This window comes from Triticum aestivum, chromosome 7A (genome assembly GCF_018294505.1).
Source record: "Triticum aestivum cultivar Chinese Spring chromosome 7A, IWGSC CS RefSeq v2.1, whole genome shotgun sequence".
NCBI lineage: Eukaryota > Viridiplantae > Streptophyta > Magnoliopsida > Poales > Poaceae > Triticum > Triticum aestivum.
In genome coordinates this window covers 566772083-566844171 of record NC_057812.1, presented here as the reverse complement: position 1 = coordinate 566844171, position 72089 = coordinate 566772083, and the positions used below count along the sequence as shown (strand labels likewise).

The window sequence follows — 72089 nt, the reverse complement described above, 5'->3', positions numbered from 1 at the left end:
CTTTCCGCTTGACCATCAGATTGGGGGTGAGCCACTGATGCTAGATCAAGCTGGATGTGCTCACGTTGACAGAATTCTTCCATCTCTCCTTTTGACAAGTTAGTGCCATTATCTGTTATAATGCCATGTGGAAAGCCAAACCGGAATATCACCTTTTTGATGAATTGAACCGTTGTGGCTGCATCACACTTGCTGACTGGCTCTGCCTCTACCCATTTAGTGAATTTATCAACTGCTACTAACAGATGGGTCTTCTTGTCCTTGGAGCGCTTGAAGGGTCCAACCATATCTAGCCCCCAAGTAGCAAACGGCCACGTAATTGGAATCATCCGCAACTCTTGAGCCGGAACATGCGCACGGCGGGCAAACTTTTGACACCCATCACATTTTTGACTAAATCCTCCGCATCAGCATGCGCCGTCAACCAGTAAAAACCATGGCGAAAAGCTTTAGCAACCAACGACTTTGAACCGGCATGATGACCGCAATCCCCTTCATGAATTTCTCGCAAAATCTCACAACCTTCTTGAGGAGAAACGCATCGTTGAATCGCTCCTGAAACACTGTAATGATGTAACTCCCCGTTGAGTATGGTCATGGACTTGGAACGCCGGATTATCTGTCGAGCCAACGTTTCCTCAGCTGGTAACTCGCCTCGGTTCATGTAATCCAGATATGGGATCGTCCAATCCGGTATGGCATGCAAAGCTGCCACCAATTGAGCCTCCGGATCAGGAACAGCCAAATCTTCTTCGGTTGGTATTTTGACTGACGGATTGTGCAACACATCAAGAAAGACATTGGGCGGAACCGGTTTACGTTGGGAACCAAGACGACTTAAAGCGTTCGCCGCTTCATTCTTCCGCCGGTCTATATGGTCCACCTGATAACCTTTAAAGTGACCAACCACTGTGTCCACCTCTCGCCGATATGCAGCCATGAGTGGGTCCTTAGAATCCCAAGTGCCAGACACTTGCTGAGCCACTATATCTGAATCGCCGAAGCACTTAACCCGGCTCAAATTCATCTCTTTAGCCATCCGAAGACCGTGGAGTAAAGCCTCATATTCAGCTGCATTGTTAGTGTTGGGGAACGTAGCAGAAATTCAAAATTTTCCTACGTGTCACCAAGATCTGTCTATGGAGAAACTAGCAACGAGGGGAAAAGAGAGTGCATCTACATACCCTTGTAGATCGCTAAGCGGAAGCGTTCAAGAGAACGGGGTTGAAGGAGTCGTACTCGTCGTGATTCAAATCACCGGAGATCCTAGTGCCGAACGGACGGCACCTCCGCGTTCAACACACGTACAACCCGGTGACGTCTCCCACGCCTTGATCCAGCAAGGAGAGAGGGAGAGGTTGAGGAAGACTCCATCCAGCAGCAGCACAACGGCGTGGTGGTGATGGAGGAGCGTGGCAATCCTGCAGGGCTTCGCCAAGCACCGCGGGAGAGGAGGAGTAGGGAGAGAGGTAGGGCTGCACCAAGAGGGAGAGGTTCTCGTGTGTATGACAGCCCCAAACCTCAACTATATATAGGGGGGAGGGGGGGCTGCGCCCCCTTTAGGGTTTCCCACCCCAAGGGGTGCGGCCAAGGGGGGAGGAGTGCCTCCCAAGTCAAGTGGAGGCCTCCCCCTTTAGGGTTTCCCCTTTCCCATGCGCATGGGCCTTGGGGGGCTGGTTCCCTTGGCCCATAAAGGCTAGGGCGCCCCTTACAGCCCATGCTACTGTATTGGACGTGGTGGAACAATTTCCGGACCTCCGGACCCCTCCGGAATCCTCCGGAACCTTCTGGAAGCTTCCCGGTACAATACCAAAAAAACCCGAACTTTTTCCGGAACCCGAACAACAACTTTCCATATATAAATCTTTACCTCCGGACCATTCCGGAACTCCTCGTGACGTCCGGGATCTCATCCGGGACTCCGAACAACATTCGGTAACCACATACAATCTTCCTTTATAACCCTAGCGTCACCGAACCTTAAGTGTGTAGACCCTACGGGTTCGGGAGACATGCAGACATGACCGAGACGTTCTCCGGTCAATAACCAACAGCGGGATCTAGATACCCATGTTGGCTCCCACATGTTCCACGATGATCTCATCGGATGAACCACGATGTCAAGGACTCAATCGATCCTGTATACAATTCCCTTTGTCTAGCGGTATTGTACTTGCCCGAGATTCGATCGTCGGTATACCGATACCTTGTTCAATCTTGTTACCGGCAAGTCTCTTTACTCGTTCCGTAACACATCATCCCGTGATCAACCCCTTGGTCACATTGTGCACATTATGATGATGTCCTACCGAGTGGGCCCCGAGATACCTCTCCGTTTACACGGAGTGACAAATCCCAGTCTCGATTCGTGCCAACCCAACAGACACTTTCGGAGATACCTGTAATGCACCTTTATAGCCACCCAATTACCTTGTGACGTTTGGTACACCCAAAGCATTCCTACGGTATCTGGGAGTTGCACAATCTCATGGTCTAAGGAAAAGATACTTGACATTAGAAAAGCTTCAGCATACGAACTACACGATCTCTATGCTAGGCTTAGGATTGGGTCTTGTCCATCACATCATTCTCCTAATGATGTGATCCCGTTATCAATGACATCCAATGTCCATGGTCAGGAAACCGTAACCATCTATTGATCAACGAGCTAGTCAACTAGAGGCTTACTAGGGACATGGTGTTGTCTATGTATTCACACGTGTATTACGATTTCCGGATAATACAGTTATAGCATGAATAAAAGACTATTATCATGAACAAAGAAATATAATAATAACATATTTATTATTGCCTCTAGGGCATATTTCCAACAGTCTCCCACTTGCACTAGAGTCAATAATCCAGTTTACATCGATATGTGATTAACACTCAAGGTCACATCCCCATGTGACTAACACCCAAGAGTTCTGGGTTTGATCATGTTATGCTTGTGAGAGAGGTTATAGTCAACGGGTCTGAACCTTTCAGATCCGTGTGTGCTTTACAAATCTCTATGTCATCTCCTAGATGCAGCTACCACGCTCTATTTGGAGCTATTCCAAATAACTGTTCTACTTGGAGCTATTCTAAATTGTTGCTCCATTATACGTATCCGGTATCTCTACTTAGAGCTATCCGGATAGGTGTCAAGCTTGCATCGACGTAACCCTTTACGACGAACTCTTTTACCACCTCCATAATCGAGAAAATTCCTTAGTCCACTAGTTACTAAGAATAACTTTGACCGCTGTCCTGTGATCCATTCTTGGATCACTCTTGTACCCCTTGACTGACTCATGGCAAGGCACACTTCAGGTGCGGTACTCAGCATGGCATACTGTAGAGCCTATGTCTTAAGCATAGGGGATGACCTTCGTCCTTTCTCCCTATTCTGCCGTGGTCGAGCTTTAAGTCTTAACTTCGTACCTTACAACTCAGGCAAGAACTTCTTATTTGACTGATCCATCTTGAACACCTTCAAGATCATGTCAAGGTATGTGCTCATTTGAAAGTATTATTAAGCATTTTGATCTATCCTTATAGATCTTGATGCTCAATGTTCAAGTAGCTTAATCCAGGTTTTCTATTGAAAAACACCTTTCAAATAACCCTATATGCTTTCCAGAAATTCTACATCATTTCTGATCAACAATATGTTTACAACATATACTTATCAGAAATTCTATAGTGCTCCCACTCACTTCTTTGGAAATACAAGTTTCTCATAAACTTTGTATACACCAAAATCTTTGATCATCTCATCAAAGCATACATTCCAACTCCGAGATGCTTACTCCAGTCCATGGAAGGATTGCTGGAGCTAGCATACCTTTTAGCATCCTTAGGATCGACAAAACCTTTCTGATTGTATTACATACAACCTTTCCTTACGAAACTGGTAAGGAAACTCGTTTTGACATCCATCTGCCAGATTTCATAAATGCAGCTAATGCTAACATGATTCCGACGGACTTAAGCATCGCTACGGATGAGAAAATCTCATCGTAGTCAACTCCTTGAACTTGTGAAAAACTCTTCGCCACAAGTCGAGCTTCATAGACGGTGACATTACCGTCCACGTCCGTCTTCTTCTTAAAGATCCATTTATCTCAATGGCTTGCCGATCATCGGGCAAGTCCACCAAAGTCCATGCTTTGTTCTGATACATGGATCCTATCTCGGATTCTATGGCTTCTTAACCATTTGTCGGAATTTGGGCCCACCATCGCTTCTCCATAGCTCGTAGGTTCATTGTTGTCTAGCAACATGACCTTCAAGACAGGATTACCGTACCACTCTGAAGTAGTACGTATCCTTGTCACCCTACGAGGTACGGCAGTGACTTGATCCGAAACTTCATGATCACTATCATAAGCTTCTACTTCAATTGGTGTAGGTGCCACATGAACAACTTCCTGTGCCCTGATACACACTGGTTGAAGTGATGGTTCAATAACCATATCAAGTCTCCACCATCCTCCCACTCAATTCTTTCGAGAGAAACTTTTCCTCGAGAAAGGATCCGATTCAAGAAACAATCCATATTGCTTTCGGATCTGAATTAGGAGGTATACCCAACTGTTTTAGGTGTCCTATGAAGATGTATTTTATCCGCTTTGGGTTCGAGCTTATCAATCCTGAAACTTTTTCACATAAGCGTCGTAGCCCCAAACCTTTAAGAAACGACAACTTAGGTTTCTCTAAACCATAATTCATACGGTGTCATCTCAACGGAATTACGTGGTGCCCTATTTAAAGTGAATGTGGTTGTCTCTAATGCCTAACCCATGAACAATAGTGGTAATTCGATAAGAGACATCATGGTATGCACCATATCCAATAGGATGCAACTATGATGTTTGGACACACCATCAAACTATGGTGTTCCAGGTGGTATTAATTGTGAAACAATTTCCACAATGTCTTAATTGCGTGCCAAAACTCGTAACTCAGATATTCATCTCTATGATCATATCCTAGACATTTTATCCTCTTGTCATAATGATCTTCTACTTCACTATGAAATTACTTGAACCATTCAATAATTCAGACTTGTGTTTCATCAAGAAAATATTCTCAACATCTACTCGAATCATCTGTGAAGTAAGAACATAACGATATTCACTGCATGCCTCAGCACTCATTGGACTGCACACATCAAAAAATGTGTTGCTTCCAACAAGTTGCTATCTTGTTCCATTTTACTGAAACCGAGGTTTTTCAGTCATCTTGCCTATGTGGTATGATTTGCATATCTCAAGTGATTCAAAATCAAGTGACTCCAAACGATCCATCTGCATGGAGTTTCTTCATGCATATACACCAATAGACATGGTTCGCATGTCTCAAACTTTTCAAAAACGAGTGAGTCCAAAGATCCATCAACATGGAGCTTCTTCATGCGTTTTATACCATTATGACTTACATGGTAGTGCCACAAGTAAGTGGTACTATCATTACTATCTTATATCTTTTGGCATGAAAATGTGTATCACTACGATCGAGATTCAATAAACCATTCCTTTAGGTGCAAGACCATTGAAGGTATTATTCAAATAAATAGAGTAACCATTATTCTCTTTAAATAAATAACCGTATTGCGATAGACATAATCCAATCATGTCTATGCTCAACGCAAACACACAATGACAATTATTCAGGTTTAATAATAATCTTGATGGTAGAGGGAGCGTGCGATGTTTGATCACATCAAACTTGGAAACACTTCCAACACATATCGTCAGCTCACCTTTAGCTAGTCTCCGTTTATTCCGTAGCTCTTTTATTTCGAGTTACTAACACTTAGCAACCGAACCGGTATCTTATACCCTGGTGCTACTAGGAGTACTAGTAAAGTACACATTAACATAATGTATATCCAATATACTTCTATCGACCTTGCCAGCCTTCTCATCTACCAAGTATCTAGGGTAATTCCCCTCCAGTGGCTGTTCCCTTTATTACAGAAGCACTTAGTCTCGGGTTTGGGTTCAACCTTTGGGTTTCTTCACTAGAGCAGCAGCTGAATTGCCGTTTCATGAAGTATCCCTTTGTTCCCTTGCCCTTCTTGAAACTAGTGGTTTCACCAACCATCAACAATTGATGCTCCTTCTTGATTTCTACTTTCGCGGTGTCAAACATCGCGAATATTTCAAGGATCATCATATCTATCCCTGATATGTTATAGTTCATCACGAAGCTCTAGCAGCTTGGTGGCAATGACTTTGGGGAAACATCACTATCTCATCTGGAAGATCAACTCCCACTCGATTCAAGTGATTGTTGCACTCAGACAATCTGAGCGCAAGCTCAACGATTGAGCTTTTCTCCCTTAGTTTGCAGGTTAAGATAATCGTCGGAGGTCTTATACCTCTTGATGTGGGCACGAGCCTGAAATCCCAATTTCAGCCCTCGAAACATCTCATATGTTTTGCGACGTTTCGAAAAACGTCTTTGGTGCCTCAACTCTAAACCGTTTAACTGAACTATCACATAGTTATCAAAACGTGTATGTCCGATGTTCGCAACATCCACAGACGACGTTTGGGGCTCAGCACACTGAGCGGTGCATTAAGGACATAAGCTTTCTACTGTCCGCATAATTGCTACTTTCAACTTTCAACTATATTTTCTCTAGGATCATATCTAAACAGTGGAACTAAAGCGCGAGCTTACGACATAATTTGCAAAGATCTTTTTTTTGACTATGTTCAGGATAATTAAGTTCATCTTATGAACTCCCACTCAGATAGACATCCCTTTGGTCATCTAAGTGATTACATGATCCGAGTCAACTAGGCCGTGTCCGATCATCACGTGAGACGGACTAGTCATCATCGGTGAACATCTTCATGTTGATCGTATCTACTATACGACTCATGCTCGACCTTTCGGTCTCCGTGTTCCGAGGCCATGTCTGTACATGCTAGGCTCGTCAAGTTAACCCTAAGTGTTTTCGCTGTGTAAAACTGTCTTACACCCGTTGTATGTGAACGTAAGAATCCATCACACCCGATCATCACGTTGTGCTTAGAAGCGACGAACTGTAGCAACGGTGCACAGTTAGGGGAGAACAGTTCTTGAAATTTTGTAAGGGATCATCTTATTTACTACCGTCGTCCTAAGTAAACAAGATGCATAATCATAATAAACATCACATGCAATTATATAGTTGTGACATGATATGGCCAATATCATATAGCTCCATTGATCTCCATCTTCGGGGCTCCATGATCATCTTGTCACCGGCTTGACACCATGATCTCCATCATCATGATCTCCATCATCGTGTCTTCATGAAGTTGTCACGCCAACGACTACTTCTACTTCTATGGCTAACGCGTTTAGCAATAAAGTAAAGTAAGTTACATGGCGTTGTTCAATGACACGCAGGTCATACAATAAATAAAGACAACTCCTATGGCTCCTGCCGGTTGTCATTCTCATCGACATGCAAGTCGTGAATCCTATTACAAGAACATGATCAATCTCATACATCACATATCATTCATCACATTCTTCTTGGCCATATCACATCACATAGCATACCCTGCAAAAACAAGTTAGACGTCCTCTAATTGTTGTTTGCATGTTTTACGTGGCTGCTATGGGTTTCTAGCAAGAACGTTTCTTACCTACGCAAAACCACAACGTGATATGCCAATTGCTATTTACCCTTCATAAGGACCCTTTTCATCGAATCCGTTCCGACTAAAGTGGGAGAGACTGGCACCCGCTAGCCACCTTATGCACCAAGTGCATGTCAATCGGCGGAACCTGTCTCACGTAAGAGTATGTGTAAGGTCGGTCCGGGCCGCTTCATCCCACAATACCGTCGAAACAAGATTGGACTAGTAACGGTAAGCATATTGAACAAAATCAATGCCCACAACTACTTTGTGTTCTACTCGTGCAAAGAATCTACGCAATAGACCTAGCTCATGATGCCACTGTTGGGGAATGTAGCAGAAATTCAAAATTTTCCTACGTGTCACCAAGATCTATCTATGGAGAAACTAGCAACAAGGGGAAAAGAGAGTGCATCTACATACCCTTGTAGATCGCTAAGCGGAAGCGTTCAAGAGAACGGGGTTGAAGGAGTCGTACTCGTCGTGATTCAAATCACCGGAGATCCTAGTGCCGAACGGACGGCACCTCCGCGTTCAACACACGTACAGCCCGGTGACGTCTCCCATGCCTTGATCCAGCAAGGAGAGAGGGAGAGGTTGAGGAAGACTCCATCCAGCAGCAGCACAACGGCGTGGTGGTGATGAAGGAGCGTGGCAATCCTGCAGGGCTTCGCCAAGCACCGCGGGAGAGGAGGAGTAGGGAGAGAGGTAGGGCTGCACCAAGAGGGAGAGGTTCTCGTGTGTATGACAGCCCCAAACCTCAACTATATATAGGGGGAAGGGGGGCTGCGCCCCCTTTAGGGTTTCCCACCCCAAGGGGTGCGGCCAAGGGGGGGAGTGCCTCCCAAGTCAAGTGGAGGCCTCCCCCTTTAGGGTTTCCCCTTTCCCATGCGCATGGGCCTTGGGGGGCTGGTTCCCTTGGCCCATAAAGGCTAGGGCGCCCCCTTACAGCCCATGCTACTGTATTGGACGTGGTGGAACAATTTCCGGACCTCCGGACCCCTCCGGAATCCTCCGGAACCTTCTGGAAGCTTCCCGGTACAATACCGAAAAAACCCGAACTTTTTCCGGAACCCGAACAACAACTTTCCATATATAAATCTTTACCTCCGGACCATTCCGGAACTCCTCGTGACGTCCGGGATCTCATCCGGGACTCCGAACAACATTCGGTAACCACATACAAGCTTCCTTTATAACCCTAGCGTCACCGAGATTCGATCGTCGGTGTACCGATACCTTGTTCAATCTCGTTACCGGCAAGTCTCTTTACTCGTTCCGTAACACATCATCCCGTGATCAACCCCTTGGTCACATTGTGCACATTATGATGATGTCCTACCGAGTGGGCCCAGAGATACCTCTCCGTTTACACGGAGTGACAAATCCCAGTCTCGATTCGTGCCAACCCAACAGACACTTTCGGAGATACCTGTAATGCACCTTTATAGCCACCCAGTTACGTTGTGACGTTTGGTACACCCAAAGCATTCCTACGGTATCCGGGAGTTGCACAATCTCATGGTCTAAGGAAAAGATACTTGACATTAGAAAAGCTTCAGCATACGAACTACACGATCTCTATGCTAGGCTTAGGATTGGGTCTTGTCCATCACATCATTCTCCTAATGATGTGATCCCGTTATCAATGACATCCAATGTCCATGGTCAGGAAACCGTAACCATCTATTGATCAACGAGCTAGTCAACTAGAGGCTTACTAGGGACATGGTGTTGTCTATGTATTCACATGTGTATTACGATTTCCGGATAATACAGTTATAGCATGAATAAAAGACTATTATCATGAACAAAGAAATATAATAATAACATATTTATTATTGCCTCTAGGGCATATTTCCAACAGTTAGTACAAGGGAACATTAAATGGAGGACATAAAAAAAGTTATCACCTCGTGGGGAAGTTAATACGACTCCAGCCCCCGAACCCTCTAGCTATCTGGACCCATCAAAATGAATAGTCCAATATGTATTGTCTGATTTCTCCTCAGGTGCCTGTAACTCCGTCCAATCGTTGATGAAATCTACGAGTGCCTGGGACTTGATCGCCGTGCGGGGTATATATATGAGCCCGTGGGGTCCAAGCTCAATGGCCCACTTGGCAATCCGGCCAGTTGCCTCTTTGTTTTGAATGATGTCACCCAGAGGAGCTGAACTGACTACTATGATAGGATGGCCCTGAAAATAGTGTTTGAGCTTTCAGCTTGCCATAAACACCCCATACACCAGTTTCTGCCAATGTGGATACCTCTGCTTTGACTCAATGAGCACCTCACTGATATAATAAACCGGCCGTTGAACCGGATACTCTTTGCCAGGCTCTTTGCGCTCTACCACAATAGCTACGCTGACAGCCCAGGCATTAGCAGCCACATATAATAATAAGGGCTCTTTATCGATTGGTGCTGCCAGCACGGGCGGTTCCACGAGCTGTTTCTTCAGATCTTCAAACGCCTTATCAGCTGCTTCACTCCAGACAAAGTTATTCGTTTTCTTGAGCATCTGATATAAGGGAATGGCCTTCTCTCCAAGGCGGCTGATAAACCGGCTCAAGGCTGTAATCCGGCCGGCCAGATGTTGCACATCGTTAATACACGCCGGTTTAGCCAAGGACGTAATAGCTGCAATCTTTTCCGGATTAGCCTCAATGCCTCTGTTTGAAACCAGAAAGCCTAAGAGCTTGCCTGCCGGGACACCGAAAACACACTTCTCCGGATTGAGCATCATCTTGTAGACCCGGAGATTGTCAAAAGTTTCCCGTAGATCATCTATCAAAGTCTCCTCCTTTCTGGACTTGACCACAATATCATCTACATACGTGTGGACATTGTGCCCAATTTGCTTATGAAGGCAATTCTGAACACATCGCTGGTAAGTTGCCTAAGCACTCTTGAGTCCAAAGGGCATGGAAACATAGCAGAAGGCTCCAAAGGGAGTTATAAAGGTTGTCTTCTCCTGGTCCTTAACTGCCATTTTGATCTGATGATAACCAGAGTAAGCATCCAAAAAACACAAACGGTCACAACCCGCCGTAGCATCAATTATCTGATCAATGCGAGGGAGAGCAAAGGGGTCTGCAGGGCAAGCCTTGTTTAAATCTGTGTAGTCCACACACATGTGCCAAGTGCCGTTTTTCTTAAGAACCAGCACCGGATTGGCTAACCACTCTGGATGAAAAACTTCAACAATAAACCCAGCAGCCAACAAACGGGCGACCTCTTCACCTATGGCCTTGCGCCTTTTCTCGTTGAAGCGGCGGAGGAACTATCGGACCGGTTTGAATTTCGGATCAATGTTGAGTGTGTGCTCAGCGAGTTCTCTCGGTACACCTGGCATGTCAGAAGGTTTCCATGCAAAGATGTCCCGATTCTCACGGATGAACTCGATGAGCGCGCTTTCCTATTTGGGATCCAGGTTAGCGCTGATGCTAAACTGTTTGGATGAATCGCCAGGGACAAAGTCAACCATCTTAGTGTCTGTAGCTGATTTGAACTTCAATGCTGGATCATGTTCCATGGTTGGATTTTTTAAGGAGGTCATGTCTGTCGGATCAACTTGCTCCTTATAGAATGTTAACTCCTCCGTGGCACAAACCGACTCAGCATAAGCCGCATCGCCTTCTTCACACTCCAAAGCAATCTTTCTACTTCCATGTACTGTGATAGTCCCCTTATGACCTGGCATTTTAAGCTGCAGGTAAACATAACATGGCCTGGCCATAAACTTAGCATAAACCGGCCGCCCAAACAGAGCGTGGTACGACTTTTGATCTTCACCACCTCAAATGTCACTGTTTCTGACCTTGAATCGTAGTCATCTCCAAAAGCTACCTCCAAAGCTATCTTACCAACAGGATATGCAGACTTACCAGGCACCACACCATGAAATACCGTATTCGACGGTTTAAGATCCTTATCTGTCAACCCCATACGGCGGAATGTATCATAATACAAAATATTGATACTACTTCCCCCATCCATGAGCACTTTAGTGAACTTGTATCCCCCAACTTGAGGGGCTACCACCAAGGCCAAATGACCTGGATTATCAACCCGGGGCGGGTGATCCTCTCTGCTCCACAAAATAGGTTGCTCCGACCAGCGTAAATACTGAGGTACTGCCGGCTCAACAGAGTTGACTACCCTTTTGTGAAGCTTCTGATCACGTTTGCACAAACTAGTAGTGAAGACATGATATTGCCCGCTGTTCAGCTGTTTGGGATTGCTCTGATAACCCGACTGCTGCTGCTGCTGACTCCCCTGATGGTTGTAACCTCCCTGGTTGCCTTGGTGTCCTTGATTGACGTGTCCGGTTTGATTGCCTGGAAACCCTGAACCGGAACCACCGCCTCCGTAACCCGGCCCATGGAAACCTCCTCCTGAACCGCCGGGCGGGCCGTTGTCATATTGGAATTCTTGAAATCCCGCATGATATAACAATCTTTCCAGAGATGTGATGCCGGTTTCTCCTTTGATCCATGCTTTGGACAGGGCTGATTTAACAAACGCTCCAAATTGTTGCCTGGACCTCCACCCCTCTGGGGCTGCTTGCCTTTACGGCGCTGGCCATTCTCCTGCGTGTTGGTATTTGCGAAAAAGTCCAAACCACTGTCGGCCTTGCGCTTACCAGCGTTTCCATGGCCTGCCGGATTGTGTTGCTGGCCTTTGGCATTACCGGTCTTCTTACCCTTCTCCGGTTTGTCCTCCTCTGAATCCGGATCCTTGGTATTATCTGAATCGGCGTATTTAACCAAAGCAGCCATGAGTGTTGACATGTCGTTGCAGTGACGTTTGAGCCTTCCCAACTTCTGTTTCAACGGTTTGAAACGGCAATTACCCTCTAACGTTAACACTGCGGTGTCTGCGTTGATACGATCTGACGAATGCAAAATCGCCGAGACCCGTTTGACCCAATGGGTCATGGACTCCCCTTCCTCTTGGACACAAGCGGCCAGATCTACAATTGACATCGGCTGCTTACACGTATCCTTGAAGTTCTGGATAAACCGGTGCTTCAATTCGGCCCATGATCCAATAGAGTTGGTCGGCAAGCTCTTCAACCAAGTGCGAGCTGTTCCTTCCAACATCATGGTGAAATATTTAGCACACACCGCCTCGTCCACATCTAACATCTCCATTGCCATCTCATAGCTCTCCACCCACGCCTCTGGCTGCAAATCGGCGGTATAATTTGGTACCTTACGAGGTCCCTTGAAATCCTTGGGTAGTCGCACATTACGCAAAGCAGGAGATAAACACGGTACCCCTAAGGAAATGAACATCGCCCCTGGCTCCACAGAGGCAGTGGGGTGAACCGGAGTATGCTGTCGTGCCTCGTGTCGAGCTGTCAACTCGGCCTCTCAACGTGTGCGGCCATGATCCACAACATCTTGTGCATTAGCACCTCCCCCAGCTGGGTTGTTCCCTCGTGGCGAATTTCGGTGGCGTGCACTACTGGACACGGCCGGTTCGTCTTCCACGTGTCTGCTATAACTCCGGCTTGGGCAGGGAGTGGAGTGAATCCTCTCACGGCTATGTGAATATGCTTGTTGTTGATTTAGTGTTGTCTGAAGGAGATCCCTCTGGCCCGACGTGCTTCCATTGCAACTGGTGACTCGCCGTCGGTTGGGAGGGCCGCCAGGCGTGACGCAGCAGCCACAATGTTGTCCAAGGGGTTGGAATAATGCCCGGACGGCGTTGATGGTACAATGTTGTTCTGGCGAGGCAGGTCCGTCGTGTGCGGCTGAACCGGCGCTCCTGCTCCCGGCGCCCCCGCCTGGTTTAGTGTGGGTTGGTTACCAGCTCCTGCACCTGGCGTGTTGAAAAGATTCTGCGGCTCATAAACCGACGGGAGACGTGATCGGTACCTTCTTCTCATGACTTCCTCTGAAGCATTTTGATCCAGTCTAATCAGGTAAGCCTGTGCTTCCAACTCGGCCTGCTCCGTAGCCATCCTGGCGTTCTCTGCTGCCAGGTCCGCCTTGGCCTGGGCTATCTGATCTTTCACCTTTGCAATCTCCGCATCATGCTGATCCCTGGCTGCTGCGTCTACCTCCGCGGACATCAATGTTGCCAGAGCGTCGAACAAATCAGATAAGACTTGGGCCGGAGGTGGCGCCGAGCTTCCTGCCCCTGCTGGTGTGGCCGTTGTTGAACCGGAGAGCATTGCTGCGGCGGTAGATGAATGAGGCGCCGATTGTGTGCCGGCCATGAAGATGGCGGCCCGGTTTGGCAGACCGGGGGAATCCGGAATACTGTTGCCCTCGGATCCTCCCTCAATCCGGCCGTCCTGCAACTGGTAAAGCGATTCGGTTTCTCCAGAAGACTCGTCATCAGAGCAGACTACGGTTTCTCCTTCGGACACCGGTCCGTCCTCGTGCCCTGATCCATGGACGACACCTACGAAAACATGCCTTGCCTCGGGCTGAACCGGCGAAGGACTTGCACGCCGAGCCGTTTCGATGATGTCGGTGCAGATGTCCGGCTCGGGGGCCGGTTCGCCGATCTTGCCGATGAAGACGTGAATCCCACCAAAGGGGACCCGGTACCCGTATTCGATTGAATCGGCCTCGGGACCCCATCCTGCGTTGTCGATGTAGAGCTTGCCGCGGCGACTCTTCGTCATCCGGCCCACAGCGTATCCCTTAAGTCCATCGAAGCTGCCCTTCAAGAACTCGAAACCATCGTGCGATAGCCCCATGGTGGGCGCCAACTGTCGTGGATTTGTCATGGCAGATGTCCTCGTGAAAGGACTTAGTTGTGGAGCCATCGCAACGGGTTAGCTTAAAGAGGTTAAACCGGACAAGGGGACACGAGAGTTTATACTAGTTCGGCCCCTTCGATGAAGGTAAAAGCCTACGTCTAGTTGTGATTGGTATTGCTAGGGTTTCGAAGGCCAGGGAGCAAATCCGCTTTGTCTGGCTTTCGAGTTGTTGTTGTCTGTCCCTAAACCACGACTGGGTCGTCCCTTTATATACATAGGTTGACGCCCGCCGGGCTACAGAGTCCCGAAGCCGGTTTATAAACGTATCCGGTTCGGCCTCTCTCTTTCTATCTTACTATACAAGTTACATGACTAGGCCGGTTTACATTTACATACTGTAACTCGCCTTTGGGCCCTCCGTAAAGCGCTAGCATCTTTACATCTTCATGGGCTTCTAATCTTCAAAGAGTCAAACCGGCTACATAAGGCCGGTTTACCTCCAGTTAGTAATATCCCCAACAAGTTCGTTGGTGCCTTCACTGGAGGCCACCAAGCTCATGGCCAGGCGAGTGATTTGCATATCATTCCCCAGAAGGAAGGTGAAAACCTGCGCAAGTACATACAGAGGTTCAAACGAGTGCAATACAACATCCCGGATGTTCATCCTGCCGCCGTGATCAGCGCATTCCATCAGAATGTGCGTAAGCGCAAGATGCGTGAAGAGCTGGCGATGAACAAGGTCAAAGACATGGACGAACTTTACGTTCTGGCCGATAGATGCGCCCGGGCTGAAGAGGGAAGGAAGTACCCCGGCAAAGACACCGGTGAGGAAACTGACTCTACCGATGAAGACACCGCCGTCCTGACGAAGAAGGGTCGGCGTCGCAACAGGAAATGCAAGGACAAGACCGTGCTTGCCGTTGAGGGATCCAGCGACACCAGCGCTGCCAAGAAGGCCAAGGCAGACGACCCCGGCAAGGAGATTGTCGGGTGCGCCGCTTGCCGGGCCATGGCGTCTACCGACAAGCTAGGAGGCTCTGACAAGCAGTACTGCAAGATCCACCGCACCAAGGGACACGACCTCTAGAACTGCCGACAAGTTGAGCTGCTTGCTGAAAAGCAAAAAGCTGAATATGAGAGGCGGGACAAGGAGAAGGGTCAGGATGGTGCCGAAGGATCCGGCAAGAAGCGTGGTGGCCAAGGAGGTCGCTGCGGCAAGGATAACCAGCAAGAGAGGCCCACCCGGGGCCACGACAAGAAGCGGTAAGACGATGATCATGACGAGGACGACGAGTCCGGTGAGCATGAGTTCCAGAAGGCTACGGAGGCCATGTGCGTCAATGGTGGCACCTCGCTGCACACTTCTCACTGCCAGCTCAAGCAGTGGGCACGTGAGATTACAGCCGCAGAGCCATCGTTCGACGCCACTGAAGTGGTCCAGCACACCCCTCATCTTTGACGCTGAGGACCACCCTGACCGCACAACTGCGATCGGGTGTTTGCCGTTGTCGGTCTCACCAACGATACGCAACCTCAAGGTGAATAAGATGCTGGTTGACGGTGGGGCCGGCCTGAACTTGATCTCGCCCGTCGTGATCAAAAGGCTGCAAATTCCTGATGGAGACATTGATGAAACGGGTACGTTTCAAGGGGTCATCCCAGGGAGGATCCAGCCAAAGGGGAAGGTCACATTGCCCGTGACGTTTGGAGGTGAGTTGAACTACAGGACGGAGAGGATCGTCTTCGATGTGGCCGAGATCCCCTTGCCCTACAACGGGATCCTCGGCCGCCCGGCACTAGCCAAGTTCATGGCCGCGTCGCACTACGCCTACAATACGCTGAAGATGCCTGGGCCGGTAACCATCATCACCGTCCCTTCCGACAAGAAGGATGCGCTGATCTGCGCTGACCAACTCTATCGAGAAGTAGTTGCAGCAGCTGCCGCCAAGGCACCTGCTCCTGCCGTTGAGGCCCCAGGAGGTAAGAAGAAGACCGACAAGACCTCTCGCACCCACTCCGGCAAGCGCGCCTCTTCGGAGTGTTGTGCTACCGTCGAGGACGTGCCCGAGAGCTCTACCGGCAAGAGCAAGAAATCCAGAGTTGCACCACCAGAGACCAAGAGGGTATCCATCAAGGAGGATGGCACGGGAGGGGATTTCACCATAAGCTCCACCCTCGACGGCAAATAGGAAAGCGCGCTCGTCACTTTCCTGCAGGCCAATGTCGATGTGTTTGTGTGGCAAGCATCCGACATCCCGGGCGTTCCCAGGGAAGTGATTGAGCACCACCTTGTTGTCTGTCCCCATGCGTGACCCGTCAAGCAGAAGGCGAGGAAGCAAGATTTGGAACGACGGGAGTTCATCATGGAGGAAATCAGGCCCTGGCAAGTACTTTTCCGCTGAACCCCCAGGGACCGTCGGCAAGGGTGTTGCCGTGGGCCCCGAGCCTACCGAGGAGTGACCGACTCCGACAGGCCGTCAATCCCTGGCCGTAGAGACGGACGCTCCCATGGCAGAAGAGATGCCTTTGGTCCTTGCCGTCGAGCCCCAGGCTCTGGCGTGGGCACAACACACCGTCCGTTTCCTCCAGACAGGGGAACTTCCTGAGGAGCAGGAAGAAGCGGAAAAAGTAGCCCGTCAATCTGCCTTGTACCAGTTCGTCGATGACGTCCTGTAGAGGAAAAGACCGAGCTGTGTGAAATTGAAGTGCATCCCCTGGGAAGAAGGACTGGAGCTGTTGGCAGAGATACACGGAGGCATATGTGGCTCCCACATAGGGTCGAGGGCCCTTGCCGGCAAGGCGTTCCGGCAGGGTTTCTTCTGGCCCACTGCCCTCCAGGATGCAATGGCACTAGTAACTAAGTGTGAAGTGTGTCAGTTCCATTCAAAGAAGCTTCATCAACTAGCTCAAGCCCTTCAAACAATCCCTCTCTCCTAGCCATTCTCGGTCTGGGGGCTCGACATATTGGGCCCTTTCCCCCGTGTTGTCGGGGGCTTTGAGTACTTGTACGCCGCGATCGACAAGTTCACAAAGTGGCCGGAGGTGGAAGCAGTGAGGAAGGTGATAGCACAGTCAGCCGTCAAGTTCTTCAAGGGGCTAGTCCGTTGTTTTGGTGTGCCAAACAGAGTCATCACCGACAACGGCACGCAGTTCACAAGCCACACCTTCATGCAGTACATCCAAGACCTCGGTAGCAAGGTCTATTTTGCTTCCGTGGCACACCCCCGGAGCAACGGCCAAGCGGAGAGGGCAAATGCTGAAGTATTGCGAGTCTTGAGAACGAAGACCTTTGACAGGCTGCACAAGAGCAGAAGGCGCTGGATTGATGAGTTGCCGGCGGTTCTTTGGTCGATCAGGACGACGCCAAATCGAGCCACCAGCCAGACACCTTTTGCCCTCGTATATGGGGCAGAAGCAGTTCTCCCCACGGAACTCATATACGGGCCACCTCGAGTGCTCGCTTATGACGAGCTTGAGCAAGAGCAGTTGCGGCAAGACGACCCGATGCTCCTTGAGGAAGATCGTCTTCGGGCGGCTATGAGAGCAGCACGCTACCAGCAAGCCTTGCGCCGCTACCATCGCCGCAAGGTTCATGCCCGAAGCTTTGAGGAAGGCGACCTTGTTCTTCGGCGTGTTTAGTCGGCCAAGAATTCCAACAAGTTGATGTCGAAGTGGGAAGGCCCTTATCGGGTAATACGAGTCACCAGGCCCGGCGCAGTCCGCCTGGAGACCGAAGATGCCATCCCAATGAGCAACTCCTGGAACATCGAGCATCTTCGCAAGTTTTACCCATAAGGCGCAGCTTGTCGGGCTCCCCGGCAAGCCACTTTTTGTACAAGCTTTGCCGACAAGGCATGTAACCCTCTGTACAGAGCCAGGCGAAGACCCTGAGCATAAATAAATGAAGCACTGGTGCCCTAAGTTGTAGCATGCATGCTAGGTTTAGTCTCTCCCTCGGTTAGGGTTGATAGTACTTAGCGGCGACTAACCCCTAGCCTAGAGGTCGAGTGTGCGTCTTTCTGTTCTCTTTGGTTCGCAGGGCACTTCTGCTAATCCGCTTGGGAAAGGAGAACAAGTCGGCGCTCCGGCCCCGGCAGGGCAAGGCTGTCGGGAGCTGAAGATACGAGGGACCAACCACGACAAGCCCAGGGTTGCCGGGGGCTGCGGATACAGATAAGTCTTTCATCCCCTTGTTGTGTGTTTCCATATAGAACCGGGGTATGTGAAACCTCGTTTGTGTTCTTGAAACCACCGTGCTCCCCCTTTTCTGTACCCGAGAGCTACCTCCTGGGTCGGAATTTGGTAGTAGTCGCGGTGGCAAGGAGATGAACGAGGGGCCTAACCCTACTTCACCCCTGCCTCCGCCAAGAGCGCGAGAATGCTCGACTGGAGTAGGGAAATGGCAAGGCCTGTTACCGGGCGATAATGCTTACCTTAAAATAGCAAGGATTCATCCTTGGCATGGGCCTCGCTCACGCGCAAAGAACCCGGCAAGCACCCTTTTCATTAAAAACATCCCATACAGGTACAGTTCATACGGAATTAAAAACATGAGCAAGGGGATAACAAGTCTTAAAATAAACAAATGCCCGCAGGCTTACAAAAAAAGAGATAAGATGCCCGTAATCCCTTCCTTGTCCCTCTCGAGCTGGAGGGCGAAAAGAGCGCCTAGGTGAGGTGCGAGAAGCAGAAGGCGCCAAAAGAACGTCCCCGTGTCGGGAGGGAAGCTGGAAAATGAGACAGCGGGTCGGCAATACGCGACGAAGGCATCGATGCCCGTGTACTCTGACTTGACGTCCGCCACCCGCCTTCTTCGCCCTCTTCGGCCCTCCTATGCTAGCCGCCCAAGGAGGCGATGGGGAGCACCCCGATGGAGAGCTTGGCAAGGATGGCCCTCGGCAAGGCGCGTGGCTGAGGGAGGGGCGACGCAATCAGTCGGAGTCGGCATCCTGCCGCCCGACTCCCTCGCCGTCGTTGTCGCTATCCTCCTCCTCACTCCCGCTTGAGGAGGAATCTTCATCGTCGAAGGAGCTCTCCACGCAGCACTTCAAGCGAGTTCCGAGATCTCCGAAGACCTTGACGGAGAGCAGGCTGCCCTCTGTTAACTTGAAGTAGAGGACAAGCCCCGCCGTCAGGTTGTGGTTGTGTGTGAACATCTTCCATCCGCGGTGGAGGTACATGATGTGAGGGGCAGGGAAGTCGACGTCGACCCGCGTGCCGCCATTCCCGCAGCCCTTCATGTGCAACCAAAGGGTCTGGGGAGGATCGAGCTCCATCTCCCGAGAGAAAGCAGTATGGAGACGGAGGCGGCGACGCGGTGGCCGGCGCAGCCTAATGAAGAACTCGGGGGCTGGTCCCCAGCGTGGTGCTCCGTCGGGGGAGGCATCGCTGGTGGAGGCGAGGCCGATGCGCTGCCCCATCCTCCTCTCCCCCGGGCACCACGACGGCCTCGACCTCGCCCCCTCCCCCTTCCTCTCATGCCCGGTTCTGCCGCCACGAGCTCTTGGGAAGGAGGAACGCGCTGGCGAGCAGCAACCCTCGCTGCCACCGTCGAAGGGCCAACACTTCCTCTCGCCATGGCGGATGGAAGGAAGAAGCGGAGGTGGAAGGAGACGGATGATGGAAGAGTGTGGAACGCCGCCCCTCCCCTCCTTATAAAGGGGCAGAGTCGGGGCTCGGCCGCCCCACTCGACCAGTCCGGTCATCGGGGGCGCAGGAAAACAGGACCGGCCCGCTGCCCCAATCAGCGACGGCCCGGTTTCCCGCCTCCACCTCCTGCCACCTGCATGAGGGACACGTGGCGAGCGAGAAACATTGAAGGGACAGGTGAGGCAGCCGCTCCCCACCCCGTGATCGTGGGGCGCGGGCGCCTTGAAGGCCACGACCCGAGTCCACCCGAGTAAATGGGTCGTGCCTCTGTGCCTCCCTCCTTTTACGGGGAAGGCGCGAGCCGCCTCTTTACCATGATGTGACGCATGCATGCGGAAACCGCCCCACGCATGACCCTCACGTCACGCATGACCCTCCACGTTGCATGTTCAACACGGGTCATGGGCAAGCGCAGCGGACGAGAAGTTACTGCGGTAAAATCCGCCCCACCTGCCCGCGCACTGTTCTGGGCCTAGCCCAACAACGCGTCGCGCTTATGTATGGCCCAGGCCCGGGGGCTCCTGTCGGTGTACAAAAGTAAGGGCTCTCCTTTTGACCCCTTTACTTGTGCACGGGCGATCAGAGCCACGCATCATGACCACACTTAGCAGGGCGGAGGAGGGAAGCCGGAGAGAAGCTGAAGCACCAAGGCAAACAAGACAACGCCAAGGCCGAGAGCACAAAGAGCGGAGGGATGAAGCAGGTTCCCCCAGCAAGACTCTTGCCGGGGCAGCCTCAGCGGCCCCGACAAGACCCTTGCCGGGGCAGCTCGCCCAACGCCAGCGGAGCGCACCACCCTTGAGCCCACAGTTTCCAACACCATCAACCACGTTGGGCCAGGGCTCTGGAGGCACCTCCATGGTGGCATGCAGATCTTTGTGAAGACAGAGAATACTTAAGATCAGATGAGGACCAGGAGACGGCGGCCCTCGGCGGGATCCTAGCCGAGGAAGTCCACAAGGCCCCCGGCAAGACCCTTGCCGAGGATGACGGCAACGCCACGGCAGAGGCCCTTGTCGGGCCCCCGGGAAGACCCTTGCCGAGGGCATCAGCAGGGCCACTGCCAGACCCGTACCAGCCAAGACTACCGCCGCCGTTCGCATGCAGCTGCCAGCCCAACCAGCTGGGCAGGCACCTGCATGGCAACATGCAGCTTCCAGGCCAAATCAACAAGCACCTGCATGGCGGCGTGCAGACCTTCATGAAGGCCCTACCACCGCGCCACCTCAGCTGCCTGTCTGTCTACATGGCACTGCATGCATCACTAGCCTGGGTGCGTGTCGAAGCGAGAAGGAGCGGCGACGGACGGGGCGGGCCTCTTTCCCGTCCCCGATAAAGCTAAGGGACACCTAAGCGATGCATTAAATGCGTCTTGTCCTGTAATACTGGCGATAAGCTCGCAGTACTGTAGGCCTTTCCACCTCCTGTGTGCCACTGTCGTAGCCCCTTTCGACTATAAAAGGAGGCCCATGGCGTACTAGAGGGGGATTCGGCTCTTTTGAACTACACAGCCACCGTAGCTAGTTCGAAAGCCCAAGAACACTGAATACATCCACCAAAGCAGGACTAGGGTTTTAAGCATCCTCATGGCCCGAACCTGGGTAAACGATCCTCGTGCTGACTGTTAATCCTGCTCTTCTCACGACCCTGCACCCCGCCAACCGTAGTAGGGATTCTTGTGATCCCATAGGTGTCGTTTCCCACCGACACCGCTGTACCCTATACTTGTTGGTTATCAAGACCTTTTTCTCGCGCCGTTGCCGAGGAGTTATAGCATGGGGTGAATATTCTCGTGTGTGCTTGTTTGCTTTATCACTAAGTAGTTTTTATTTTCTGTTCTAAGTTGTTCTTTATCTTTAGTTATGGATATGGAACACGAAATACCAAAAAAATAGGTGTACTTGCTACTCATGGAGATGGGGAACCTCCTAAAACCCTCGATGCTCATTATGTGAAAAATATTATGCACAACTTTAATAATCCTAAGAAAACCCCATTCAATTATATAATGGGAGACACATTGGATCAACGTGAATACTTTAGGGATTATCGCTTGACTCAAAAAGGGAAACTATTATGGGATCAAATTCATATGTTGCATTGGTATGCTCGGCAACTATGCTTGAGATATGATTATACTTGTTGCTCTAGGATGAAGGCTCCACACCTTCCCTTTTCATGCAAATTTAATGATAATGAAACCTTAGCTTCTTATGCTAGAGGTATATATGATTACTATGATGTGGAACGAATAGAAGAATTTGTTGCTTTTAAGGGTGCATGTGAAATTGAATCTTATTTTAAAGAGTTTGAAGATTTTGATGGTTCAGTTTATAGACCTGAAAATTTAGCTATCCTTAAATATTGCTATGAGAATTATAAATACAATTATGATATTGATGAATTTATTGAGAAAATCTCCGTTGTCCGAGAAGAGACTAATATTTTGCAGGAGTCTATGGAAGAAGGAATTGATGAAACTATGGGCTCATTGGATGAAAAAGATGATGAGGAGAGCGAAGAACATAAGAGTAACTCTTCAACTCATACATTGTTTAATTTCCCTTTGAATTTACAGAAGGATGAATGCTATGATGATTGTTATGATCCCATTGATTCTTTTGAAATATCCCTTTTTGATGATGCTTGCTATGCTTGTGGCCAGGATGCCAATATGAATTATGCTTATGGATATGAACTTGCTATAGTTCCTTATGTTAAACATGAAATTGTTGCTATTGCACTCACGCATGATAGTCCTATTATCTTTTTGAATTCTCCCGACTACACTATATCGGAGAAGTTTGCCCTTATTAAGGATTATATTGATGGGTTGCATTTTACCATTGCACATGATAATTTTGATGAATATAATATGCATGTGCTTGCTGCTCCTACTTGAAATTATTATTAGAGAGGAACTACATCTCCGCCTCTCCATGTTTCCAATATGATAAAATTGCAAGAAACTGTTTATAATATGCATTGGCCTTTACTATGTGTGCATGAATTGTTCTTTTATGACATGTTGATGCATAGGAAGAGAGTTAGACTTTGTTGTTGCATGATATATGTTCCTTTGTGCTCACTACTAAATCACAAATCATTGTTAATTAAAATTGGCTTTGATATACCTTGGGATCCGGGTGGATCCATTACTTGAGCACTATATGCCTAGCTTAATGGCTTTAAAGAAAGCGCTGCCAGGGAGACAACCCGGAAGTTTTAGAGAGTCATTTATTTCTGTTGTGTGCTTTTATAAAGTTTAAAAACAAGAATAATGTGTCAAGATTTGCCTTTAGGATGTTTACATTGCTTGTTGGTTTGTGCAGTGCAAAACAGAAACTTTGGATGTAGTGCGCGATTTTACATTTTTTACCGGAACGTCAAACGGTTCTGAAACTTTTTGCAATGTCTTTCTATACAATTTTTTATTTTTCCTAATTTTTCAGAATTTTTTTAGTACCAGAAGTATGGTGAATGTTCATATTACTACATACTGTCCTGTTTAAGACATATTTTGTTTTTGATGTATAGTTTGCTTGTTTTGATGAAACTGTCGATTTATATCAGTGGATTAAGCCATGGAAAAGTTATATTACATTAGCTACAATGCAAAAACAAAATATGAATTGGTTGGCAACATTACTTAGAGTAGAGATTTGTTTTATTATACTAACGGATCTTACCGAGCTTTCTGTTGAGTTTTGTGTGGATGAAGTGATTAAAGATCGAGGAGGTCTCGATATGAGGAGAAGGAGGAGACACAAGAGCTCAAGCTTGGGGATGCCCAAGCTACCCCGCACCCCAAGTAAATATTCAAGGAGACTCAAGCATCTAAGCTTGGGGATGCCCCGGAAGGCATCCCATCTTTCTTCAACAAGTATCGGTATGTTTTCGGTTTCGTTTCGTTCATGTGATATGTGCAAATCTTGGAGTGTCTTTTGCATTTAGTTTTCACTTTTCTTTGATGCACCATGCTGGTATGAGATAGTCCATGGTTGATTTATAGAATGCTCTTTGCACTTCACTTATATCTTTTGAGTATGGCTTTATAGAACGCTTCATGTGCTTCACTTATATCATTTGAAGTTTGGATTGCCTATTTCTCTTCACATAGAAAACCGCTATTTGTAGAATGCTCTTTTGCTTCACTTATATTTGTTAGAGTGTGGGCATATCTTTTTTAGAAAGAATTAAACTCTCTTGCTTCACTTATATCTATTTAGAGAGATGAAGGAATTGGTCATTCACATGGTTAGTCATAAAATCCTACATAAAACTTGTAGATCACTGAATATGATATGTTTGATTCCTTGCAATAGTTTTGCGATATAAATATGGTGATATTAGAGTCATGCTAGTGGGTAGTTGTGGATTGTAGAAATACTTGTGTTCAAGTTTGTGATTCCCGTAGCATGCACGTATGGTGAACCGTTATGTAACGAAGTTGGAGCATGAGGTATTTATTGATTGTCTTCCTTATGAGTGGCGGCCGGGGACAAGCGATGGTCTTTTCCTACCAATCTATCCCCCTAGGAGCATGTGCGTAGTACTTTGTTCAATGACTAATGGATTTTTGCAATAAGTGTGTGAGTTATTTATGACTAATGTTGAGTCCATGGATTATACGCATTCTCACCCTTCCATCATTGCTAGCCTCTTCGGTACCGTGCATTGCCCTTTCTCACCTTGAGAGTCGGTGCAATCTTCGCCGGTGCATCCAAACCCTGTGATATGATACACTCTATCACATATAAGCCTCCTTATATCTTCCTCAAAACAACCACCATACCTACCTATCATGGCATTTCTATAGCCATTCCGAGATATATTGCCATGCAACTTCCATCATCATCATATACACGACTTGAGCATTTATTGTCATATTGCTTTGCATGATCGTAAGATAGCTAGCATGATGTTTTCATGGCTTGTCCATTTTTTGGTGTCATTGCTACGCTAGATCATTGCACATCCCGGTACACCACTGGAGACATTCATATAGAGTCATATCTTTGTTCTATTATCGAGTTGTAATATTGAGTTGTAAGTAAATAAAAGTGTGATGATCATCATTATTAGAACACTGTCCCATGTGAGGTTATCAAAATAAAAGTGGCCAAAGAAGCCCCCCCCCCCAAAAAAAAGAAGAGAGGCCAAAGAAGCCTAAAAAGAAAAAAAGAGAAAAAATAAAAAAAATGAGAGAAAAGAGAGAAGGGACAATGTTACTATCCTTTTACCACACTTGTGCTTCAGAGTAGCACCATGTTCTTCATATAGAGAGTCTCCTGAGTTATCACTTTCATATACTAGTGGGAATTTTCATTATAGAACTTGGCTTGTATATTCAACGATGGGCTTCCTCAAATGCCCTAGGTCTTCATGAGCAAGCAAGTTGGATGCACACCCACTTAGCTTCAGTTTGAGCTTTCATACACTTATAGCTCTTAGTGCATCCGTTGCATGGCAATCCCTACTCCTCGCATTGACATCAATTGATGGGCATCTCCATAGCCCGTTGATTAGCCGCGTCGATGTGAGACTTTCTCCTTTTTGTCTTCTCCACACAACCTCCACCATCATATTCTATTCCACCTATAGTGCTATGTCCATGGCTCACGCTCATGTATTGCGTGAAAGTTGAAAAGGTTTGAGAACGTCAAAAGTATGAAACAATTGCTTGGGTTGTCATCGGGGTTGTGCATGATTTGAATATTTTGTGTGGTGAAGATGGAGCATAGCCAGACCATATGGTTTTGTAGGGATAACTTTCTTTCGCCATGTTATTTTGAAACGACATGATTGCTTTATTAGTATGCTTGAAGTATTATTATCTTAATGTCAAATGATAGACTATTGCTTTGAATCACCCGTGTCTTAATATTCATGCCATGATTAGATTACATGATCAAGATTATGCTAGGTAGCATTCCACATCAAAAATTATCCTTTTTATCATTTACCTACTCGAGGACGAGCATGAATTAAGCTTGGGGATGCTAATACGTCTCCGTCGTATCTATAATTTTTTATTGTTCCATGCCAATATTCTATAACTTTTATATACTTTTGGCAACTTTTTATACTATTTTTGGGACTAACATATTGATCTAGTGCCCAGTGCCAGTTCCTGTTTGTTGCATGTTTTTTGTTTCACGGAAAATCCATATCAAACAGAGTCCAAATGGGATAAAAACTGAGGGACCTTTTTTGGAATATATGTGATTTTTGGGAAGAAGAATCAACGTGAGACGATGCCGAGGGGGCCACGAGGTAGGGGGCGCGCCCCAGGGGGTCAGGCGCGCCCCGGGCCCTCGTGGCCACCCCGTAAGGCGGTTGGTGCCCTTCTTTCGCCGCAAGAAAGCCAATATCCAGATAGAAATCATGTTAAAATTTCTGCCCAATCGGAGTTGCGGATCTTCGGGAATATAAGAAATGGTGAAAGGCCAGAATCTAAAACGCAGAAACAGAGAGAGACGGAGAGACAGATCCAATCTCGGAGGGACTCTTGCCCCTCCGCCACCATGGAGGCCATGGACCAGAGGGGAAACCCTTCTCCCATCTAGGGAGAAGATCAAGGAAGGAGAAGAAGAAGGGGGGCCTCTCCCCCTCTCTCATGGTGGCGCCGGAACGCCGCCGGGGCCATCATCGCGACAACGATCTACACCAACACCTTTGTCATCTTCACCAACATCTTCATCACCTTCCCCCATCTATCTACAGCGGTCCACTCTCCCGCAACCCACTGTACCCTATACTTGTGGGTTGTCAGGGAGCTCTGTAGCATTTCTGATATTATATGTGGATGACATATTGTTGATCGGAAATGATACTAAATTTCGGAATGGCATAAAAGGATACTTGAATAAGAATTTTTCAATGAAAGACCTTGGTGAAGCTGCTTATATATTGGGCATCAAGATCTATAGAGATAGATCAAGACGCTTAATTAGACTTTCTCAAAGCACATACCTTGATAAGTTTGGAAGAAGTTCAAAATGGATCAGTCAAAGAAAGGGTTCTTGCCCGTGTTACAAGGTGTGAAATTGAGTCAGACTCAATGCCCAACCACTACAGAAGATGGAGAGAAAATGAAAGTCATTCCCTATGCATTGGCCATAGGTTCTATCATGTATGCAATGATGTGTACCAGACCTGATGTGTGCCTTGCTATTAGTTTAGCAGGGAGGTACCAAAGTGATCCAGGAAGGGATCACTGGACAGCGGTCAAGAACATCCTGAAATACCTGAAAAGGACTAAGGATATGTTTCTCGTTTATGGAGGTGACAAAGAGCTCGTCGTAAACGGTTACGTTGATGCAAGCTTCGACACTGATCTGGATGACTCTAAGTCGCAAACTGGATACGTATTTATATTGAATGGTGGAGCTGTCAGTTGGTGCAGTTCCAAGCAGAGCGTCGTGGCGGGATCTACGTGTGAAACAGAGTACATAACTGCTTCGGAAGCAGCAAATGAAAGAGTCTGGATGAAGGAGTTCATATCTGATCTAGGTGTAATACCTAGTGCATCGGGTCCAATGAAAATCTTTTGTGACAATACTGGCGCAATTGCCTTGGCAAAGGAATCCAGATTTCACAAGAGAACCGAACACATCAAGAGACGTTTCAATTCCATCCGCGATCAAGTCAAGGAGGGAGACATAGAGATTTGCAAGATACATAGGGATCTGAATGTTGCAGACCCGTTGACTAAGCCTCTCTCACGAGCAAAACATGGTCAACACCAAGACTCCATGGGTGTTAGAATCATTACTATGTAATCTAGATTATCGACTCTAGTGCAAGTGGGAGACTGAAGGAAATATGCCCTAGAGGCAATAATAAAGTTGTTATTTATATTTCCTTATATCATGATAAATGTCTATTGTTCAAGCTAGAATTTTATTAACCGGAAACTTAGTACATGTGTGGATACATGGACAAACAGAGTGTCCCTAGTATGCCTCTACTTGACTAGCTCGTTTATCAAAGATGGTTAAGTTTCCTAGCCATAGACATGTGTTGTCATTTGATGAACGGGATCACATCATTAGAGAATGATGTGATGGACAAGACCCATCTGTTAGCTTAGCATAATGATCGTTTAGTTTTTCTGCTATTGCTTTCTTCATGACTTATACATGTTCCTCGGACTATGAGATTATGCAACTCCCAAATACTGGAGGAACACCTTGTGTGCTATCAAACATCACAACGTAACTGGGTGATTATAAAGATGCTCTACAAGTGTCTCCGATGGTGTTTGTTGAGTTGTCATAGATCGATATTAGGATTTGTCACTCCATGTATCGAAGAGGTATCTCTGGGCCCTCTCGGTAATGCACATCACTATGAGCCTTGCAAGAAATGTAACTAAAGAACTAGTTACGGGATGATGCATTACAGAACGAGTAAAGAGACTTGCCGGTAACGAGATTGAACTAGGTATGATGACACCGACGATCGAATCTCGGGCAAGTAACATACTCATGACAAAGGGAACAACGTATATTGTTATGCGGTTTGACCGATAAAGATCTTCGTAAAATATGTAGGAGCCAATATGAGCATCCAGGTTCCGCTATTGGTTATTGACCAGAGATGTGTCTTGGTCATGTCTACATAGTTCTCGAACTCGTAGGGTCCGCACGCTTAACGTTCGATGACGATTTGTATTATGAGTTATGCGATTTGATGACCAAAGTTTGTTCGGAGTCCCTGATGAGATCACAGACATGACGAGGAGTCTCGAAATGGTCGAGACATAAATATTGATATACTGGACAATGTTATCCGGACACCGGATGAGTTCCAAGAGGTACCAGATAATTATCGGAGTGCTGGAGGCTTATCAGAACCCCCCGGGGGAACTAATGGGCCTCTATGGGCCTTAGTGGAAGAGAGTAAGGGCCGGGAGGGGCTGGCCGCGCCCCTGGATCCGAATTGGACGAGGGGAAGGGGGCAGCGCCCCCCCCTTTCCTTCCCTTCCCTCTTTCCCTTCCTTCTTCCTCCTCTTCCTTAGGTGGAAACCTATTAGGACTTGGAGTCCTAGTAGGATTCCCCTCTCCTGGCGCACCCTAGGAGGGCCGTCCGGCCTCCCTCCCCTCCTTTATATACGGGGGCAGGGGGCACCCTAGAACACACAAGTTTCTCTTAGCCGTGTGCGGTGCCCCCTCCACAGTTACACATCTCGGTCATATTATCATAGTGCTAAGGCGAAGCCCTGCGCTGGTAACTTCATCATCACCATCACCACGCCGTCGTGCTGACGAAACTCTCCCTTGGCCTCAACTAGATCAAGAGCTCGAGGGACGTCATTGAGCTGAACGTGTGCTGAACGCGGAGGTGCCGTACATTCGGTACTTGATCGGTTGGATCGCGAAGACGTTCGACTACATCAACCACGTTACTAAACGCTTCCGCTTTCGGTTCACGAGGGTACGTGGACACACTCTCCCTTCTCATTGCTATGCATCTCCTAGATAGATCTTGCATGATCGTAGGATTTTTTTTTTGAAATACTGCGTTCCCCAACACCGTCGACTCCTCCTGCAGCACCTACATGCTGCGGCCGATCCCTTCCCCGGTCGTCGCGCCGGCTGACCTGTTTGCCAACTCCGTGCGGGACCCCAAGCAGATGCACACTAGCGGAAGCAGCACCTCGTCGTCCTCCTCTCTCGGTGGGGGCGCCAGGAGCTCTGTGGTGGAGGCTGCTCCGCCGGTCGCGGCTGTGGCAACCGCGCCCGCTCTGCCGGTCGTCGTGGTCAACACACAGGAGGCCGGGATTCGGCTGGTGCACGCGCTGTTGGCGTGCGCGGAGGCCGTCCAGCAGGAGAACCTCTCGGCCGCGGAGGCCCTCGCCCGCCACGTCTTCCGCTTCCGCCTGCAGACGGACAACTCCCTCCTCGACGTCGCCTTCCCCGACCTCCTCACCAGCGCCGGCCCCCCGCAGTCGGACGAGACCGACGCCTTGTAGCAGGTGGCCTGGAAGCTTGCCCAGTTTGCGCACACCATCTGCGTCAACTTCAAGTACCGCGGCCTCATCGCCGCCATGCTAGCGGACCTGGAGTCGTTCATGCTGCAGCCGAAGCGCGACAGAGCGGGTAGGACGGGTTGGCCCGGAGCCACGGGTCGGCGCAGCTAGATGGAAGGCATGGCGACACGCCGGCATGAGGCCGAGGTCATCGTCGCCGCAAAACACGCACTAGCACACGACGCAGTCCCTGGACGACCTGGGCAGCGCGGTGAGGGACGACGAGGCGGCTGCCGCCGGAGCTGGGCGCGTCCACGACCATGAGCCGGGCGCGGCCACGGTGCCGTGCGTGGAGGAGTCCAAGTGCCGAGTGCGCCCATGGTCGCCAGGAGCTGGCGGTGGACATGATGGGCAGAGAAACCTCCGGCACGCTCAACATGTTTGACAAAATAATATGCCAAACCTGGTGGGTGTTAAGCTTTGTTGTTAACTCCTAATCATATGCATGTATGCAACCAAACCCCGGGTGAAAATTGCATCTCGATGACAAGACCCCTAATGCAGGCAACCAATCAACCGGTCATCTACGTTTTTGGCCTTGTTTTTCCTTACTTAGGCCCTGCTCAGCCTAGCTCGTTTTTGCTCTCCTAGCCGGGCTCGGTGGAGAAACTAACCAAACATGCCCCTAGTACAACCGCCCAGCCATGTACTAATTAATTTGGGATCCTGATATTAATCCATAGCGGTGAACGAGAGGCATCCGATTTTGTCTCTGGAATATAGCAAACCAAGAACAGACAACCCAGTCCACACGTGTGGAAATGATGCATGGGAAGGAATAAGAGCATCTACAGCCGGACTTGGCAAATCCGACCCCTCAATCGGTCGCGGACGCGCCCAGACGCGTCCGCGGACAGTGACCGGTCACCCCTCAAAAAACACATTTCAGATCTGGATACCTTAAATTAGAAACCTCAAATCCATATTATTACATGCAATGTGAAACATAATCTACGTGAGCTCGTCCGGTTCCGCTTGCCCAGCTCCGCCCTGGTCATGTCCGGAGGGCAGCTGCGCTCCTCAGAGTGTTGGTCTGGTCGTCGTTAAGGTAGGGTAGGGCATGGGACACGAGCTGGCTCACGGGACTCAAGGCCTCGTCGTCTCGCATGCCCTACTCTTCCTTGTCGGAGACCGGAACCCGAACGGTGCCGGTGGACGTCAGATCGATGATGGATCCGTCCGGGGACGAGCTGCCGACGTCCACCATGATGCGATTGCTGCGCCCGGACTGATACGTCATACGGGGCGCGGAGAATGCGACTCCGCCACGCCGACGTCCGCTGTCGCGAGGGCTGCCGCTGCCTCCCGCGCCTGGTGCCTTGCACGGTGGGCACGACATGCCATGGCCTCGTTGGATGAGGCCCATGGTGTGTCCCTATGCTCGACGCGCCTCCGGAGGGGTTGCGCGTTCGCCAGCGTGTCCAGATGCCAGACGGACCGCACGGCCTCCGGCTAGGCAGCTATGGCCGGCCTAGCGCCGGATCCATGCCCATTTGGGTGGACGCAATGGATTCCCGACGGATGGAGTCCGAGCACAGCCATCCACAGGCCTCCTCCCGGGCACGGCAGAGCGCAAGTCGTATGACCATCTCCTACTCGGGGCCGCGCGGGATGAGCGCGGGGTCGACGGATCTGGAGGTGAAGGACTCGGATCCGCTTCCCGCCATGCCGGAGAAGGCCTGGAAGGAGTCAAAAACGAGCTTGGGTGGCGGAGGAGGAGTTAAGGGAGGGGAGTGAAGTGGCTAGGGTTTGGTTCGGCGAGCGGATGGGGAGAAATTTATGTGGGGTCGGGTGGGCCAGCGTGGGCGGGGCCCGACGTGGCGGGCGTGCCAGGCGCTCCATATTTGGGCTGGATATGGAGGTGCCGGTCAACCCGGACGTTTGAGGGCCGTTTGAAGGGGCCGTCTGGGTCAAAAAATTATGACCCGACAATGACCGGACGGCCTGCTCAAGCGTATGAGGCTGATTTGAGGGGTCCGGTTGTAGATACTCTAACCGAGACACGGATCCAACGGCCAAAAGAACCGGATGCGCGAGAGGGCTTGAATTAGGTTTTTCTTTTTAGGGGTGGACTTGAATTAGGTGCAGTTTCTACTATCCTAAATTCTACATGGGCCGCAACGGACCAAACTCACCAGAGAAAGATCAGTCGGCCTACACCTCCTGCTGTTTGACCCTTTTCCAAACCCAAAGACAGTACTAGCAGAGAGGGAGCTGTCCCGAATCCGTCGGTTACCACGACTGCCGCCGGCGATGGCTCCCTCCGCCGACGTCGCCGCGCCCGCCCCGACCCCTCCGCTGGCGCCCCTCATCGCCGCGCAGCTCAAGTTCCTCCTCACCAACTCCAGTCTCCCCATCAAGGTACCTAGGGTGCTCACGACTGCTCCACCATTCCGGTCCCTCCTCTCACCTGCCTCCCCGCGCTCGCTTGCAGGTGGTGCAGATCTGGTCCGGATGCAGCAGCGGCCGCTACGCCGATCGCTTCACCCTCGGCATCCCCTTCTGCCTCGACTACGTCTACTGTAACGCACCCCTACCCACCCGCTCGCTGTAATGGCCTAGGGTTCGGTGCTCAGGTTTTCGCGGCTCTGATCTTGGTTTCGCAGGGGATTTCTTGTATAATGCGATGCACCCCAAGGTGGCGCCGGACGTCATATTCGGGCAGGGCGACGAGGGGTTCCAGCCGCTGGTCGATTATGACGAGTCCGGGAATGGGGGCAAGAGCTGCTTGGCACACTGGGATTACCGCGACCCCCGTGGCCTCCTCTGCCTCGTGGAGGAGCTCCGGTGATTCCCCTTTGCTTCTATGGTTCTCTATGCTGTCATGTGATCATTAGTGTTGTGTGTAATTGCTCTGTGTGCATGTTAATTGGACTGGAGGCGGTATGAGTTGGGAGTTGCGAACATGGGAATAGGGTTTCGATATGCAGGGGTGGATTCATCCATTTGACATTGCTGCGGTCTAGTTTGGATAACTAAAATCTTGCACAACCTATGTCATACTAAACGAATTGATGTGCGTGTTTTTTTTGTGTCGCTTCCTCTTCTCTCAAATGCATGTAAAGCTATGTTTTTAAAGCGTCCCTAAGGCGACGCCTAGGCGTCGAAGCGCTCCCCCTCCGCTTTGGAAAATCGACCGCTTTGGGCGCCTAGGCGTCCAAAGCGCCCGCCTAGGCGCCAAAGCCCCCCCCCCCCCCTCCCCCCCTCCCTAAGGCGGTAAGGCGTCGCCTTAAAAACATAGATGTAAAGGCAATGGAATAATCATGGAAGAAATAATGGCTGGCCCTTCTGTTTTTTCATATAGCAAAATGAGTCTAATATAATCTGACGGTACATGTGTCATATGAACAGAAAATGTGCTCCATCCAGTCTATTTATTTTTAGAAGACGTTAACTTTATCGTTTGGTTCCTAATTATACAGATATATTTCGTCATTTGCCTTTTGCACTTATTTATTTCATTCTCTCTGAAGCATTTATGCATAACATACAGGTGACCATCTTATTTCATTTTACTTGAAATAACTTAATGGAAGAAAAACTCAAATTAATGAAGTGTAAACACAAGGCCAGCAACTTGGTGATGATTAGGCCTGCACTTGGTTTGGCTAGGCATTTGTTGGGGCTGGGATATTGGTTAGAAATTCATCGAGTGAAGCTAGTGGTGGGTCCTCAACAAAAATCTGTACTGATATGTCAAGAGGAATTAGGAGTGCCAATGTAGTTGTTGGCTTGAAATAATGCTATCTTGAGATGAGCAGATTGTTGGTGCGCAGAGCATGCTTGAGATTGTACTGGTGCTTTTCGTGCTGAACTCATTTCTAAGCTATTTGCTGTTGGCTTAATTTTCTGCAGGTTATTATACATTGAGTACCAAAAGAAGCTGGTTGAGAAAGTGGATGATGCAAGACTGAAGTTTGAAATAAGCACAGTTCTTGCTAAGGAGGTAAATGTACCAAGTTTTCCCTTTTGACCTTTCTGTGGCATTGACTGCTTATCTTATGAAGTAACTAGAAGGTATTATTAATATTGTTTGGTTTAAATATAGTGACAAACATACATGCTCATGTGAATGAGTTGAAGATTGAGCCATTTGACTGGCTTATTACCAGTTTCGTTCTTCAGCTTGATTGTTGAAATCCATTTATCTTATAGATGACTTTTCCAATATTTGTGTTCAAACAGGGGATTGAAGTCTCCGTGGTATCATCAACTGGTAGGGTAAGTTCACAGTCTCCACGGCCATTTTCATCTCTGAAAGTTGATGCCTTTTCTTATATTGTATTTTCATATTTCTTTGTAGTCAGATGAGGTGAAATTTGCTGTCCCGCTTCTGGATTTAGACCTCAAAATGATGGTGCCTGGATGTCCTTGGAAACTTCCCCAAAAGATCCATCTGCAGGTTAACCTCTAAAACCACTCCTTACATGTACACATATGTGGACATGTAAAAATAGCTGTAACAATGTTAGTGATGTTTCTAGAAAATGAGTAATGATGATGATAATTGAGAAATATTTATACCAGCAAAATTTCAGCTGCTTATGCCGATACGAAATTGTAACACTATAACCATTATAGTATGGGGTCGTAAGGCCTCATTGAGGTACCCTAGGAGCTCAGGACCTATGCGGGTGCTACGGCAGCCGCACCACTATGGTAGGGATGAAGGAGACTGGCACTTGGTTAACTACTCCTTACTTTTGAATTTGACGCGCCTTGCTTCTTTCCCAGTCCCTTGCTAGCAAATCTGAAGGATACAAACAAATCACCTAATGATAGCAACTGCTCATAAGCTAGCAACTGACAATCCAGATCCCTAATTTAAAGTTTTGTCGTACTTCCTATTGCCCATTCGCCCGGCACATACATTACACTAGTTCATTTATTATTCTGGATTACTTGCCACATCTTTGTAACAAGGAGAGTGTGCATCTTCTCTAACCAAGATAACTGCATATGCATAGTAAACCATGTGAAGGTTGCAGTCATTGTTACCTAACAAGGGTAGTATGTACTGCTTAAGGATGTTCCAGCTATTGGATCTTACTACGATCAGAGCATTGTCATTATACAACATGCAAATGGCTCGGGGCATTTCCCTGTAAAAGAAAAGCATCAGGAGTTTCAGCAGTCAACAATCCCATTACTGCATAGATATGTTCTCTTTCGCTCAAGTGGTGACTTGGAAGTATCTGATGAATTGTCATGTGTCAAGGACTCAGTATGCAAACAATCTGGCAGAACTCCCCAAAATACTTCCTAGATAGCAGACAAATCATGCTACACATAAATAACAAATATATTTACTGCTAGACATGGTCACCACTGCTAACTTTGTATGTTTTATAATTTGGATAATTTAATGGAATTTAGGGGTTTTGTCATGCATTTGATAATGGACAGCTCGGCTATTTTGCAGGCCATATTTCCGGTTAGCAGTAGTTACCTCTCTGTTCCTTCTGCACCAGGACTGAAACTAACCTCAACTCCTGATTTGAAGTCATTTTTCTCTGTGGATGGTGTTAAGCTCCCTGCATGGGTAGATGGGATGTAAGTCAACTTGCGAGACTTCCAAATGAGTAAATGGTTAAACGAAGATTATCTCTTGTTGCATGTTATATGCCAAAACAGACCAGACCTGTGTGATACAATCTTCTGCTAAACATTTTCACCAAAAGAAACAGCATCACTTTGTCACTGATGATCTCCTCTTTGTCTAATTATGTAAAGGTGCATGGCTGAGTATATTCCCACTTTAGAAGAAGACCTTAAATTGCAGGTAATTATTGTTGCATTTTACCAGTATCTGTCCTGATCTGACTGTCTATTCTCACCGTTGGTGTTGTTATGCTATATCTTCTGTTGTGATGTCAACTCCATTCATATTAAACATGATATGTTAGTTAGGGATTGCGCAAGGGTTACTACTTCTGTCACATTAAAGCTGTGAGCATTTCTGTGCTCAAGATTTCATTATGGATCTGTCATTCCGAAAATGGTGCCAAGAACAGAAAAATGTAACTAGGAAAGGACATAGTAGGTTTTACGATATTGTTGACATCGTAGCTGTAAGCAGGAGACCTTTTGCCGTGTTGTAGCTTTTGCATTTTGACTTTTATTAGTAGACTTGTTTGGACGTATAAGCATGTAAGTTGTTAAATCCACTGGAAACTGAAATTTCACTATGGCTGAAGCATCTAATTGGTTAAACAAGGTATCAATTTTAGAACACCATTAATGGCACTGTTGGATTTTACAAGCTTATGTTTCTGAATTATATTGAAGGTCGTGGATGCATCAGCTTCAATCGGTTGCAGGAGACGATTCATTGAGGCCCTAGCTCCTGCTTTCGGGAGACCATTGGAGGCTGATCCGGTACTTGCTTCTCATTGTTTTCTTATGTTATTGTGGTTTTTGCCATGTCGTTTAACAACTCTGTCTATGTATCAGATTTTTTGCAGGAAAGCCACAGTTCTTTCCATTTCGGGGATTTTCACATTTCTGGTATGTCATTAAATGCGTAAATCTAGTTTTTTTTTCGTTTTTTCCACTGTGTGGAGCTAATCAATAAATAAAAGAATACATATAGTTCATTACCTTCCTACCAAGAGACGGAGCGAATATTAGGATTTTTAGCCACTCAAGCTGTGCGGGTTGCTGACCCATGATTGACCCTCCATGGTTGCATTTCACCATCCTTATTTAAAAAGTGCCAAGGGGATTCTCCTGTAATATATAAGGTCAGCGTTAGCATGTTGGACAAAGTGACCTGAACTCTGGCGTGTTTCCACCTGTCCGCGACTGTTCCTGCTGCCCACACCCTTTTCCACCGCGATTTCCCGCCGCTGCCGGTGCCTTTTTTCCGCCGCTCGCGGCTATAAAAGCCGTCTAGCGACTCCTCTATCTCCACTCCGCTCTCTGCTTCTCCCCGTCCCCTCCCCAGATCTGCCTGCGCCCTTTCTTCCGCCAATGCCATGCTGCGTCGCCGCCCCATCGGGAGCAGGGCCGCCGCGTGGCCTCCAAAAGAGGATGATGCGCCTATGAGGCGCAAGCTGCCGCCATCAGTGAGATGGGTGACATCGGGATGCTTGAGTCGGACGACGAGGATCCCGTCATCCCGCCCGTGCTTGTTGGACTCTTCCGCACGAGGGTCGCCCGCCGCGTCAACATTGTGCCATGGACGCGCCAGTGTCGCACCCTCACCTGTAGGGAGGCTTGGAACGCCCGCATTACTGCCTACCTTGCCCGCCCAGCCCCAGTCTTCTATGAGAACACAGCCTGGCGAAGTTCGACAAAGCCATGGCAGAATCGGCAGCGATGGATGCCAAGAGGGAGTGCGCCATCTGGGAATGAGCTGCTGCTCCTGATGTCGAGGAGGGCGCCTGTTTGGCATGGGAGTCGGACGCCCGCGACTCAAAGGCCACAGCCAGCATCGGCAAGTCCTGCGCTGGCTCGTCCTGCGGCATCTAGTTTAGTTTACTAATGTAGTTGTGTTGGAAATGTCGTCCCCTTCTCTAAAATGTCGCTAAAGTGACTAATCTTACTCCTGGATATGTACAATTTCACTAAAGCGGCTAATTTTGTCCCCATATATAAATGAACTATCACTTTGCAATGTCGTTCCAAGTGTTTGATGTTTATCTGACCGAAGTTTGGTTAAAAATCTATGCTAAACAGAAGTAGTTTTTTTTGAGTTGTTGCAAACAAAAAAAGGAAATGAAAGGGAAAATTATGGAGGCTGCATTTTGGAGAATCTGAGTCTGCACGTAGGTAGGCTTGGCAGCCTCCCAAAAATTATGGAGTGGGCTCCAAAACTATTTTGGAGGCTGGCGAAGTGGCGAATCTGCTAGATTGCTCCAAGTCTCAGGGGCTTCCCCTCGTGTCGTAAATACTTTCCTTACCCTTTTGCCAAATAAGCCTTCTTCTTTTTTGTTCTGGATATGTATTTTGTATTTGCATACAGCTGTCTGCAATTCTGTGTGGGGGCTGCTAGTAAATTAGAGCGGGGAGACCTGCCCTTGTGCATTCTGGTACCCGTGTCATCTGAGCTCTGTGACCCCATCCCCCTTTCTGGTGGCCAGCAGGCGGTGCCACCATCGCTTGAGGCAACATGGAAAATGTAAAAGAAAACAAAATCCAACTTTTAACTGAAAGCATACAGATGACCAACTTTTAACCCAAACAGTCAAATCCGATTGGAATATCAAGAGAGGGCGGGGTCGACCGATTTTGACATGGGAGGAGTCCGTTAAGAGAGACCTGAAGGATTGGAATATCGACAAAGAGCTAGCTATGGACAGGGGTGCGTGGAAGCTTGCTATCCATGTGCCAGAGCCATGAGTTGGTTGCGAGATCTTATGGGTTTCACCTCTAGCCTACCCCAACTTGCTTGGGACTAAAGGCTTTGTTGTTGTTGTTGTTGTAGTCAAATCCGAACTTCTGAATCTAATTACCAACTTTTAACTCATCGAATCACAAGATTCAATGCACAAACCAAACTTCTAACTCAATCAAAATGAACATTGGACTCATAAATTGCTAGCATTTCATTTTAGAATTGCCAAGCATGTTGAACCACAACCAACATCCATTTCTTGTACCAGAAACGGTGAAACGCACTAGAGCATGAAATGCCTTTTATACATTTGCTCCTACTTTGCGCTTTCACTTCATGTCACCCGTTCTAGCATTTTCCATTTAAGTTCTCTATCCGAATGAGGGAGTTTATTATAGACTGTTTGTTGCTGTAGTGTTTGTCATTTCATGGTAGTGACATGGCTGACATGTGGCACCCATGTCATCAAAACCACTAGGGAAACCAAACCACCCAAGTGTGAAAAGCACGGTTTGATGTTGCAATTCAAACGGTTTTATAGTTGAAGATTGAAAAGTGAACCTTTGCCAGAGTTCACTGTCGAATAGTAGACTTTTTCTTAGTAAGAATGCTCTCTATAAATTATTATGTTGGCATTTAGCACCATATATTTTGATTCTTTAGTCTCATATATACTTGTGTCTGGATTATCCACTAACCAGTAGTGACTTTTGACGCAATGTGATGTTGCAGGTTCACTTTGTCATCCCCCTTCAATTCCCCAAACAACAACCTATCCTGACTTTGCAGAGTTGTCAGGTATATTTATTTGGCTGATGGTTATTTGCGATATACTCCCACCGTACAAAGTTAGTACAAAGTTGAGACACTTATTTTCAGACGGAGGGAGTACATGCTTACTGGTTATTTCTTATGTAGATGCTTGATCAAAGGTCTTGCTTGTATGCAGTCTGTTGTTTTTGAATATAGATTTGGATGGTCGGTGGTAGTGACGGCTGTTGGTATTTTTGTTGCTTGTGCAGTAACGTTCTCATTCCTGATTCCTCTGCAGCACTGTAATTCCCAAGGTATACCTATCACGTCATCTCCAAAAAACAGCTATCCATGGAGTCCTAGATGGGAAGTGACAGAAATGGCGGAACGCATCTAGTAAGTCTTTCATTGTACCTGTCTTGCATCTGCAATGATTTTCAGAATCTTATTCGATATTTCCTTCACAAATTTATAGCGACTATCTCGCCGACGAGTGCCAGAATTTCAAGAAGTTATGCAGTGATGGTTTCCCTCAAGCAAAGTAGCCAAGGAGGTAATATTCTGGAGAACGAACTTTCCTCTATGGTTTCCCCCAAACAGAGTAGCTAAGGATGTAATGTCGTGAAGAACAGACTCTTCCTCTAGATGATTTTTAGTCGTGCTTCTTTTGCTGCGGAAGTGCAACTACTGATTGATTGTTGTCATCTCTGTCTAGGAAGCATCTCTACCCTTTTGGCTTGCACGCTCTGCCCGTAAACTGTAGTCCTCGACTATTTGTGTGACGAGCGAGGAGCAAGGAAGCAGCCTGACCAGGCAGTAGAATCAGTCCATAGGGCAAGAGAGTGCTTCTATCTGGCAAGTAAATTGTGTACAATAGCGTTGTTGGTTTGTTGATGCCACCCCTGTTGGTCATGGTGGTTTTGGGGGAGAAATGGCAATTCAGTTCTTCCCGTCTTGGGAGTTGTGTACATATGGATATTGGTCGTTGAATTCTCTCCAGTGTAAAGTTTGCTGCATGTGACAGTTGGAGTATGAACCGTTTTGTTCTTGAGCATCTGCGACAACTCTGGCGCGAACTCGAAGAAATCAGCTGCTTTTTTTTTTATCAAGTACTTGTCTGCATAAATATTCTCGCACCGTTATCCTGTCCGTCAGAGAAGAGGAAGTAGGAGTATGAATTCGTCAGTTTGCTTCCACTGGCAACGTTGTTTCGATATTAGATTAGATTATTTCAGTCAACTTTTTAAGGAGGTAGCCATCTCTGGTTACTTCCTCCGTCTCGGTTTACAAGGCAACTAGCTGTATATGTATTATATGTGATGAAAAATACTCCCCTCGTTCCTAAATATAAGTTTTTGGAGAGATTTCATTATGAACCACATACGGAGCAAAGTGAGTGAATTTATACTCTAAAATGCATCTAGGTATATCTGTATGTGGTCCATAGTAAAATATCTACAAAGACTTATATTTAGAAACGGAGGGAGTATATGTTTAGATACTATATCCGCTTAAGAATTCAATAATATACATTTTTGATGACATATAACTCATATTTAGTTAGTCAAATAGATGACCTAAAACTACGCACACCTCTAAACTGAGACGGAGGGAATACCATCGATTGCAGTTAGTCAAATAGGTGATCTAGAACTACATGTACACCCTCTAAACTGAGACTGTGAGAGTACCATCGATTGTAGCGCGTAATTACAAGGTGAGTTGGTCTGGTGGTTTGTGTCGCAGGTGTTTTATATTTGGCGGTTTACTCGATTAAAATGAAAAGGGAATGGCTGGGTGCCAGAATTCCCAATTTGGGCCAGTGGACTGTTCTCCACCCTTCATCTCCGATCTAACGGCTGCAAAGGTGTCTTCAACCTCTCGATGCATCTTTCAACCACCACACAAACCATCGGTCGAACCGCCTGCCACCACCGCCCGCGGCCGGTGGCGCTACCATGCAGCCTTGCCGCCCCGTCCTCCCTGGAAGCTCCTCCCATCGTCGTGCTACCGCTGCCCCGACCATCCCTCTAGGTCCGGGCCTCGCCGTTTTTTCTTCGGCAAACCTTCACCACCGTTGTGCTGCCGCCCCCCAGCAACTGCCGTGCTGCCTCCCCCATCCCTCACCCTAAGATAGATGATGGGGTAGCCTGCCCAACGAGGTCGTTCCTCCCCTCCGGCAGTTTCTTCGTTCAACAAAAAATTGACTGACCTAAATTCAAAAGTCAGGCGATTGACATGTAGCTATTGTAAAATAAAAATTTATGAACATTGCATGAAAGATCCAACATACATAGGTCCAAAAAGAAAATGTTACCATAGCATCGGACCCTCTGTTCACAAATATAAGAAGTTTTGAATATTTCAATTAAGTACATACAGACTGAATGAGTGAAAGTTAGAACATCTTATATTTACGAAATGTATATGAACGCTGCTATACAGACAACAAACACTGGATGAATTTCAGACGACGCAACATATCAAGCCGTTCATGCCAGTGGCGATGTTACTGTATATTACTCCCTCCGTCCGGGTTTATTGGGCCCTTAAGCCACAACACAAAGACCAAAGAGATACACGCATGTTGAGATTTAGGAAATAAATCTGCTTAATTTGCTCTCTAACTGCCCTATTAAATTGCCCCATTAACCAAAGTAGAGCATGCAGCGGCCGGCGTGCGCATGCAGCCTGCATGCATGCCCAATCGGCAAGGTTCCTGCGTCGGCTCCATTGCAACGATGCATGCGTGGGAGAGATTTCAGGTAATAAAGCAAGGTAATTAATGTACGGGCCTAATAAAATGGTACAACCATCTATGGCTCTCGGGCCCAATAAACCCGGACGGAGGGAGTAGGAAGCAGTGGCGAGTATTAGATGAAAATGAAGGAGGGGCTCAATGTTAACGGTGTGAAGAAAAAGACACAAACTCTCAACTTTTTTGTTCAAGTAAGGTTAAAATTTTGATACGAGATACGCAGCTGCCTTCTCCCTTAAGAAAAGCTTAGGGTTTCTCTGCCTTTCGTCGGCGTCACCATCGGTTCGCCTCGTCTCCGATGGCCTTAGGGCCATGACGACACAGTGGATCCCGGTCTTTGCCGGAGGGAGGCTTCTGTTTTAGATGTTTCTTCGAGTTTAGTTAAGGTCTATGTCCTGCTCAGGAAGCCGAAACGGCGGCGGCTCCTTGAAGATGGAATAAGGTTCTCCACGCCTAGCCCCGTCCCCGGTGTCCTTGGTGGATTTGCTCGGATCTGGTCGTAATTCGTCTACGTTTGTGTTTTTCAGGTTGTATCCTTCCGATCTATGCTACTCATCATCGGCGACGGTTGTTGTTCTGTTGTGCTGGTCCTATAGGGTCTTAGCACGACGACTTCCCAACTGTCTGATACAACACGTTTTGTCTGGTTCAAGTGAGGGAGGGCGCGAGCTTCAGTGCTTGTAGTCGTCGGTGGTCTATGGATCTGAATGTAATTTTATTATTTCTGGTGTTCGTTGCACTGTTATGGTTGAAAATGAATAGATCGAAAATTTTCTCGCAAAAAAAAATTATACGAGGCTGGGAAGAATACTAGTAATTTTTTCCCAGGGGCTTGAGCCTGTCGAAGCACCCCTCTTAGATTCGCCAGTGCTAGGAAGAATTTTTTTTATAAAAAATTAGCAATGACCCACAAGATCTTCCTGCTAGCTTTGCCACTGGTTTATGCGTAGAGTGAAGAAACACCGTTAAAACCTACATCGTCCAACGTTCGTCCGCAGAGTAGTCTCGATTGCATATACACGGTAGAAGGGTCAATGTTTCTCGGAGCTCCGGAATACACACAATATATTTTTACGAAATATTGCTGCATAATCCTAGCCTTCCACTTATTTGAGAATTTTATTAGAAGCTTGTAATACAAAGTTTCATAAAAACAATACTTTTTTTTGCATGTAATACGTGTCTCATTTATATTATAAAGATCAAAGTGCAAGTAACATAAAGACCGACATGACAACATTGAAAAGATAGCAGAACATCTATAAGCTTGACACCAACACCCGTCACCTACCTACAGCACCATCACAGCAGCCATCGAAGAAAAGAATGACGGATCACCTCCTCACCCGAGCTCGACACGGCTCCATCGCTGATATGCAGCTTTGCGGACCTCCAAGGTGGCTCGCCAAAAGTGAAACCCTTGTCATTGAACAAATCAGACCGGGGCAACACCCCGGACACACCATCGAACTCCAGATCTGGCACCCCACCACGACTAGAGACGCCGAAGGAGGAAACCATACCTGCCACCCACAAACTACGAACCCAGTACACGTTCCGTCTTCCAGATGTCGTCAATGCAGACGACAATTTGCATCCGTTCCTGGACTACCTCCCAAGTTCCTCACCGACGTTGGAGCAAACACCGTCGTAACGACGGAGACCGAGGACACAGTTTCATCATGAGGATGTCGCCGCCGCCACGCTATCCTTATTTGAACAGATTGATTTTCAAATTCATCCCTATCCATAGGACCGATGTCCTCCTCAGAAAATGATCCGAATAATCTTTATTCAGCGTCGTCATCGTCGTCGCCGAAACCAAAACGATGAACAGCCTAAAAACCTAGACTACTAAGAGTAAAAACGATTTCACACGCGTGGATTCCTCCCTCCCCCCCCCCCCCCCCCCCCCACACACACACACACACCAACAACCGAAGTCGTCGGCAAAAGGAAGCCGGCACGGGAAGATTGGCCTTTCCTGGCGGTGGCTAGGGTTTCAGCCGCCAGGACGAGAGGAAAAACAGGAACGTGCTACTTCACCGCCTGATATTTCACGGGATGCGTCATGGCAAATTGCCAATTAGAGCGAAAATACCGCCCCAAATAAATCGCTCAAAAAAAAGAGAGACCGCCGCGAATTCCACCTATTCCTGACCATCCAATCTCAGCCGCGAAGCCTTGCAGATCGGACGGCTGAGAGAGGGCACCCGCCAAACCCTAGCTACCACCCTCATCCATAAATACCAACCCCAGGCAGGCTCCCCGCCGCCGCAACCTTCTTCGTGCTTCAACCAACCCTTGCTATCCCATCTCCCTGTCCTTATTTTGACTTGTTTATGAACAAGTTGGGATTGACAATGAATCGATTAGTTAATCGCCTACTTGCGTGCAGTCCACTTGCTGTTTTCTTTGGTTCCATTCGTGCGTTTTCGATTCGTCTCCTGATGATTTTGTTATTCCAACTTGTTACTTGTTGGGGATGGGGAGGAGTGCAGATGACGACATGCATATCCTGCTTAAGGAGCAGAAGCTGGCTCTCCGGAGCAAGCCGTGTTGCTCTACTTCCATGACTCTGATGCGCGCTGCCTCCCCCTTTACCTCGCCTCCCGTGTTTCCGGATCTTCTGGTCTTTGGCTCGGGCATACTGCATTTGTTGTGACTTTAAATTTCTTATGTTTTTGTTGTTTTTGGATCTTTCCTCTTGGGATTTCTCTCGTTTTGCTTTTCTTCCGGATTTGAATCGTAAATCTAATGTCAGGGCGCCGTAACAACGAATCTGAACGGATTGTATTGATACATTTTTATTTAGTAACAACGGATCTGAACACAATGTATCGATATAGTTCAAACTGGCCTTCGATTTTCATTTTTGTTTAAAAGCAGATACAACACGAGGCTACAAGTCGTTTTACTAGCACTGAAACAAGCAAGTAGGGTATGAAGGCATACGTCATACGAGTAGGAAAGCACTACATAACTCAGAGAATGTATTGCAAAATGACGCAGAAGACCTACACGTTCCTCGTGAAAGCCCGACGCCCCATCTCTCCGCCGTCGGCCCAAACCTGGAGCAGGAGTAGCCCCTTGCCAGAGTGGTGTTCACGAACAACAGCAGTCACCAGTTCAAAAGAACCGGATCTAAATTCCCAGACAAATGTCTATCGGAGACGCCCCTCGTTTAGGATGCTACCCGAGCCGCTCCTGCACCCGGTCCGTGGTCGACGCCAACTCACAGGTAACAGATGATCAGATCCCTCTCCCACAAGCCGCCAACGACCCTCTTCTCCTGGTTGGAGCAAGAGCCAGGGTACCTTTATTCAAGAACTCCACGTGACTCTAACGCGCCGAAGACCCGGGTGAAGCCCCGCACATATTGTTGACAGCAAAATAGTTGCGTAGCAACTAAATTATCGAACAGGTTACCCGGTCGAGAAACAGAAACTTCAACGGATCGATAGCAAAAGGAACCTAAGGCCTTCCACTACGTAGGCCAAAAGTGATGCCAAATTTATTTTTTGATATTTGGCACCGATGCCCTACATTGTCAAGCCGATGCCAAATAAAAATTCATGGGCACCGGAGCATCTACTTGCTCCGAAGCCAAATCCATCGAGCAAATAAAGTAAGGGCGTTCTATTGTAGTGAGTCAGGAAGGAGGGCAGTGAGCCAGGAAGGAGAGACGCTGGCAGTGGGGTGTCTTGGCCTGGTCTATACTATTTTATGTATGTGGGTCCAAGCTTCAATCGTTGCTAACTTCTCAACATGGTGTGAGCGGTGCTAAATATTTTGTATCTGACATAGATGTGTATGTGGTAAACTTTTTAGAGTTTTGGCACCTAATACATAGTGGAAGGCCTAAGTGGCGTCTATGCCCCGTTTGCTGGGTGCAGCAGTGTAGGAGATCTTGAACAGTTGTTGAGCCGTTGTTCGTAGATTGCATCTCATCATCGAAGACAACCATGAGAACCCTCACAAAGACCTTTTGGTGGCCACCACAGTCCGTAGTGAGGCTGTAGTGGTCACCACTCGGACCAACACCGATGGCAGAGCACAACATGGTTGACTGCCATTTTGTCGAAAACAGCTCTGCCCATGCCCGTTGGTCAACGGGTTAACATGGTTAGATCTAGAGCACGAAAGGCAGATCCCACTTACCGATGCACACCCACACGAAATGCACCCGTCCCTAGACCAAGAGTGCACTGGCTACCAAAACGATGCCGCTCCTCTTGATCGGAGCACTACACCTGGCCTGAGCACGCCAACCTCACACCTGAACCATGCCTTCACGTCGTTGCCTTGCAACCGCGCCTAGGAAGCCTAGATCCGTGCCATCGTCGGGCGGAGGATGAAAGCCCCGCCGTCGTCCTTAGAGACTTGAGGGCTTGCCCTCCGGCCCTTTTTGGTAGCGGTGAGGAGGAGGGGGAGGAAGAGAAAGCCGGTGGCAGCGAGGTTGGTCAGCAACCAGAGTTGTTCGTGAAGAGACGCGGGGGCCTCCAGAATTTTAGGATCAGACGTTTGCTCTTGTTGTGCTCAACCTTGCCCGGATTACTTTCGACTGACCCAACAACACTCTTTCCTAACACACACGCGACCCTTCTCGAGAGCTACACTAGAGAGGAGGAATCGGTGGCATCTTCATCTTTCTGGTCCTTCAATCACCGTCTCCGGGTGCCCTCGGGGCGGTTGGAGGTTGGGGGAACCACAGATCCAGCTGGGACATGTATATATGTTGACGGCTAAATTTGACAGAGTAGAAATATGGACCGTGAATCAAAACATTAGTCTCAATGATGTTGATCTGCTAGCGTGTGTTCTAAGCTAAAGGTTGTTGTCTCCAAAACAAAAGGGTGAAGGTTGCTCCCTAAGTGAAGATGTCCACACGCCTATGGAGTTGAAATGGTAGGTTAGTACATGAAGTTTTAGATTCAGACTTCGGTATTATTCATGTATGGAGTAATCAATTTGTCGGATGAGATTGTTGTGATAGAAGTACGCTTGGTTTTTTGTGGACTTCGAGAGGAGCGGGCGCGGCTGGTTTGCCTAGTTTTTATTTTCAGGGATGTATTTAGATCTCAGTCGACAGAGACTTAACCAAGTCTTAAAATAGGCTTTCGCCTCACTTTTTATAGATAAAGCAATGGTCCATACATCAAGCATCCGAGTCTCATACGAAGAACGATAGTTGGGACCACAACACAGACAAGCCTAAGAAAGCATAAAAGAAATAAGAAAAAAAGCCACCTAGTGATAGCCGCCAAGCGACACTAAGATGATGATAGCCAATGCGAGCAAGGAATTTGAATAAAGAGTCAGACGCCTTCCTTGGAAAGACCTTCTCAATCACCATTGTATTATGAGTCGTTCATAGTGTCCAAGACATTGCCGCAAAGATAAGCCAAAATAGGCGGCGGTGTTGCTACAATTGCGTAGCCATGTACTGGAAAAAGCCCACAAGGTTCAGGGCCTCCCAGTCGGGCCACAATGTATCGTGTACGAACGTCCTTAGTACCCTTGTCGCCGTACAGGAGAATAAGATATGGGTCTTGGTTGTGCAGAGGGGGCACAGGCCATTCCCTGGGTCATGCCTCTTAAGTACCTCTGTCCCTGAAGGGAGGCGATTTTGAAGTAACTTCCACACAAAGATTTTAATCTTTAGGGGAACGGGGGCTTTCGACAATGGTGCTAGCCAAGGTGTGGAAGGTGACTGGCATAGAGCATTGTATGTCGTGCTAACCGAAAACTCCGCCATCAGGGCGAGCCGCCATGACACAGTGTCCGAATAGTTCGGAAGCATCAGTGGTACGGCAGCCCGAAGTCTAGACCAGTCTTCACTCTCTGCTTGCCCAAAAGTACGACAGAATTGGATATTCCACTGTCCAGCATGGAGTGCCGAGGAGGCAAGTGCGGACGGGTCCACACAGATTGAGAATAATCCAGGGAAACTCACGTGTAGTGGCTTAGTACCCAACCAGGGTCCAGCCAGAATTGGGTCCCGCCCCATTCCCTATGGAGAAGGAAATCCCTAGGCTGATGCCCTCCTTGATCCTTTGGATGGAGCGCCAAAACATTCCTCCTGTCCGAGAGCATGCTAGGAGGGGCTCACCTCGAAGGTATTTTGCCCGAAGCTGAAGCCATAGGCCTCCCTCACCGCGTAGGATCTGCCAGACCCATCTCAACCTGAGCGCGACGTTCATACGTCGGGAGGCCACAATGCCCAGACCCCCTTGGTCCTTGGGCAAACAAATGTCTGCCCACTTGACCATGTGATACTTTCGGCAGCCATCAACTGTTTGCCAAAAGAGCCCGACGAGGTTGAGGGAGTCCTGGATGAAGGGGTCCTCGGGCGTCCGGGCTATGTAACATGGGCCGGACTGATGGGCTATGAAGATACAAGACATAAGAATTCCTCCCGTGTCCGGATGGGACTCTCCTTTGCGTGGATGGCAAGCTTGGCGTTTGGATATGTAGATTCCTTCCTTTGTAAACCGACTCTGTACAACCCCAGGCCCATCCGTGTCTATATAAACCGGAGGGTTTAGTCCATAGAGGCAAGATCATAATCATACAAGCTAGACTTCTAGGGTTTAGCCACAACGATCTCGTGGTAGATCAACTCTTGTAATCCTCATATTCATCAATATCAATCAAGCAGGACATAGGGTATTACCTCCATCAAGAGGGCCCGAACCTGGGTAAACACCGTGCCCCTTGTCTTATGTTACCATCGACCCTAGATGCACAGTTCGGGACCCCCTACCCGATATCTGCCGTTTTTTGACACCGACATTGGTGCTTTCATTGAGAGTTCCACTGTGTCGTCGCCAAAAGGTTCGATGGCTCTATCAATCATCTACAACAATACTGCCCTGGGTGAGGTTTTCCTCCCCGGTCAGATCTTTGTGTTCGACGGCTTCGCACTGCGGGCCAATTCGTTTGGCCATCTAGAGCAGATCGAAAGCTACGCCCCAGGTCACCAAATTAGTTTTGGAAACTTGGATTATGTCGCTGACATTCGAGGAGACTTGATCTTCCAAGGATTCACGACCCCAACCTCTGCCTTGGCCTTAGAGCCAGAGCGCGTCGCCAGGTCCGAAGACGGGATTTCTAAACCCGCCGGACTATCTGTGGCCACTGGGCCCCAGTACGGGAGAGCCGGAGGAAGCAATGTCGCTGGCAACCATCACAAAGCTGGACTCTTCCCCGGACATTGGCTTCGAACTCTCAGAGTCAGCATCGTGTGAGCTCGGCCGAGGAATCCCCTTCCTGCCGTTCTCCATGGGTTCTCTTCTCCCTAGCCAAACCTCGCCTTTAAGCGAGGCTCTGGACTTGATGCGATCCCTCATCACTACAGAGGAGCAATGTCCGAACTACGCCCAACCCGGACTAGGGGCTGAGAGCGGGGAATTTTATGTCCCACCCACCACCCGCTTCATTGCCACAGTCGAGGACTTAACTGACATGCTCGATTACGGCTCCGAAGACATCGACGGTATGGACCACGATGCTGGAGAAGAGCAGGCCCAAAGCCCGCCGTTTACCGGATGTTGGACGGTTCGTATGACGTGTACATGGTGGATGCACCCAAGGAGGGTGACGACGATAATGAGAAAAATCCAGTAAAGGATAAACCTTCTGAGATACAACCAAAACGCCGATGACGCCGACCTAAATCGCGCCGCAGCAAAGACAACAATACCGGCACGGGAGACAACAATACTTCGGACGATGCCAAAGACCAAGAAAACCCCGTCGAGCAAAACTCCGAACAAGACGGTCGGGAGGATGGGCAAGTTAGCCCTGATGAAAAGGACGCAAACAAAGACTCGGAGGACAGTAATTACCTTCCACCCTCCGAGGATGAGGTGAGTGTTGGGTTTCGTAGTAATTTCAAAATTTTCCTACGCTCACGCAAGATCATGTGATGCATAGCAACGAGATGAGAGAGTGTTGTCTACGTACCCACGCAGACCGACTGCGGAAGCGTTGACGCAACGTAGAGGAAGTAGTCGTACGTCTTCACGATTCAACCGATCAAGCACCGAAACTACGGCACCTTCGAGTTCGAGCACACATTCAGCTCGATGATGATCCCCGGACTCCGATCCAGCAAAGTGTCGGGGAAGAGTTCCGTCAGCACGACGGCGTGGTGACGATCTTGATGCACTACAGCAGCAGGGCTTCGCCTAAACTCCGCTACAGTATTATCGAGGACTATGGTGGCTGGGGGCACCGCACACGGCTAAGGAATAGGTCACGTGGATCAACTTGTGTGTTTCTGGGGTGCCTCTGCCTCAGTATATAAAGGACTAGAGGGGGGAGGCTGGCCGACCATAGGAGGCGCGCCAGGAGAGTCCTACTCCCTCTGGGAGTAGGATTCCCCCGCCCCCCCCAATCCTAGTTGGAATAGGATTCGCGGAGGGGGAAAAGAGAGAGAGGGGGCCGACCACCTCTCCTAGTCCTAATAGGACTAGGGGAAGGGGGAGGCGTGCAGCCCATGTAGGGCTGCCTCTTCTCCTTTCCACTAAGGCCCATCATGGCCCATTTAGCTCCCGTGGGGTTCCGGTAACCTCCCCGGTACTCCGGTAAAATCCTACTCCCAGGCTTCCCCACGGGAGCTAAATGGGCCATGATGGGCCTTAGTATTACCCATGTAGGGCTGCCTCTTCTCCTTGCCTGAGATAACGAGATCGAATCTCGTTACCGGCAAGTCTCTTTACTCGTTCTGTAATACATCATCTCGCAACTAACTCATTAGTTGCAATGCTTGCAAGGCTTATGTGATGTGCATTACCGAGAGGGCCCAGAGATACCTCTCCGACAATCGGAGTGACAAAACCTAATCTCGAAATACGCCAACCCAACATGTACCTTTGGAGACACCTGTAGTACTCCTTTATAATCACCCAGTTACGTTGTGACGTTTGGTAGTACCCAAAGTGTTCCTTCGGTAAACGGGAGTTGCATAATCTTATAGTTATAGGAACATGTATAAGTCATGAAGAAAGCAATAGCAACATACTAAACGATCGGGTGCTAAGCTAATGGAATGGGTCATGTCAATCAGATCATTCTCTTAATGATGTGATCTTGTTAATCAAATAACAACTCATTGTTCATGGTTAGGAAACATAACCATCTTTGATTAACGAGCTAGTCAAGTAGAGGCATACTAGTGACACTTTGTTTGTCTATGTATTCACACATGTATTATGTTTCCGGTTAATACAATTCTAGCATGAATAATGAACCTTTATCATGATTATAAGGAAATAAATAATAACTTTATTATTGCCTCTAGGGCATATTTCCTTCAGTCTCCCACTTGCACTAGAGTTAATAATCTAGATTACACCGTAATGATTCTAACACCCATGGAGCCTTGGTGCCGATCATGTTTTGCTCGTGGAAGAGGCTTAGTCAACGGGTCTGCAACATTCAGATCCGTATGTATCTTGCAAATCTCTATGTCTCCCACCTGGACTAGATCCCGGATGGAATTGAAGCGTCTCTTGATGTGCTTGGTTCTCTTGTGAAATCTGGATTCCTTTGCCAAGGCAATTGCACCAGTATTGTCACAAAAGATTTTCATTGGACCCGATGCACTAGGTATGATACCTAGATCGGATATGAACTCCTTCATCCAGACTCCTTCGTTCGCTGCTTCCGAAGCAGCTATGTACTCCGCTTCACATGTAGATCCCGCTACGACGCTTTGTTTAGTACTGCACCAACTGACAGCTCCACCGTTTAATGTAAACACGTATCCGGTTTGCGATTTAGAATCGTCCGGATCAGTGTCAAAGCTTGCATCAACGTAACCTTTTACGACGAGCTCTTTGTCACCTCCATATACGAGAAACATATCCTTAGTCCTTTTCAGGTATTTCAGGATGTTCTTGACCGCTGTCCAGTGATCCACTCCTGGATTACTTTGGTACCTCCCTGCTAGACTTATAGCAAGGCACACATCAGGTCTGGTACACAGCATTGCATACATGATAGATCCTATCGCTGATGCATAGGGAACATCTTTCATATTCTCTCTATCTTCTGCAGTGGTCGGGCATTGAGTCTTACTCAATTTCACACCTTGTAACACAGGCAAGAATCCTTTCTTTGCTTGATCCATTTTGAACTTCTTCAAAATCTTGTCAAGGTATGTGCTTTGTGAAAGTCCAATTAAGCGTTTTGATCTATCTCTATAGATCTTTATGCCTAATATGTAAGCAGCTTCACCGAGGTCTTTCATTGAAATACTCTTATTCAAGTACCCCTTTATGCTATCCAGAAATTCTATATTATTTGCAATCAGTAATATGTCATCCACATATAATATCTGAAATGCTACAGAGCTCCCACTCACTTTCTTGTAAATACAGGCTTCACCGAAAGTCTGTATAAAACCAAATGCTTTGATCACACTATCAAAGCGTTTATTCCAACTCCGAGAGGCTTGCACCAGTCCATAAATGGATCGCTGGAGCTTGCACACTTTGTTAGCTCCCTTTGGATCGACAAAACCTTCTGGTTGCATCATATACAACTCTTCTTCCAGAAATCCATTCAGGAATGCAGTTTTGACATCCATTTGCCAAATTTCATAATCATAAAATGCGGCAATTGCTAACATGATTCGGACAGACTTAAGCATCGCTACAGGTGAGAAAGTCTCATCATAGTCAATCCCTTGAACTTGTCGAAAACCTTTTGCGACAAGTCGAGCTTTGTAGACAGTAACATTACCGTCAGCGTCAGTCTTCTTCTTGAAGATCCATTTATTCTCAATTGCTTGCCGATCATCGGGCAAGTCAACCAAAGTCCATACTTTTTTCTCATACATGGATCCCATCTCAGATTTCATGGCTTCAAGCCATTTTGCGGAATCTGGGCTCACCATTGCTTCTTCATAGTTCGTAGGTTCATCATGATCTAGTAGCATGACTTCCAGAACAGGATTACCGTACCACTCTGGCACGGATCTCACTCTGGTTGATCTACGAGGTTTAGTAGTATCTTGATCTGAAATTTCATGATCATTATCATTAGTTTCCTCATTAACTGGTGTAGGTGTCACTGGAACAGTTTTCTGTGATGTACTACTTTCCAGTAAGGGAGCAGGCACGGTTACCTCGTCAAGTTCTACTTTCCTCCCACTCACTTCTTTCGAGAGAAACTCCTTCTCTAGAAAGTTTCTGAATTTAGCAACAAAAGTCTTGCCTTCGGATCTGTGATAGAAGGTGTATCCAATAGTTTCCTTTGGATATCCTATGAAGACACATTTCTCCGATTTGGGTTCGAGCTTATCAGGTTGAAGCTTTTTAACATAAGCATCGCAACCCCAAACTTTCAGAAACGACAACTTTGGTTTCTTGCCAAACCATAGTTCATAAGGCGTCGTCTCAACGGATTTTGATGGTGCCCTATTTAACGTGAATGCGGCCGTCTCTAGAGCGTATCCCCAAAACGATAGCGGTAAATCAGTAAGAGACATCATAGATCACACCATATCTAGTAAAGTACGATTATGACGTTCAGACACACCATTACGCTGTGGTGTTCCGGGTGGCGTGAGTTGTGAAACTATTCCACAATTTTTCAAATGTACACCAAACTCGTAACTCAAATATTCTCCTCCACGATCAGATCGTAGAAACTTTATTTTCTTGCTACGATGATTTTCAACTTCACTCTGAAATTCCTTGAACTTTTCAAATGTTTCAGACTTATGTTTCATTAAGTAGATATACCCATATCTGCTTAAATCATCTGTGAAGGTGAGAAAATAATGATATCCGCCACGAGCCTCAATATTCATCGGACCACATACATCTGTATGTATGATTTCCAACAAATCTGTTGCTCTCTCCATAGTACCGGAGAACGGTGTTTTGGTCATCTTGCCCATGAGGCACGGTTCGCAAGTACCAAGTGATTCATAATCAAGTGGTTCCAAAAGTCCATCAGAATGGAGTTTCTTCATGCGCTTTACACCGATATGACCTAAACGGCAGTGCCACAAATAAGTTGCACTCTCATTATCAACTCTGCATCTTTTGGCTTCAACATTATGAATATGTGTGTTACTACTATCGAGATTCAACAAGAATAGACCACTCTTCAAGGGTGCATGACCATAAAAGATATTACTCATATAAATAGAACAACCATTATTCTCTGATTTAAATGAATAACCGTCTCGCATCAAACAAGATCCAGATATAATGTTCATGCTTAACGCTGGCACCAAATAACAATTATTTAGGTCTAATACTAATCCCGAAGGTAGATGTAGAGGTAGCGTGCCGACTGCGATCACATCGACTTTGGAACCGTTTCCCACGCGCATCGTCACCTCGTCCTTAACCAATCTTCGCTTGATCCGTAGTCCCTGTTTCGAGTTGCAAATATTAGCAACAGAACCAATATCAAATACCCAGGTGCTACTGCGAGCATTAGTAAGGTACACATCAATAACATGTATATCACATATACCTTTGTTCACCTTGCCATCCTTCTTATCCGCCAAATACTTGGGGCAGTTCCGCTTCCAGTGACCAGTCTGCTTGCAATAGAAGCACTCAGTTTCAGGCTTAGGTCCAGGTTTGGGTTTCTTCTCTTGAGTAGCAACTTGTTTGCCGTTCTTTTTGAAGTTCCCCTTCTTCTTCCCTTTGCCCCTTTTCTTGAAACTAGTGGTCTTGCTGACCATCAACACTTGATGCTCCTTCTTGATTTCTACCTCCGCAGCTTTCAGCATCGCGAAGAGCTCGGGAATAGTCTTGTTCATCCCTTGCATATTATAGTTCATCACGAAGCTCTTGTAGCTTGGTGGCAGTGATTGAAGAATTCTGTCAATGACGCAATCATCTGGAAGATTAACTCCCAATTGAATCAAGTGATTATTATACCCAGAAATTTTGAGTATATGCTCACTGACAGAACTGTTCTCCTCCATCTTGCAGCTATAGAACTTATTGGAGACTTCATATCTCTCAATTCAGGCATTTGCTTGAAATATTAACTTCAACTCCTGGAACATCTCATATGCTCCATGACGTTCAAAACATCGTTGAAGTCCCGATTCTAAGCCGTAAAGCATGGCACACTGAACTATCGAGTAGTCATCAGCTTTGCTCTGCCAGACGTTCATAACATCCGGCGTTGCTCCTGCAGCAGGCCTGGCACCCAGCGGTGCTTCCAGGACGTAATTCTTCTGTGCAGCAATGAGGATAATCCTCAAGTTACGGACCCAGTCCGTGTAATTGCTACCATCATCTTTCAACTTTGTTTTCTCAAGGAACGCATTAAAATTCAACGGAACAACAGCACGAGCCATCTATCTACAATCAAACATCAACAAGCAAGATACTAATCAGGTACTAAGTTTCATGATAAATTTAAGTTCAGTTAATCAAATTAATTAAAGAACTCCCACTTAGATAGACATCCCTCTAATCCTCTAAGTGATTACGTGATCCAAATCAACTAAACCATAACCGATCATCACGTGAGATGGAGTAGTTTTCAATGGTGAACATCGTTATGTTGATCATATCTACTATATGATTCACGCTCGACCTTTCGGTCTTCGTGTTCCGAGGCCATATCTGTATATGCTTGGCTCGTCAAGTATAACCTGAGTATTCCGCGTGTGCAACTGTTTTGCACCTGTTGTATTTGAACGTAGAACCTATCACACCCGATCATCACGTGGTGTCTCAGCACGAAGAACTTTTGCAACGGTGCATACTCAGGGAGAACACTTTCTTGATAATTTAGTGAGAGATCATCTTATAATGCTACATTCAATCAAAGCAAGATAAGATGCATAAAAGGATAAACATCACATGCAATCAATATAAGTGATATGATATGGCCATCATCTTGTGCTTGTGATCTCCATCTCCGAAGCACCGTCGTGATCACCATCGTCACCGGCGTGACACCTTGATCTCCATCGTAGCATCGTTGTCGTCTCGCCAAACTTGTGCTTCCACGACTATTACTACCGCTTAGTAATAAAGTAAAGCATTACATCGCGATTTCATTGCATACAATAAAACGACAACCATAAGGCTCCTGCCAGTTGCCGATAACTCGGTTACAAAACATGATCATCTCATACAATAAAATTCAGCATCATGTCTTGACCATATCACATCACAACATGCCCTGCAAAAATAAGTTAGACATCCTCTACTTTGTTCTTGCAAGTTTTACGTGGCTGCTACGGGCTTAAGCAAGAACCAATCTCACCTACGCATCAAAACCACAACGATAGTTTGTCAAATAGACTCCGTTTTAACCTTCGCAAGGACCGGGCGTAGCCATACTTGGTTCAACTAAAGTTGGAGAGACAGTCGCCCGCAAGCCACCTATGTGCAAAGCACGTCGGGGGAACCGGTCTCGCGTAAGCGTACGCGTAATGTTGGTCCGGGTCGTCTCGTCCAACAATGCCGCCGAACCAAAGTATGACATGCTGGTAGGCAGTATGACTTATATCGCCCACAACTCACTTGTGTTCTACTCGTGCATATAACATCAACATAAATAACCTAGGCTCGGATGCCACTGTTGGGTTTCGTAGTAATTTCAAAAAATTTCCTACGCTCACGCAAGATCATGTGATGCATAGCAACGAGATGGGAGAGTGTTGTCTACGTACCCACGCAGACCGACTGCGGAAGCGTTGACGCAACGTAGAGGAAGTAGTCGTACGTCTTCACGATCCAACCGATCAAGCACCGAAACTATGGCACCTCCGAGTTCGAGCACACGTTCAGCTCGATGACGATCCCCGGACTCCGATCCAGCAAAGTGTCGGGGAAGAGTTCCGTCAGCACGACGGCGTGGTGACGATCTTGATGCACTACAGCAGCAGGGCTTCGCCTAAACTCCGCTACAGTATTATCGAGGACTATGGTGGCTGGGGGCACCGCACACGGCTAAGGAATAGATCACGTGGATCAACTTGTGTGTTTCTGGGGTGCCTCTGCCTCAGTATATAAAGGACTAGAGGGGGGAGGCTGTCCGGCCATAGGAGGCGCGCCAGGAGAGTCCTACTCCCTCTGGGAGTAGGATCCCCCCCCCCAATCCTAGTTGGAATAGGATTCGCGGAGGGGGAAAAGAGAGAGAGGGGGCCGGCCACCTCTCCTAGTCCTAATAGGACTAGGGGAAGGGGGAGGCGTGCAGCCCATGTAGGGCTGCCTCTTCTCCTTTCCACTAAGGCCCATCATGGCCCATTTAGCTCCCGGGGGGTTCCGGTAACCTTCCCGGTACTCCGGTAAAATCCCGATTTCACCCGGAACACTTCCGATATCCAAACATAGGCTTCCAATATATCAATCTTTATGTCTCGACCATTTCGAGACTCCTCGTCATGTCCGTGATCACATCCGGGACTCCGAACAACCTTCGGTACATCAAAATGCATAAACTCATAATATAACTGTCATCGTAACCTTAAGCGTGCGGACCCTACGGGTTCGAGAACAATGTAGACATGACCGAGACATGTCTCCGGTCAATAACCAATAGCGGGACCTGGATGCCCATATTGGCTCCTACATATTCTACGAAGATCTTTATCGGTCAGACCGCATAACAACATACGTTGTTCCCTTTGTCATCGGTATGTTACTTGCCCGAGATTCGATCGTCGGTATCCAATACCTAGTTCAATCTCGTTACCGGCAAGTCTCTTTACTCGTTCTATAATACATCATCTCGCAACTAACTCATTAGTTGCAATGATTGCAAGGCTTATGTGATGTGCATTACCGAGAGGGCCCAGAGATACCTCTCCGACAATCAGAGTGACAAAACCTAATCTCGAAATACGCCAACCCAACATATACCTTTGGAGACACCTGTAGTACTCCTTTATAATCACCCAGTTACGTTGTGACGTTTGGTAGTACCCAAAGTGTTCCTCCGATAAACGGGAGTTGCATAATCTCATAGTTATAGGAACATGTATAAGTCATGAAGAAAGCAATAGCAACATACTAAACGATCGGGTGCTAAGCTAATGGAATGGGTCATGTCAATCAGATCATTCTCTTAATGATGTGATCTCGTTAATCAAATAACAACTCATTGTTCATGGTTAGGAAACATAACCATCTTTGATTAACGAGCTAGTCAAGTAGAGGCATACTAGTGACACTTTGTTTGTCTATGTATTCACACATGTATTATGTTTCCGGTTAATACAATTCTAGCATGAATAATAAACCTTTATCATGATTATAAGGAAATAAATAATAATTTTATTATTGCCTCTAGGGAATATTTCCTTCAGTGAGCCTCGGCGACGAAGAATTTATCGTGCCTGAGGAACCTCTCGAGCAGGAGCGCTTTAAGCAACGGTTAATAGCCACTGCAAGGAGCCTGAAAAAGAAACAACAGCAGCTTCAAGCTGATCAAGATCTACTCAACGGCGGATGTACTAATGTTCTGGCAGCCGAGGAATACGGCCTCGTGCGCCCAACCAAAAGCTACCCGAGGCGTAAACTGCTACCTTAATTCGACGACGAGGCACTTGAGCCCGTACCCGTGGCGCGTAATGCGGCTGACCGACCACCACTTGGCCGGGACAAAACTGCAACTCAAGCCAAACACCGGCCAATAATATCTCGCCGTAAACATAGAGACACAACAACTCGGGGACACACATATGACCTGCGGCCGGACCTAAAGAATAAAGTAGGTCCGGTAAGGTCGATCTACGGATCACGGGGGCGTGCCTCGACTCGTGACGACGGCTATCAAGCCAAACATGACAAGCATAATCACGCCCGGGCCGAAAGCCGCAGACAGACTCCATCCGAACTACGTCGCGACCTGGCCCGATATAGAGGCGCCGCACACCCCCTCTGCTTCACTGACAAAGTAATGGAGCATGAATTTCTAGAAGGGTTTAAACCCGTAAATATCGAATCATATGATGGAACAACAGATCCCGCATTATGGATTGAGGACTTTCTTCTCCATATTCATATGGCCCGCGGTGATGACCTTCATGCCATCAAATATCTCCCCTTAAAACTCAAGGGACCAGCTCGGCACTGGTTAAACAGTCTGCCTGAAAACTCTATTGGAAGCTGGGAGGACCTGGAAGACGCCTTCCGTGATGACTTCCAAGGCACATACGTTAGACCTCCGGATGCCGATGACTTAAGTCACATAGTTCAACAGCCCGGAGAGTTAGCCAGGAAATTCTGGCCCGGAGAGTTAACTAGGATGCCGAAGCCCTAGCGGCCTTTAAGCATAGCATCTGTGACGAATGGCTCACCCGACACCTCGGCCAAGAAAAGCCGAAGTCTATGGCGGCCTTCACGACACTTATGACCCGCTTTTGTGCGGACGAAGATAGTTGGCTAGCCCGTAGCAATAATAATGCAAGCGAACCTGGCACCTCCGAAGCCAAGAATAGCAACGACAAGCCCTGACGCAACAGACATAAGCGAATAAACAATAGTGACAATACTGATGACACAACGGTCAACGCCGGATTCAGTGGCTCCAAGTCCGGTCAGTGGAAGAAGCCATATAAAAGGAACAATTTGGGCTCTTCCAGCCTGGACCGCATACTCGTTCGTCCATGTCAGATCCACGGCACCCCTGATAAACCATCCAATCATACCCACCGGAGTTGTTGGATCTTTAAACAGGCCGACAAGTTAAATGTCAAAGACAAGGAGAAGGGGTCGCAAAGCGAGAATGACGACGAGGAGCCCCGTCCGCCGAACACAGGGGGGCAGAAGAAGTTTCCCCCAGCTTAAAACGGTGAACATGATATACTTACCCATATCCCCAAGAGGGAGTGCAAACGCGCGCTTAGGGACGTCTATGCGATAGAGCCCGTCGCCCCAAAATTCAACCCATGGTCGTCCTGCCCGATCACTTTCGATTGCAGGGACTATCCGACCAGTATCCGTCATGGCGGTTTAGCCGCACTAGTCCTCGACCCAATCATCAATGGATTCCACCTCACGCGAGTCCTCATGGACGGTGCCAGCAGCCTCAACCTGCTCTATCAGGATACAGTCCGAAAATGGGCATCGATCCATCAAGGATCAAGCCCACAAAAAATACCTTTAAAGGAGTAATACCAGGTGTAGAGGCCCGCTGCACGGGTTCAATCACATTGGAAGTTATCTTCGGATCTCCGGACACCTTCCGAAGCGAAGAATTGATCTTCGACTTCGTCCCCTTCCGCAGTGGCTATCACGCACTGCTCGGACGAACTACATTTGCTCGATTCAATGCGGTGCCACATTATGCTTATCTCAAACTTAAGATGCCCGGACCACGTGGTGTCATAATAGTCAACGGAAACACGGAGCGCTCCCTCCATACTGAGGAGCACACCGTGGCCCTAGCAACAGAAGTACATAGCGGCCTTATCAAGCAGAACCTTAATTCGGCGGCCAAGCTCTCAGACACTGTCAAACGAGTCTGGACTACTCTGCAGCAGAACAGTCCAGCCCGTCAGGAGCTCGACTAGCAATTCAGCATTCGTCTCAGTCCCGACCAACTGGCGGCGTACATACCACGCATAAATAACTACGCACTCAAAATACCATGGGCATAGACGGAAGTGTAACTTGATTGTGGTCCATCATACGGCTCACACACATAATTTTCCTTTTCCTTTTTACCATTTTTTGGTCTCTTTTTCACAGGCCCCTCCCTGACGGCCTGAGCATCGGTCCTTTTGAAGGATAGATACACCAAGGCGGCAAGCAATACAGACGTGTGGGGGAATCTCTAGATGTTCTTCTTGACGATCGTTCTACCTGTTTTCGGCACCCGCATGCAGCTCCCCCTTGGTCTTGGCATGTCAAATAGCCAGGTTGCTTATCGCACTATTTGAACAAATACGCTTTGACGCATTAATCAAATTATAATGGAAATAGTTTGTGGCCCAACTTACGTGGCACTAGCTTACTACTTCATTTTATCATTCTTATCGATTGCACCCGTACACTTTGGTACGCTTTGATTCGCCACGGGCTTCACTATGCCCCATGCTACGGCGACAAAGTCCAAACACTTTTTATAGTACAGTTCGACACCCCGAATTTTAGCATTATATGCATCGGCTCCGAATCATGTCTTTGGTCAATGGTTGGGTTGCCCGGCTCCTGTGCTTGCTACCTTACATTCCGTCCTATTAGCTAGGGTAGTAAAGGGAGAACTACCACGATTGTGTTTCTGGTTTATCCGAGAAAACACCTCAGTAGAGAAAGCCGAAAACTGACTGTCATGATACAGCGAGAGCTGGTCAGCTATTCGAAGGTTACAAATCTTTTGCGATTTTTTCCGCATTATGTGACGAATCGGCCTCTATCCGATCAGGTATCTACAGCACCCTAGTCCGGATTAAATTCTAACTAGGGGCTGCACCTACATTTCTATTGTCAAACTCCTATGACTAAGTGAGAGTGCTAAAGCCACATAGTCCGATTGCCTGGTTCGTTGCGCTAAACACCTCCTTCAAGGACCAAACTATTGGATCAAGAGTGTTTAGATTTATCCTGAACACCCCCGTACTACCTACGCGGGGGCTGAAGCCGACGACTGGCCAACTTTCAGATTTAACAAAACGGCCGCACAGGAGGTAAAATTTTCAAACAATAAACATTATATTACATAAAGACTTTGTTTCACAATACATGAAGGGATAACATGAATGACTTCATTCAAAGATAATGTCTTTTGAACATTAGCCCTCTATAATGCGGGATCCCTTCAGGACATCCTCAAAATACCGCTAGGGCGTGCGGTGCTCCTTACCCGCGGGCGGTCCCTCGGTGGCGAGCTTGACGGCGTCCATCTTCGTCCACTGCACCTTGACCCGGGCGAAGGCCATCCGCGCACCTTCAATGCAGACCGACTGCTTGATAGCGTCAAGCCGAGGGAAGGCATTGACCAGCCGCTTCACGAGCCCGAAGTAGCTGCTGGGTATGGCTTCGGCAAGCCATAGGCGGATTATCAAATCCTTCATGGCCAGTTCGGACACCCTATGCAGTCCGGTCAGCTGTTTCAGCTGATCGCTAAGGGGCACCGGATGCTCTGGCGCAAGGTATTGCGACCAGAATAGCTTCTCCGTCGAGCTCCCCTCTTCGGCTTGGAAGAATTCCGCAGCATCGGCAGCACTGCGCGGCTCATCCCCAAACGCCCCTGGAGAACTCCAAATCCGGGTCAGTAAGAGGAACCTTTTCTTCACATACTTGCTCTGCATAATAAAGGCCTTACCTTCCGCGATTTTTCTGGCCTCCTGGATTTCTTGGAGGGCGCCCTAGGATTCAACCCGGGCATCGTGTGCACTTGGCGGGCCTTGGCAAGTTCGGACTCTTGATCCGCAACATTGCACTCCAAGGACTCACATTTCTTCACGGCGTTGTGGAGCTCCTGCTGGACCTCACCAACCCAGGCCTCGTGTTTCTCGCGAGCAGCTTGTTCCTTTGCCGCTCTCTCCTGGGCTTCGGCTAGCGCCTTCTTGAGGGTCTCCACCTCGGTAGCCGCTCCTGCAAAATACCATAGCACTATGGTCAACACAAATCATTCATAATTTCTGAACCTACACAAGGTCATTGCATACCTTGATGGTCCTCCAGCTGTTTCTTCACACGATCGAGCTCTTCCTTGGTCCGCTCCAGACTCTGCTTCAGTCCGGAGACCTTAACAGCATGAGAGGTCGCAGCCAGCAAAGACGCCTGCTTATTCACATAGACACGTATGGTTAGTCTCCTACAAAAATTACTTGATCCTCTGTCCGGCTATTCTTTTCGAACACCGGACAGTGTATCAGGGGCTACTGTCTATACTATGGCAATCCTTTTGCATAAATTGCATTTCATACTTCAAAGCCTGTCAGAAGGCTTGTGCAGGCTTCGGTCAGCCCGCTCTTCGTGGACTGAATCCTCTCAACCACCGTACCCATGAGGGTACGGTGTTCCTCAACAATGGAAGCGCTTCGCAGCGCTTCCAGTAGAGTATCCGGTGCCTCTGGATGGACAGAGGTCATCGGTGGAATCGGTGCACCTCCTTCTTTCGATGGAGGCTGCTTGCCGGATTTCGGAGCCGTATAGGTATCCAGAATTGTATCCGGCTGGGGGCCAGATTGGATATGCCCCCCATCGCCGGTCTCCATGGGGATTTGCTCCCCCATGTGTCCGGCGGCCGAGGGTTCACCCTCTGGCGCCACCCTGACGGCCTCCTACATCTCTCCTTGGCCTGGGGAGGTCCTTCAGGACAACACCTCGGTGTTATCCATGGCCTTGGGAGAAGAGGCCGCGGGAAGGGACTCGCTGTCCATCACCTTCGGATCCAGCGAATTCCCCGAAGATGAGGATCGCTCGAGGTCGGAACGAGCCGGACTGCAGCACATGATTCAACATGTTAAAACCATGAAGTAAAGGAGCCGGATATGTGCGTGCGTCTTTGAGTACTTACGATTTGGCCAGGGGCTTGTCCTTGGGGCACCACTCGGAGCTGCTGTCGATGTCCACGCGGAGTTGTTCACGAGGGAAACCTTCCCCTTCTTGGACGCCTCTGCCTCCAGATGCGTGGAGGCTGCCCTTTTCTTCCTCCCCCCTCCGAGGGAGAATTGCTTTCCTCCTTCTCCTCGTCGTCCTCGGTGTGGGAGGAGTGGGTCTTGGCATCTTCAGATGTCACGTCCGAAGTGCCCTTACAGCGGAGACCACTCCTGGTCTCCTTGGCCTTCTTCTTGGCTTTCTTCTCCGGCGCTTGGTAGGGCACCGGAACCAGCATCTTCGTCAGAAGAGGGATTGCTGGATTTTCGGGCAGTGGAGCCGGACACTGGATCCGCTCCACGTTCTTTGTCCAGCCCTGAAAAAATGAATGGGGAAGCTTAGACGTCTTCCTTGAGTATGCAAGTAAAGGATACACCTTGAAATACGGAAAACTTACCGCACTGGCGGGATGGGCTAGGTCGTGCCCGCGGTCCTCAGTCGTTGCCGGCCACGTCTCATTGGCCTTAAAGAGCACCCTCCAGATGTCTTCGTGCGTAGTGCTGAAGAACTGTTGCAAGGTCTGGTGCTTGGCCGGATCGAACTCCCATAAATGGCAAGTCCGGCTTTGGCACGGAAGGGTCCGGCGAGCAAGCATCACCTGGATCACATTGACAAGCTTGACGTTCTTGTCCACCATGCTCCTGATGCGCTGTTAGCTCGTCTGACGAAGACCAATCCAGGCCCTTCTCTAGCTAGGAGGTGAGCCGCATCGGGGCGCCGGACTGGAATTCAGGAGCCGCGGCCCAGGTGGCGTCGTGAGGCTCTGTGACGTAGAACCATTGCTGTTGCCACCCTTTGACGGTCTCCACAAAGGTACCTTTGGGCCATGTGACATTGGGCAGCTTGCTCACCATGGCGCTTCCGCACTTTGCGTGTTGACCGCCCACCACCTTCGGCTTCACATTGAAGATCTTTAACCACAATCCGAAGTGGGGTGGGATGCGGAGGAAGGCCTCGCACACGACAATGAATGCCAAGATGTCGAGGAAGGAATTGGGGGCCAGATCGTGGAAATCCAGCCCGTAGTAGAACATGAGTCCGTGGACAAATGGATGGAGAGGGAATCCCAATCCACGGACGAAGTGGGGGATGAATACCACCCTCTCATGGGGCTCCGGGGTGGGGATGAGCTGCCCCGTTGCTGGGGGCCGGTGGGCGATTTCCTTGGCCAAGTACCCGGCCTCCCGGAGCTTGGTGATGTCCTTCTCCTTGACGGAGGAAACCATCCACTTGCCTTGCGCTCCAGATCCAGACATGGCTGGAGTGCTTTTTTGAGGTGGAAAGGATGGAAGATTGGGCGCTGGAGCTCGAGAATGGATGGGCGGAAAGAAGGAAGGCATGGGTGAAAGAGGTGAATCCTTATCCCTTTATAAAGGCAGTGAATATCAAGCGCCTCCCCACTCTCCTTAAAACTCGCCTATTCCCTAGGGTTCGTGCAGGCGGCGTGGTTGGATTACCCACGCCCGTATTGATGGGAATCCCGTAATAAGGGGACACGATCTCTGCTTTGACAAGACGTGCCAATAAAACCACATCTTGAAACATGGAGCGGGAGGCTAAAAAACGGTTCGAAATAATGACCGGGCAGTGACGTGATGTCACGCTACAAAAGTTGTCAGTGTGCTGGATTCATAAAATACTATACTCTCTATGTGTGTGTGTGTGTGTGTGTGTGTGTGTGTGGTACTTGTTTTGTAGAGCTAGACACATTTTCTGTGTTCGAAAGTTGTTTTGGAGTATTCGGAGGAGGAACCCGCCTTGCAATGCCGAAGACAATCTGCGCGCCGGACACATCGTCATTGAAGCCTGGTTCAGGGGATACTGAGGGAGTCCTAGATTAAGGGGTCCTCGAGCGTTCGGGCTATGTAACATGGGCTGGACTGATGGGCTATGAAGATACATGATAGAAGAATTCCTCCCATGTCCGGAAGGGACTCTCCTTTGCGTGGATGGAAAGCTTGGCGTTCAGATATGTAGATTCCTTCCTTTGTAAACCGACTCTGTACAACCCTAGGCCCCTCTGGTGTCTATATAAACTGTAGGGTTTAGTCCATAGAGGCAAGATCATAATCATACAGTCTAGACTTCTAGGGTTTAGCCACAACGATCTCGTGGTAGATCAACTCTTGTAATCCTCATATTCATCTATATCAATCAAGCAGGACGTAGGGTATTGCCTCCATCAAGAGGGCCTGAACCTGGGTAAACACCGTGCCCCTTGTCTCCTATTACCATCGACCCTAGACGCACAGTTCGGGACCCCCTACCTGAGATCCGCCGGTTTTGACACCGACAGATGTCCTTATCAAAAGAGCTATGGACGCCCTCTGGTAAGATGTACAACCCCATCATGTACATGAGGAGGATCGCTAGGTTGGAACAAATAAGGACTGATTTGCTCCCCTTGGAAGTAAACCGTCCACACCATGGTTCATCCCGAGATGCCAGTCGTCCCACCAAAGGGTCAAACACACTCATCAGGATCTTCGAGTAGGCCATCGGCATTCCAAGTATGTGATGGGGAATGTGGCCAGTCGGCAGTTTAGGTTGTCCGCAATCCGATGTTGCTCTTCCCTCAGGAATCCCAGGATGACGTCACTCTTATCAAAGTTAATCTTTAGTCCTGACATAGCCCCAGAACAAAGGAGCGGGAACTTAAGATTCACGATGTCGAGGTCGATGCCCTCCACTATAATCATGGTGTCATCAGCATATTGTAAGTGGGTGACCCCTCCGCCAGGGATCAAATGCCCAACTACGCCCGAGAGGTGGCCAACCCTCCTAGCCTTATCCATGATTCCAGCTAACGCATCAACGACAAGGTTGAAGAGGAGTGGGGAGATCGGGTCCCCTTGTTTTACTCCTGCATAGGACTTAAAGAATGGTCCCACCTCGCCATTAATATTGATCTTCGTGCTACTAGATCAAACTAGCCGCATGATCCAAGAACACCAGTGGTCATCGAAGCCCCAACACTGCAGGACCAGCCGCAGGAAGGACCAGTCCAAACGATCGTATGCTTTCTAAAAGTCCAACTTGAGGAAGGCACCCTTGTGACAGTGATACGTCTCCATCGTATCTACTTTTTCAAACTCTTTTGCCCTTGTTTTGGAATCTAATTTGCATGATTTGAATGGAACTAACCCGGACTGACGCTGTTTTCAGCAGAATTGTCATGGTGTTATTTTCGTGTAGAAATAAAAGTTTTTGGAATGACCTGAAACTTCACAGAGAATATTTTTGGAATAAATAAAAAATATTGGTGAAAGAATCAACCAAGGGGGACCCACCACCTGTCCACAAGGGTGGGGGGCGCGCCCTACCCCCCTGGGCGTGCCCCACTGTCTTGTGGGTCCCACAAAGCTCCACCGACCTCAAATCCAACTCCATATATTCATGTTCGGGGAGAAAAAAATCAGAGAGAAGGATTCATTGCGTTTTACGATACGAAGCCGCCACCACCTCCTATTCCTCCCCGGGAGGGCAGATCTTGAGTCCGTTTTGGGCTTTGGAGAGGGGAAATTGTTGCCATTGTCATCATCAACCTTCCTCCATCACCAATTTCATGATGCTCACCGCCGTGTGTGAGTAATCCCATCATAGGCTTGCTGGACGATGATGGGTTGGATGAGATTTGCCATGTAATTGAGTTAGTTTTTTTAGGGTTTGACCCTAGTATCCACTATGTTCTGATATTGATGTTGCTATGACTTTGCTATGCTTAATGCTTGTCACTAGGGCCCAAGTGCCATGATTTGAGATCTGAACCTATTATGTTTTCATGAAAATATTTGTGTTTTTGATCCTATCTTGCAAGTTATAGTCACCTACTACTCCCTCCTTCCATCTATATAGGGCCTAATGTGTTTTTCGAGACTGCCTTTGACTATTGATAAGACTAATAATACATGAGATGTATAATGTGAAAATTATATCATTGGAAGCTCCTTTCATGTACGAATTTGACGATATGCTTTGTGTAACTTGCATGTCATATATTATTGCTCCAACACTTGGTCAAAGTTAGCCTCGAAAAATGATTAGGCCCTATATAGATGGAAGGAGGGAGTACGTGTTATGATCCGGCAACCTCGGAGTGACAATAGTCGGGACACTTCCCGGTGATGACCGTAGTTTGAGGAGTACATGTATTCACTAAGTGCTAATGTTTTGGTCCGGTTCTCTATTAAAAGGAGGCCTTAATATCCATTAGTTCCCATTAGGACCCCGCTGCCATGGGAGGGTAGGACAAAAGATGTCATGCAAGTTCTTTTCCATAAGCACACATGACTATAGTCGGAATACATGCCTACATTATATTGATGAATTGGAGCTAGTTCTGTGTCACCCTAGGTTATAACTGTTGCATGACGAATACCATCCAACATAATTATCCATCATTGATCCATTGCCTACAAGTTCGTTTCATATTGATCTTTGCTAAGTTACTTTTTCGTTGCCACTATTACGATTGCTACAAAACTGCTATTGTTACTTTTGCCACCGTTACCGTTACTTCCATACTACTTTGCTACTAAATATTTTGCTGCAGGTATTAAGTCTTTCAGGTGTGGTTGAATTCACAAGTCATTTGCTAATACTTGAGATTATTCTTTGGCTCCCCTTTTGTCGAATCAATAAATTTGGGTTGAATACTCTACCCTCGAAAACTGTTGCGATCCTCTATACTTGTGGGCTATCAAGACCTTTTTTTGGAGCCGTTGCCAGTGAGCATAGCTCTATTCTCTGAGTCACTTGGGATTTATATCTGTTGATCACTATGAGGAATTTGAAAGATCAAAGAACCAAGATTTTTCAACTACGAGGGGAGGTAAGGAACTGCCATCTAGTTCTGCACTTGATTCACCTTCTGTTTTAAGTAAGCTTGAGACACCTACACTTGCTATTGATTCTGATATGTCGCACATTATTGATGATGCCACTTATGCTATGCATGATGCTTATGATGATACTACTTCTTTGCGTGATGATACCGTGCCACTAGGTGAATTTCTTGATGAACAACTTGCTAGGGTTAGAGAGAATGAAATTACTGAAACTGATGATATTATTGAAACTGAAGATTATGGTTCTCCCCTAGATATGAATTGCCTGTTGTACCTGAGGGTTATATTATGGATGAAGAAACTGCTAGAGACTTTTTTGCTTGCAATGATAGAGATGATCTTAAGAAACTGTTAGCTAAGCTAAAAGAAAAGTCTTTGAATGCTAGAATGCAATATGATCCTAAGTTTTCTACTTCACCTATCTTCGTTACTGATAAGGATTATGAGTTCTCTACCGATCCTGAGTTAATTACTTTGGTTGAATCTGATCCTTTCTATGGTTATGAATCTAAAACTGTTGTGGCGCATCTTACTAAATTGAATGATATAGCCACCCTGTTTGCTCATGAGGAAATTTTTTGCTATTACTATATTCTTAAGTTGTTTCCTTTCTCATTAAAGGGTGATGCTAAGTTATGGTTTAATGATTTACTACTTCTCTGAAAAATATTTCCCCGCTCATAAGAAACAAGCTGCTTTAAGGGAAATATTTAACTTTGTGCAAACTGAAGAAGAGAGTCTCCCACAAGCTTGTGGGAGGCTTCTCCAATTACTTAATGCTTTGCCTAATCATCCTCTCAAGAAAAATGAAATACTTGATATCTTTTATAATGGACTAACTGATGCTTCCAGAGACCACCTGGATAGTTGTGCTGGTTGTGTTTTCAGGGAACGAACGGTTGAGCAAGCTGAATTGCTATTGAATAATATTTTGAGTAATGATAATGATTGGACACTTCCTAAACCAACACCTAAGCCAACTCCGAAGAAGAGAGGTATTCTATTTCTCAGTCCTAAAGATATGCAAGAGGCAAAGAAATCTATGAAAGAAAAAGGTATTAAAGCTGAAGATGTTAAAAATCTACCACCTATTGAAGAAATACATAGTCTTGCTAACCCGACACAGGTAGTAGAGGTAAAATCTCTTTATAGATTTGGTAAAGGTGATATTCCTCATAATAAGTCTGTTAGTCAATGCTTGGATGAGTTTGATAATTTTATTGTTAAACAAGAAAACTTCAATTCTTATGTTAGTAGACAATTGAAACGTAATGCTTACATGCTTGATTACTTGGGTGATTATATGAGTAGAACTGTTAATGATCTTAAGCTTATTAGTAAACATGCTTCCATGGTTACAACTCAAGTAGAACAAATACTTAAGGCACAAGATGATTTGCTCAATGAGTGGAATAGTAAAAACAATGATAATGTTGTTAGGGTTATGACTAAAGGTGGTAAAATGACCCACGAACCTTTGTATCCTGAGTGTCATCCTAAGAGAGTTGAGAAAGATTCTTAGAGAATTAATACTGATGCACCGAGTCCTAGTAATAAAAAGAAAAAGAAAACTGATAGGACTTTGCATGCTTCTAGTGAACCTGTTATAGACACACCTGAGAATCCCAATGATATTTCTATTTCTGATGCTGAGACATAATCTGGTAATGAACATGAACCTAGTGATAATGTTAATGATGATGTTAATGTTGATGCTCAACCTAGTAATGATAATGATGTAGAGATTGAACCCGTTGTTGATCTTGATAACCCACAATCAAAGAATCAACGTTATGTTAAGAGAGACTTCGTTGCTAGGAAGCATGGTAAAGAAAGAGAACCATGGGTTCAGAAACCCATGCCCTTTCCTCCTAAGCCATCCAAGAAAAAGGATGATGAGGATTTTGAGCGCTTTGCTGAAATGATTAGACCTATCTTTTTGCGCATGCGCTTGACTGATATGCTTAAAATGTCTCCTTATGCTAAGTATAGGAAAGATATTGTTACAAATAAAAGAAAGATAGTGAAAGCTGAAATTTCCACCATGCTTGCTAATTATACTTTTAAGGCTGGAATACCAAAGAAGCATGGAGATCCAGGAGTACCAACTATACCATGCTCCATTAAAAGAAACTATGTTAAACATGCTTTATGTGATCTTGGAGCCGGTATTAGTGTTATGCCTTTCTCTTTATATCATAGACTTGAATTGAATAAGTTGACACATACTAAAATTTCTTTGCAAATGGCTGATAAGTCAACCTCTATACCTATCAGTATTTGTGAGGATGTTCCTGTTGTGCTTACATTACTATCTTAACGAACTTTGTTATTCTTGATATTCCCGAGGACGTCAGTATGTCGATTATCCTTGGTAGACCCTTTTTGAATACTGCAAGGGTTGTTATTGATTGCAACAAAGGCAATGCCACTTTTCATGTTAATGGTAATGAGCATACGGTACACTTCTGAAGAAACAACCTCAAGTTCATAGTATCAATTCTATTGGAAAAATCAACTATTACTATTGGAGGTTTCGAATTCCCTCTTCCTACTGTCAAAAAGAAATATGATATTCTTATTGTTGGGGACGTGCATATCCCCGTTGAGGTAACCTAGTGTTATTCAAATATTCTCCAGTTTCATGCCATTCAGAAGAAGTTTGTTAATAAGACCCGATCAACCTTGTTATGGATTCCTTTTGATGAGCATCAGATGGATGAATTTAGAAGGCACAACTTTCTGTACCTATCTTTTACTTTTTGTTATGTAGAATAAATAAAGCAAAAGTAGCATTTTCTGTCTATTTTCTGAATTATCCGTGCAATAAATAATGTCCCAAAAATAAAAGTTCTCCAAATGCCATGAAAATTTAGTATGATTTTTATAGAATGTTTAAGAATTTCTGGCACTGAACATGCACCAGGGGGATGCACCAGTGGGCCACAAGGGTGGAGGGCGCGCCCCTGCCTTGTGGGTCCCACGTGGGTCCACTCCACTTATTCCAGTACCCATCCACTTTGTCTTCCTCCAGAAAAATCATCCAGTAGCTCAAACCTGTGTTCTTGCTCATCTTGCTGCCATTTTCGATCTCCTTGTGCAAAGCTCCATTTGCAAAACTGTTTTGGGGGATTGTTCTTCATTATGTGACTCCTCCATTGGTCCAATTAGTTTTTGTTCTAGTGCTTTATTTATTGCAAATTTTTGCTGTTGTGGTGACCCTATTATTGAGCTTGCATGTCAAATTTATATGGTCCAAAGTGGTTTTGATGCATGATATAGCCTCTAGACACTTGTAGGAGTAGTTTCTACCAACCTTGCCGAGTTTGGTTCACTTTTTATTTTGAGTCACTAAAAAATTCAGAACTTTTTCAGAGGAAGAAAAATGTTTAGGAAAATGTACCAAGGTGGTTCCTTGAGGAAGAAAGCACCGAGGCTTGCGATACATGAGCCGAACCTAGAACCACCAAGTGAAAATGCATTAAGTCGACTAGAGGGGGCGGGGTGAATAGGCAATTTTTATGAATTCTTCATTGAGGAATTTCAGGGTGAGGAAATTCCTAAGCACAGAACTACTTGCAGCGGAATAAGTAGTCAGATGCAGACATGACATAACATAAGCATGGACATCATGATGAATTGGAAACAAACACAGAGTACAGAATGCGTAAGCACATGATACAACAGGATGAAGACAAACAAACTAACAAAATTGAACTGAGGAAATTAAGAAAGTCTTCAGTCAAAGCCTTCAAACAGATATGAACAAGCACTGAACACAATAATGAGGAAATGAAAGGGTTGAG

At 47.4% G+C, this 72089-nt stretch overlaps 1 protein-coding gene across 1 annotated transcript; it reads left to right on the top strand.

The window, feature by feature from the left end:
• The first annotated feature begins 32147 nt into the window (after window positions 1-32147).
• On the top strand, window positions 32148-40236 carry LOC123148295 (BRISC and BRCA1-A complex member 2). The gene is made up of 14 exons (XM_044567678.1): window positions 32148-32397; window positions 32471-32558; window positions 32643-32823; window positions 33892-33982; window positions 34222-34257; window positions 34340-34438; window positions 35459-35589; window positions 35770-35818; window positions 36325-36414; window positions 36490-36543; window positions 39107-39172; window positions 39426-39523; window positions 39603-39680; window positions 39843-40236. The coding sequence occupies exons 1-13, from the start codon at window positions 32290-32292 to the stop codon at window positions 39670-39672; spliced, it is 1161 nt and encodes a 386-aa protein (XP_044423613.1). The 5' UTR covers window positions 32148-32289; the 3' UTR covers window positions 39673-39680; window positions 39843-40236.
• The last annotated feature ends 31853 nt before the right edge of the window (window positions 40237-72089 follow it).

Coding starts and splice junctions, on each gene's coding strand:
- LOC123148295 (XM_044567678.1), top strand. CDS start 32,290: ATGGCTCCCTCCGCCGACGTCGCCGCGCCCGCCCCGACCCCTCCGCTG. Junction 32,559..32,642: donor CTGCCTCGACTACGTCTACT/GTAACGCACCCC, acceptor TTGGTTTCGCAG/GGGATTTCTTGTATAATGCG. Junction 39,524..39,602: donor GAAATGGCGGAACGCATCTA/GTAAGTCTTTCA, acceptor ACAAATTTATAG/CGACTATCTCGCCGACGAGT.